The 72,089-nt window shown below is 39.3% G+C and overlaps 1 protein-coding gene across 1 annotated transcript; it reads left to right on the plus strand.

Moving 5' to 3' along the window:
• The first annotated feature begins 20,815 nt into the window (after positions 1 to 20,815).
• WASF2 (WASP family member 2) lies at positions 20,816 to 53,802 on the plus strand. The gene is made up of 9 exons (XM_053707053.1): positions 20,816 to 20,913; positions 48,677 to 48,807; positions 49,316 to 49,450; positions 49,566 to 49,719; positions 49,861 to 49,978; positions 50,939 to 51,063; positions 51,293 to 51,433; positions 51,562 to 52,025; positions 52,230 to 53,802. The coding sequence occupies exons 2-9, from the start codon at positions 48,678 to 48,680 to the stop codon at positions 52,385 to 52,387; spliced, it is 1,425 nt and encodes a 474-aa protein (XP_053563028.1). The 5' UTR covers positions 20,816 to 20,913; position 48,677; the 3' UTR covers positions 52,388 to 53,802.
• The last annotated feature ends 18,287 nt before the right edge of the window (positions 53,803 to 72,089 follow it).

The raw sequence follows: 72,089 nt of genomic DNA on the forward strand, positions 1-72,089 counted from the left end.
AGTTTGGGGTTCCTTTAGCGGAGGAGAAGACCCAGGGGCTGTGCACTTGCCTGACGTTTCTGTGTATCAAGATTGATGCCCAGGAAAGGCAGTGTAGGTTGCCAGCGGATAAGGTGGCGCGGATGCATGCTGTGGCGGCAGCCTGGCTCCTGTTGCAAAAGTTGCAGTCGTTGCTGGGTCTGTTGAATTTTGCTTGCAAGGTTATTCCCATGGGCAGGGTGTTCAACAGGAGGTTGGAGGGCCCATTAAATGGGGGCAGCGGGGAGCGCAAGAAGTGTAGGATATTGCAGGACATGGACGATTTGATGGTCAGGAAGTTGTTCCTTGAGGACTTTAACGGGATATTGTTGTGAAGACAGAGTAGAATGTGCAGTCAGGCTCTGCACCTGTTTACAGACACGGCAGGGGTCTTCGATGGTTAGTGCTGAGTGTTTATGGCACAATATTGACTTTGCGGCACGGCACGTGCCCGGAGTTAATAATGTGGTGGCAGATTGCGCTGTCGCAAGGCCAGTGGAATATATGTTTAGGAGGCTGGTTCCAGGGGCGATCGCAGTTGGTGCTCCTTGTCCTTCATTTCTTTGGCAAGTGCCCGAAAGGGGGACGTGCTGACTTCAATGGTAAGGGCGTTGCTGGCGCTTGCTACTTGGAAGGCCTATGTTAAGCACTGGGCAGAGTGGGAAGTCTTCCTGAAGGGTAAGGGTATTCCTATAGAGGCTGGCTCTCCAGCATTGTTGCTCGAATGGATGGTGCATCTGAAGGAGGGTGGCTGTAAGAAAGGAACGATGCAGGGGAAGCTTGCAGCTTTGTCCTTTTTTAGTAAATGGTGGGGCCTCCCGGATGGTACGAGTACCTTCTTGGTTCGGCAGGTAATGAAGGGCTAGGGTAGGATTGAGGCCCGGCCCGCGGATAGGCACAAGCCGATTACTGTACAAAGGTTAGCAACTTTATTGGCAGTGCTCCCAGAGGTGTGCGCAGGCCAGGTCAGTTTGTTTAGGGCTGCGTTTGCAATTGCGTTTTTTGGAGCCCTTAGGTTTGGGGAACTAGTTGGCCAATCCTGGGTATTTACGGGTAGTGGAATCCAGGCGCGTCATATTAGGTTTGATATGCAGGCATTGCTGCTGTTCATTCATAGATCGAAAACCGATCAGGACAAAAAGGGGCTGTGGTTGACTATGCAACAGCAGGCTAGCTTATCTTGTTGCCCTGTCCGGCTCAATTCGGAGTTCTCCTTGAGGAGGCCGGAGAATTCAAAGCAATTTTTCATTCACAGGGATGGGTCCAACTTGTCTAGATTTCAGTTTAGGAGAGTGTTGCAGGAGGCGGCTAAAAGAGCCGGCCTTGATCCTGAAGTGATTGCTCCACACTTGTTCCGCATCGGGTCGGCTACCAGCGCGGCAGTTGCTGGGGCGCCAGAGCGGGAGATACACAGGTTGGGTAGGTGGAAATCAAAAAGTTACAAGTTGTACATTTGACCTCTCCAGGGCAACAGATAGTTGGAATAGGTTCAGCCAGCACGTTAAAGTTTGGTAGTAATGGATGCTCTTGTTTCTTTTAGGTTTAAGGACCCCTCCATGTAGAGCGTGGATAGTCGGCCATTCATATGTTCATTGGGCGGCAAATCACGCTTTGAAGCATCCGGGTGGCCAGCAGCTGGGACTTCGACCAGATGCGGTTTCAATTAGATGGCTGGGGCGGAGGGGAATGCTATGGAGAGACTTGCCGGGGCGTCTCGAAGATGTCTTTCTCCGATGGGGTCTGCCTTCTTTCATTGTGTTGCATCTGGGGGGGATGACGTCGGTATTGTGCCTGTGCTGGAGTTGACGGCTATTATCCAGTTTGATGTGCGGTGGATGAGAGCACGTTTTCCAGGAGTGCGTGTGGCATGGTCGAATGTCATTGCTCGCTTGCAGTGGTGGCACGTGAGAGTGCACTGTTCAGCTTACCGTATTCGGAAGAAGCTGAATAGAGATGTTGGGAGGCTGATCGTGGAGGAAGGTGGTTTTGTGATCAGGCACAATAACATTTTAGGGGACTGCAAGCGCCTGTATAGACCCGACAGGGTCCATTTAACTGAGGAGGGCCTTGAGCTATTTTATCGGGGGCGTTGAGGTGCCATGTTCCCTAATTGGTGTGGTGGTGGCAAGAGCTCCATTATGGGGGGAATAGTATGTACCTCTTGTGGTGGGTCCCGGCCGAATAATTTTTTATGGTTTCCGTGAGGGTGTGGTCGAGCTAATGGGAGGGGCATGATGTTGCAAGTCGCAGCTTGTAACGCCTCTCCCCGCAGGCCTGCTGACCTAGAAACCCCTTGAAGATGATGCCAACCCCTGAAAGGCAATGCTCGGCAGGAGCATTGCGACAACCATTCCGGGCCGGTGACCTCACTATGCTTGTTGTAGATATTAAGTTATTTATAGATATAAAGATATATACTAGGTCTCAGATCCCGCCACCTTAAGTTAAGCCTTAAGCTTCACAGAAAAAGTTTAGAGTTTTTTTCCTGGTTGTTTTAAATAAATGCAACCTTGCTCCATGGTCTTCTACCTCCAAACCTGTGTCTTTGTGTTTATTGGGGTAAGGTGGGAGTGAAGTCATGGCGATTTGACCCTTATGGTAGTGGAGAGTATAATTGTGCTTTTAACTAACGTCTTAAGGGTGATGGTGCCTGACTGAGACATGAAGCTGTACAGTGTGTGAGTGTGCAACATTGTTGCAAGTGTTGGGGTGGGGACTCTTACCTGATATTAGAATGCATGGATGCTGGAACACTCCCTCTTTCTTGTCTTCGACTGCTGGTGAAAGTTTTTTCCCTGCCCATCCATCCCTCTCTGTTTGAATGTTTAACCGTTTTTTGTTTCAGGAAAAGGGGGCGACACTGAGAGAGCAGCTACCTCCTAGGGTGGTTGTAGGACTTTGGCAGGAGCATGTCTAATCAGGATCGCTGATTGTAAGCCCTAAGTGGTAGAATTTGGCTTCCCTTCGTTGACGTTTGTTGTTCGTCTTACGTCATAATGGCCCTTATGGGGTGAAGCATAGGAGATGAGGGTAAGATTTCGCCAACTGGCGTTGCGGGGTCCTGGCCAAATAATTTTTTATGGTTTCCATGAGTGTGGTCGAGCTAATGGGAGGGACATGATGTTGCAAGTCGCAGCTTGTAATGCCTCTCCCTGCGGGCCTGCTGACCTAGAAACCCCTTGAGAATGATACATATTGAGCTAATCTTTAAGCTTCACAGAAAAAGTTTAGAGTTTTTTGCCTGGTTGTTTTAAATAAACGCGACCTTGCTCCACGGTCTTCTACCTCCAAACCTGTGTCTGTGTGTTTATTGGGGTAAGGTGGAGGTGTAGTCATTGCGATTTGACCTTTATGGAGCGATCACTTTCAGACATCTCCTATGGGAAATTTTCAGGGCAACACATTGTCATTTCTAGTCATCAAGACGACCAGGCACTCAGTATTTGTCGAAGCCTGTTGTAAGATATAGGATATTTGGCCATGCATACATTTTGTTAAAACATTAGGTCTAATATAACAGAATTAACATGAATTTTCCTTTTAATCTGATTTGTTAAATAAAACCATAATTGTTATATTCTGTGAGAAGGTAAAAAATGTATTAAAGGGACATTAAAACTTTGCGAAGGTAATATAAAATAAATATATATATACTCTGCAATATACTTTCATATTTAATTTGGTACTTATTTATAACTGTCCCTAATGGGCCACAGCAGTAAAAATAAACCTAAGCTACAACATGACAGTGCCCATACTAAAAGAATTCACTTATTTTGTCAATATTTAAACAACTAATGAAACTTTAATAAATACATCTACATGCTATTCTCAGACTAATCTTTTCCTTGAATGCATAATTCTATCTAGCGTGTGTTTAATGTCCCTTTAAGTGTGAGTAACGGGAAGGATCTAGGACCCAGTTCTTTCATTGGTGCAAATACGTTCTCAAAATAGATTAACTGACCAATGCAGTGAATCTTATTTTAAAAAATGACCTATCAAATCAAATATAGGTATGGTATAAATGGTTAATTAAAGGGATACTAAACCCAAATGTTTTCTTTCATGGTTCAGATAGAGCATGCAATTTTAAGCAACTGTCTAATTTACTCCTATTATTATTTTTTCTTCGTTCTCTTGCTATCTTTATTTGAAAAAACAAGAATCTTAACTTAAGAGCCAGACCATTTTTGTTTCAGCACCCTGGGTAGCGCTTGCTGTTTGGTGGCTACATTAAGGGGTTGATTTATCAAACCCTTTTGGCAGGCTTTGCCTGCCTATGACTGCAGGTTTTAACAAGAGAACATGCAGTCTGTATTTAACAAGCAGCAGTCATCAGACCGTTGCTTCCCTAACCTTTTGCCACCTCTTAGGTGGCGAATTTCAATCTCCCCGGTCTCATCCGAGATTGACAATTCCTGCCCACGCATGATTGGCTGTGCGGGGGCAGGGGACGGGATTGCACGCGAGCACAAAATAGCTCTCGTGTGCAATGCTGAATTTCTGGCAGCGGACAGGGGTGCGTATGTGCGCCCCTGTCTGGCGCACCTTGATAAATCAACCCCTTAGCCACCAATCAACACGCGTTACCCAGGTGCTGAACTAAAGATGGGCCGGCTAATAAGCTTACATTCCTGCTTTTTCAAATAAAGATACCAAGAGAACGAAGAAAAATTGATAGTAGGAGTAATTTAGTCTAGCATCCAATAATGATAGATATCAGAGAGGATTTACTGTCTCTTTTCTTCATCTATACAGAACAAAGCTTGAGAACAGCTCATGTATTCACAAAAATTTGAAACAGCGCTAAAGCCAGCAGGTAATGGAGACCCAAATGTAACTGGCAAATTCCTTTCAACTCCACTTGGAATAAGAGCCAAAATAATATAGTATCAGAACAATAATGGAGGAAATATTTTACTAACCACTAGTTTTATGGCAACAATTTAACAACTTGAACAATCTACATCCTAGTTTCTCAACCTGTGGTAAGTATACCCCTGGAGGTACTTGGGGCATTGGCAAGGGTACTCCAGGTATTGGCCTTCATTATATATATTTGTATCTATTGTAAACATGACATATCAAGGAAAGCTGTGTTTCTACCCTCAAGCTCTCCTAACAGGGCAGAGTAGGAATATTTCCCTCCCTAGGTTGGACCACTGCTCAAACACTGATTCACCTCATATTAGCAAAACCTTAGATTCTGGCTTGTTAGTGACATATGAGGGCTGGAGTTGAGCTTTACTGTTATTACTGTGTCACAGAGACCAGTGCCAGATAAATGTGCCCCTGTGAAATAGGTCAAGTGGATCATACTGAAGTATGCCACAGTAAAACGAGACAGATAAACTGTGTATGAGAAATCCAAGGTATAGTGCACTCCAACTCCCCAAAAAGGGATCAATCCACAAAGTGTATAAAAGTTCAAAAAAGTTTATTATGTAGTTACAAGTAAACACATGAGTCTAGGTAAAGTAAAAACAACACAAGTAAGTGTGGTTTAGTCAACAAACTGTGTATGAAATGGTTATTAAAAATAGAAAGATGGTACCAGAAATATTACTTTACTCATCTTGCAGAAAAGAGTTTATTTTAATCTTTTTCAATGTAATCAAATTATTTGCATATTATTATTAATATCAATGGGCTATATATCTGTGTTTTATGTGTTTATTAATCTTGGTTGTAATATTGCCAAATATTAAATTCCGTAAATCATAAAACAAATATCTGATTCCTATATATTATTATTTTATTATTATTATTATCAGTTATTTGTAGAGCGCCAACAGATTTTGCAGCGCTATAAACAAAGGCGGAGTACAACAAAACAATTATATGGATCAAATGGGTAGAGGGCCCTGCCAAGAGTTGCACTATCAGCTCTTAAGAAGGTGATCTGCAAACAGCTGGACTCTTAGGCTTACATGCTAAGGGGGTTCAGGGGATAGCGATGGAGGAGAGGAATTGGTATAAAGAAAGGTTAGCGTAGGTTGTATGCATCCCTGAACAGTAGAGTCTTTAGGGAGCGCTTGAAGCTTTCAAAACTAGGGGAGAGTTTTGTGGAGCGAGGCAGAGTTCTACAAGATGGGAGCCAGTCTGGAGAAGTCCTGTAAATGGGAGTGTGATGAGGTAACAAGAGAGGAGGAGAGTAAGAGGTCATGAGCAGAGTGAAGGGTACGGGAGGGAGAATATCTGGAGATAAGGTCTGAGATATAGGGGGGAGCAGTGCAGTTGAGGGCTTTGTATGTCAGTAAGAATTTTGTGTTTGATCCTAGAGGCAAGAGGAAGCCAGTGAAGGGATTGGCAGAAAGGTGCAGCAGATGAAGAGCGACGTGTAAGGAAGATGAACCTGGCAGAGGCATTCATTATGGATTGTAAAGGAGCTAGGCGGCAGGTGTGGAGACCAGTAAGGACAGAATTGCAGTAATAGATGAGGGAAAGGATGAGAGAGTGGATTAAAATCTTAGTTGTGTCTTGTGTAAGGAAGTGTCTAATTTTAGAGATGTTTCTTTCATGTAATTAGCAAGAGTCCATGAGCTAGTGACGTATGGGATATACATTCCTACCAGGAGGGGCAAAGTTTCCCAAACCTCAAAATGCCTATAAATACACCCCTCACCACACCCACGATTCAGTTTTACAAACTTTGCCTCCGATGGAGGTGGTGAAGTAAGTTTGTGCTAGATTCTACGTTGATATGCGCTCCGCAGCAAGTTGGAGCCCGGTTTTCCTCTCAGCGTGCAGTGAATGTCAGAGGGATGTGAGGAGAGTATTGCCTATTTGAATGCAGTGATCTCCTTCTACGGGGTCTATTTCATAGGTTCTCTGTTATCGGTCGTAGAGATTCATCTCTTACCTCCCTTTTCAGATCGACGATATACTCTTATATATACCATTACCTCTGCTGATTCTCGTTTCAGTACTGGTTTGGCTTTCTACAAACATGTAGATGAGTGTCCTGGGGTAAGTAAATCTTATTTTCTATGACACTCCAAGCTATGGTTGGGCACTTTATTTATAAAGTTCTAAATATATGTATTCAAACATTTATTTGCCTTGACTCAGAATGTTCAACTTTCCTTATTTTCAGACAGTCAGTTTCATATTTGGGATAATGCATTTGATTTAATCATTTTTTCTTACCTTCAAAAATTTGACTCTTCCCTGTGGGCTGTTAGGCTCGCGGGGGCTGAAAATGCTTCATTTTATTGCGTCATTCTTGGCGCGGACTTTTTTGGCGCAAAAAAATCATTTCCGTTTCCGGCGTCATACGTGTCGCCGGAAGTTGCGTCATTTTTTGACGTTATTTTGCGCCAAAAATGTCGGCGTTCCGGATGTGGCGTCATTTTGGCGCCAAAAAGCATTTAGGCGCCAAATAATGTGGGCGTCTTATTGGCGCGAAAAATATGGGCGTCGCTTTTGTCTCCACATTATTTAAGTCTTATTTTTCTTTGCTTCTGGTTGCTAGAAGCTTGTTCTTTGGCATTTTTTCCCATTCCTGAAACTGTCATTTAAGGAATTTGATCAATTTTGCTTTATATATATGTTGTTTTTTCTCTTACATATTGCAAGATGTCTCACGTTGCATCTGAGCCAGAAGATACTACAGGAAAATCGCTGTCTAGTGCTGGATCTACCAAAGCTAAGTGTATCTGCTGTAAACTTTTGGTAGCTATTCCTCCAGCTGTTGTTTGTATTGATTGTCATGACAAACTTGTTAAAGCAGATAATATTTCCTTTAGTAAAGTACCATTGCCTGTTGCAGTTCCTTCAACATCTAAGGTGCAGAATGTTCCTGATAATATAAGAGATTTTGTTTCAGAATCCATAAAGAAGGCTATGTCTGTTATTTCTCCTTCTAGTAAACGTAAAAAATCTTTTAAAACTTCTCTCCCTACAGATGAATTTTTAAATGAACATCATCATTCTGATTCTGATGACTCTTCTGGTTCAGAGGATTCTGTCTCAGAGGTTGATGCTGATAAATCTTCATATTTATTTAAAATGGAATTTATTCGTTCTTTACTTAAAGAAGTACTAATTGCTTTAGAAATAGAGGATTCTGGTCCTCTTGATACTAATTCTAAACGTTTGGATAAGGTATTTAAATCTCCTGTGGTTATTCCAGAAGTTTTTCCTGTTCCTAATGCTATTTCTGCAGTAATTTCCAAAGAATGGGATAAATTGGGTAATTCATTTACTCCTTCTAAACGTTTTAAGCGATTATATCCTGTGCCGTCTGACAGATTAGAATTTTGGGACAAAATCCCTAAAGTTGATGGGGCTATTTCTACCCTTGCTAAACGTACTACTATTCCTACGTCAGATGGTACTTCGTTTAAGGATCCTTTAGATAGGAAAATTGAATCCTTTCTAAGAAAAGCTTATCTGTGTTCAGGTAATCTTCTTAGACCTGCTATATCTTTGGCTGATGTTGCTGCAGCTTCAACTTTCTGGTTGGAAACTTTAGTGCAACAAGTAACACATCATGATTCTCATGATATTATTATTCTTCTACAGCATGCTAATAATTTTATCTGTGATGCCATTTTTGATATTATCAGAGTTGATGTCAGGTTTATGTCTCTAGCTATTTTAGCTAGAAGAGCTTTATGGCTTAAAACTTGGAATGCTGATATGGCTTCTAAATCTACTTTACTTTCCATTTCTTTCCAGGGTAACAAATTATTTGGTTCTCAGTTGGATTCCATTATTTCAACTGTTACTGGTGGGAAAGGAACTTTTTTACCACAGGATAAAAAATCTAAAGGTAAAAGCAGGGCTAATAATCGTTTTCGTTCCTTTCGTTTCAACAAAGAACATAAGCCTGATCCTTCATCCTCAGGAGCAGTTTCAGTTTGGAAACCATCTCCAGTCTGGAATAAATCAAAGCCAGCTAGAAAGGCAAAGCCTGCTTCTAAGTCCACATGAAGGTGCGGCCCTCATTCCAGCTCAGCTGGTAGGGGGCAGGTTACGTTTTTTCAAGGAAATTTGGATCAATTCTGTTCACAATCTTTGGATTCAGAGCATTGTTTCAGAAGGGTACAGAATTGGTTTCAAGATGAGACCTCCTGCAAAGAGATTTTTTCTTTCCCGTGTCCCAGTAAATCCAGTAAAAGCTCAAGCATTTCTGAAATGTGTTTCAGATCTAGAGTTGACTGGAGTAATTATGCCGGTTCCAGTTCCGGAACAGGGGATGGGGTTTTATTCAAATCTCTTCATTGTACCAAAGAAGGAGAATTCCTTCAGACCAGTTCTGGATCTAAAAATATTGAATCGTTATGTAAGAATACCAACGTTCAAGATGGTAACTGTAAGGACTATCTTGCCTTTTGTTCAGCAAGGGAATTATATGTCCACAATAGATTTACAGGATGCATATCTGCATATTCCGATTCATCCAGATCATTATCAGTTCCTGAGATTCTCTTTTCTGGACAAGCATTACCAGTTTGTGGCTCTGCCGTTTGGCCTAGCTACAGCTCCAAGAATTTTTACAAAGGTTCTCGGTGCCCTTCTGTCTGTAATCAGAGAACAGGGTATTGTGGTATTTCCTTATTTGGACGATATCTTGGTACTTGCTCAGTCTTTACATTTAGCAGAATCTCATACGAATCGACTTGTGTTGTTTCTTCAAGATCATGGTTGGAGGATCAATTTACCAAAAAGTTCTTTGATTCCTCAGACAAGGGTAACCTTTCTGGGTTTCCAGATGGATTCAGTGTCCATGACTCTGTCTTTAACAGACAAGAGACGTCTAAAATTGATTGCAGCTTGTCGAAACCTTCAGTCACAATCATTCCCTTCGGTAGCCTTATGCATGGAAATTCTAGGTCTTATGACTGCTGCATCGGACGCGACCCCCTTTGCTCGTTTTCACATGCGACCTCTTCAGCTCTGTATGCTGAAGCAATGGTGCAAGGATTACACGAAGATATCTCAATTAATATCTTTAAAACCGATTGTTCAACACTCTCTAACATGGTGGACAGATCACCATCGTTTAATTCAGGGGGCTTCTTTTGTGCTTCCGACCTGGACTGTAATTTCAACAGATGCAAGTCTCACAGGTTGGGGAGCTGTGTGGGGATCTCTGACGGCACAAGGAGTTTGGGAATCTCAGGAGGTGAGATTACCGATCAATATTTTGGAACTCTGTGCAATTTTCAGAGCTCTTCAGTTTTGGCCTCTTCTGAAGAGAGAATCGTTCATTTGTTTTCAAACAGACAATGTCACAACTGTGGCATACATCAATCATCAAGGAGGGACTCACAGTCCTCTGGCTATGAAAGAAGTATCTCGAATTTTGGTTTGGGCGGAATCCAGCTTCTGTCTAATCTCTGCGGTTCATATCCCAGGTATAGACAATTGGGAAGCGGATTATCTCAGTCGCCAAACGTTGCATCCGGGCGAATGGTCTCTTCACCCAGAGGTATTTTTTCAGATTGTTCAAATGTGGGAACTTCCAGAAATAGATCTGATGGCGTCCCATCTAAACAAGAAACTTCCCAGGTATCTGTCCAGATCCCGGGATCCTCAGGCGGAGGCAGTGGATGCATTATCACTTCCTTGGAAGTATCATCCTGCCTATATCTTTCCGCCTCTAGTTCTTCTTCCAAGAGTAATCTCCAAGATTCTGAAGGAATGCTCGTTTGTTCTGCTGGTAGCTCCGGCATGGCCTCACAGGTTTTGGTATGCGGATCTTGTCCGGATGGCCTCTTGCCAACCGTGGACTCTTCCGTTAAGACCAGACCTTCTGTCACAAGGTCCTTTTTTCTATCAGGATCTGAAATCCTTAAATTTAAAGGTATGGAGATTGAACGCTTGATTCTTGGTCAAAGAGGTTTCTCTGACGCTGTGATTAATACTATGTTACAGGCTTGTAAATCTGTATCTAGAGAGATATATTATAGAGTCTGGAAGACATATTTCTTGGTGTCTTTCTCATCATTTTTCTTGGCATTCTTTTAGAATACCGAGAATTTTACAGTTTCTTCAGGATGGTTTAGATAAGGGTTTGTCCGCAAGTTCTTTGAAAGGACAAATCTCTGCTCTTTCTGTTCTTTTTCACAGAAAGATTGCTATTCTTCCTGATATTCATTGTTTTGTACAAGCTTTGGTTCGTATAAAACCTGTTATTAAGTCAATTTCTCCTCCTTGGAGTTTGAATTTGGTTTTGGGAGCTCTTCAAGCTCCTCCGTTTGAACCTATGCATTCATTGGACATTAAATTACTTTCTTGGAAAGTTTTGTTCCTTTTGGCCATCTCTTCTGCCAGAAGAGTTTCTGAATTATCTGCTCTTTCTTGTGAGTCTCCTTTTCTGATTTTTCATCAGGATAAGGCGGTGTTGCGAACTTCTTTTGAATTTTTACCTAAAGTTGTGAATTCCAACAACATTAGTAGAGAAATTGTGGTTCCTTCATTATGTCCTAATCCTAAGAATTCTAAGGAGAAATCGTTGCATTCTTTGGATGTTGTTAGAGCTTTGAAATATTATGTTGAAGCTACGAAATCTTTCCGTAAGACTTCTAGTTTATTTGTTATCTTTTCCGGTTCTAGAAAAGGCCAGAAAGCTTCTGCCATTTCTTTGGCATCTTGGTTGAAATCTTTAATTCATCTTGCCTATGTTGAGTCGGGTAAAACTCCGCCTCAAAGAATTACAGCTCATTCTACTAGGTCAGTTTCTACTTCCTGGGCGTTTAGGAATGAAGCTTCGGTTGACCAGATTTGCAAAGCAGCAACTTGGTCCTCTTTGCATACTTTTACTAAATTCTACCATTTTGATGTATTTTCTTCTTCTGAAGCAGTTTTTGGTAGAAAAGTACTTCAGGCAGCGGTTTCAGTTTGAATCTTCTGCTTATGTTTTTCGTTAAACTTTATTTTTGGGTGTGGATTATTTTCAGCAGGAATTGGCTGTCTTTATTTTATCCCTCCCTCTCTAGTGACTCTTGTGTGGAAAGATCCACATCTTGGGTAGTCATTATCCCATACGTCACTAGCTCATGGACTCTTGCTAATTACATGAAAGAAAACATAATTTATGTAAGAACTTACCTGATAAATTCATTTCTTTCATATTAGCAAGAGTCCATGAGGCCCGCCCTTTTTTTGTGGTGGTTATGATTTTTGTATAAAGCACAATTATTCCAATTCCTTATTTTATATGCTTTCGCACTTTTTTTATCACCCCACTTCTTGGCTATTCGTTAAACTGAATTGTGGGTGTGGTGAGGGGTGTATTTATAGGCATTTTGAGGTTTGGGAAACTTTGCCCCTCCTGGTAGGAATGTATATCCCATACGTCACTAGCTCATGGACTCTTGCTAATATGAAAGAAATGAATTTATCAGGTAAGTTCTTACATAAATTATGTTTTTAAGGTGGAAGCGCAGGCTTTAGCCAAGGACTGAAGGTGAGGAGTGAAAGATCTGAGTAAAATGTGAGCCTAAGACATCAGGCATGCGGGGTAGGGGTAATGATGGAGTTGTCGACCATTATAGATTGGGGGTGGAGATTTTAGAAGAAGGGGGGAAAATAAGGAGCGCCGTTTTGGAGAGATTTAGCTTGAGGTAGTAAGAGGATATCCAGGAAGAGATGTGAGGAAGACAGTTAGTGACAAGGGTTAGCGAGATGGAGATAGGTCTGGTGCAGAGAAGTAGATTTGGGTGTCGTAGGCATACAAATGATATTGGAAACTGTGGGACTTTATTAGGGAACCTAGTGATGACGTGTAGATTGAGAAGAGAAGGGGACTGAGGATAGAGCCTTGCGGCACTCCAACAGAAAGTGGTGACGGGGCAGAGGAGGCCCCAAAGAAGGCTACACTAAAGCTACGGTTTGACAGGTAGGAAGAGTGCCACGAGAGGGCTGTGTCACAGATGCTGAGGGATTGGAGCAAAAGAAGGTGGTCAACCGTGTCAAAGGCTGCGGACAGATCAAGGAGGATAAGCAGAGAATGTGGCCTTTTGAGTTTGCTGTAAGTAGAATAGGTGTGACTAGTGGATGTTTCAAAGATGAGGGAAATATACCGGTGCTAAGGGAGAGGTTGAAAATGTGTGTGAGTATAGGGGTAATGGTAGCAGAGAGGGAGGGGAGTAGCTGTGAGGGGATAGGGTCAAGGAGACAGGTAGTGAGGTGAGAGCGCAGTATAAGTGCCGGAACTTCTTCCTCAGTAACAGGGGAGAATGAGCTAAGTTTAAGGTCATGTGGGTTGTGGTTGATTGAGAGCATTTGAGGGGGTGAGAGAATGGAATTATGTTGAGAGCTGATTTTGTTTCTGATGGAGTCGATTTTGTAAATGAAATGGCTGGCAAAGTCTTGAGCTGACAGAGAAGATGTATATATTTACTTCATTAACATATCTGATGATTGTGAAATCAAGAGATACACATGCTTTCTATTTTTGCTCATGTAAAAGATCAATAATATTTGTGCTACAGTTGGGGTAAATAGAAAACAAATCTATGCCTACAGGGGTACTTGCTACAAAAAGGTTGAGAAACCTTGATCTACATTACGCTTAAAAACAGACATATTTTAACTAAGAGGTGTGTTGAGTTGGAAGCGTCATGTTGTGCATTAAAATTAGTAGGCACCACTTTATCATCATCATCATCATCATCATCATCATCATCATCAGATTGACATCTTAAAGGAACATGGAAGTTATGCATTAGGTTTAAAGGATGCATTAGGTTTAAAGGGACATGAAACCCAAAAATATTTTGTGATTCAGATAGAGCATGTAGTTTTAAACATTTCTTATTTATTTCTATTACCACAAATTTCTTGGTTCTTTATGTATTTTGTAGAAAAGCAGGGACGTAAAGTTTTTTTTAATTTTGAACTCATCAGTTTTACAAGAATGTTATCCATTTGCAAGAGCAACTAGATGTCAGCACTATTTCCTACCAAGCTTCAGACACCTAACTCTAGGTAGCTCTTCAACAAAAAATAACATAGAAACGAAGCAAATTTGATAATAAAAGTAAACTGGAAACTTTTTTTTAAAAAAATGTACGATTAATAACTTATACTATGTAACTTATACTAATGAAAACTTTGGGGTTTCATATTTCTTTCATGTAATTAGCAAGAGTCCATGAGCTAGTGACGTATGGGATATACATTCCTACCAGGAGGGGCAAAGTTTCCCAAACCTTAAAATGCCTATAAATACACCCCTCACCACACCCACAATTCAGTTTTACAAACTTTGCCTCCGATGGAGGTGGTGAAGTAAGTTTGTGCTAGATTCTACGTTGATATGCGCTCCGCAGCAAGTTGGAGCCCGGTTTTCCTCTCAGCGTGCAGTGAATGTCAGAGGGATGTGAGGAGAGTATTGCCTATTTGAATGCAGTGATCTCCTTCTACGGGGTCTATTTCATAGGTTCTCTGTTATCGGTCGTAGAGATTCATCTCTTACCTCCCTTTTCAGATCGACGATATACTCTTATATATACCATTTCCTCTACTGATTCTCGTTTCAGTACTGGTTTGGCTTTCTACAAATATGTAGATGAGTGTCCTGGGGTAAGTAAATCTTATTTTCTGTGACACTCTAAGCTATGGTTGGGCACTTTATTTATAAAGTTCTAAATATATGTATTCAAACATTTATTTGCCTTGACTCAGAATGTTCAACTTTCCTTATTTTTCAGACAGTCAGTTTCATATTTGGGATAAATGCATTTGTTTCAATCATTTTTTCTTACCTTAAAAAATTTGACTTTTTCCCTGTGGGCTGTTAGGCTCGCGGGGGCAGAAAATGCTTCATTTTATTGCGTCATTCTTGGCGCGGACTTTTTTGGCGCAAAATTTTTTTTCTGTTTCCGGCGTCATACGTGTCGCCGGAAGTTGCGTCATTTTTTGACGTTTTTTTGCGTCAAAAATGTCGGCGTTCCGGATGTGGCGTCATTTTTGGCGCCAAAAGCATTTAGGCGCCAAATAATGTGGGCGTCTTTTTTGGCGCTAAAAAATATGGGCGTCATTTTTGTCTCCACATTATTTAAGTCTCATTATTTATTGCTTCTGGTTGCTAGAAGCTTGTTCACTGGCATTTTTTTCCCATTCCTGAAACTGTCATTTAAGGAATTTGATCAATTTTGCTTTATATGTTGTTTTTTTCTTTTACATATTGCAAGATGTTCCACGTTGCAACTGAGTCAGAAGATACTACAGGAAAATCACTGCACAGTGCTGGAGCTACCAAGCTAAGTGTATCTGCTATAAACTTTTGGTATCTGTTTCTCCAGCTGTTATTTGTATTGCATGTCATGTCAAAACTTATTAATGCAGATAAAATTTCCTTTAGTACTGTTACATTACCTGTTGCTGTTCCGTCAACATCTAATTTTCAGAGTGTTCCTGATAACATAAGAGATTTTATTTTTTAAATCCATTAAGAAGGCTATGTCTGTTATTTCTCCTTCTAGTATACATAAAAGTCTTTTAAAACTTCTCTTTTTTCAGATGAATTTTTAAATGAACATCATCATTCTGATACTGATAATGGTTCTTCTGGTGCAGAGGTTTCTGTCTCAGAGGTTGATGCTGATAAATCTTTGTATTTGTTCAAGATGGAATTTATTCGTTCTTTACTTAAAGAAGTGTTATTTGCATTAGAAATAGAGGATTCTGGTCCTCTTGATACTAAATGTAAACGTTTAAATACGGTTTTTAAATCTCCTGTAGTTATTCCAGAAGTGTTTTATCTCCCTGATGCTATTTCTGAAGTAATTTCCAGGGAATGGAATAATTTGGGTAATTTATTTACTCCTTCTAGACGTTTAAGCAAATTATATCCTGTGCCATCTGACAGATTAGAGTTTTTTGGGACAAAAATCCCTAAGGTTATGGGGCTGTCTCTACTCCTGCTAATGTACTACTATTCCTACGGCAGATAGTACTTAATTTAAGGATCCTTTAGATAGGAAAATTGAATCCTTTCTAAGAAAAGCTTCCTTATGTTCAGGTAATCTTCTTAGACCTGCTATATTTTTAGCGGATGTTGCTGCAGCTTCAACTTTTTGGTTAGAAGCTTTAGCACAACAAGTAACAGATCATAATTTTATAGCATTATTATTATTCTATAACATGCTAATAATTTTATTGGTGATACCATCTTTTGATATCATTAGAGTTGATGTCAGGTATATGTCTCTAGCTATTTTAGCTAGAAAAGCTTTATGGATTAAACTTGGAATGCTGACATGTCTTCTAAGTCAACTTTGCTTTCCCTTTCTTTCCAGGGTAAATAATCATTTTCGTTCCTTTCCTCACAACAAGGAACAAAAGCCTGATCCTTCATCCTCAGGAGCGGTATCAGTTTGGAAACTATTTCCAGTTTGGAATATATCCAAGCCTTATAGAAACCTATAGCCAGCTCCTAAGTACCTATGAAGGTGCGGCCCTTATTCCAGCTCAGCTGGTATGGGGCAGATTACGTTTTCTTCAAAGAAATTTGGATCAATTCCGTTCTTAATCTCTGGTTTCAGAAACATTGTTTCAGAAAGGTACAAAATTGGCTTCAAGTTAAGGCCTCCTGCTAAGAGATTCTTTTCTTTCCCGTGTCCCAGTTAACACAGCAAAGGCTCAGCATTTCTGAAATGTGTTTCAGATCTAGAGTTGGCTGGAGTATTTATGCCAGTTCCAGTTCTGGAACAGGGGCTGGGGTTTTATTTTATCTCTTCATTGTACCAAAGAAGGTCAATTCCTTCAGACCAGTTCCGGATCTATCATTATTGAATCGTTATGTTAGGATACCAACATTCAAGATGGTTACTGTAGGACTATCCTGCCTTTTGTTTAGCAAGGGCATTATATGTCTACAATAGATTTACAGGATGTGTATCTGCATATTCCGATTCATCCAGATCACTTTTAGTGTCTGAGATTCTCTTTTTAGACAAGCATTACCAGTTTTGTGGCTCTACCGTTTGGCCTAGCCTCAGTTCCAAGAATTTTTTTCAAAGGTTCTCGGTGCCCTTCTTTCTGTAATCAGAGAATAGGGTTTTTGGTATTTTCCTTATTTGGACGATATCTTGGTACTTGCTCAGTCTTCTAATTTTCGAAGAATCTCATACGAATCGACTTGTGTTGTTTCTTCAAGTTCATGGTTGGAGGATCAATTTACCAATCAGTTCATTGATTCCTCAGACAAGGGTAACCTTTTTAGGTTTCTAGATAAATTCAGTGTCTATGACTCTGTCCTTGTCAGACAGGAGAAGTTTAACATTGATATCAGCTTGTCAAAACCTTCAGTCACAATCATTCCCTTTTGGTAGCCTTATGCATGGAAATGTTGGGTCTTAGGATCTCCTTTGCTCATTTTCACATGCGACCTCTTCAGCTCTGTATGCTGAACCAATGGTGCAGGGATTACTCAAAGATATCTCAATTAATATCTTTAAAACGATTTTACGAAACTCTCTGACATGGTGGACAGATCACCGTCGTTTAGTTCAGGGGGCTTCTTTGTTCTTCCGACCTGGACTATAATCTCAACAGATGCAAGTCTTACAGGTTGGGGAGCTGTGTGGGGGTATCTGACGGCACAAGGGGTTTGGGAATCTCAGGAGGTGAGATTTCCGATCAATATTTTGGAACTCCGTGCAATTTTCAGAGCTCTTCAGTCTTGGCCTCTTCTGAAGAGAGAGTTGTTCATTTGTTTTCAGATAGACAATGTCACAACTGTGGCATACATCAATCATCAAGGAGGGACTCACAGTCCTCTGGCTATGAAAGAAGTATCTCGAATTTTGGTTTGGGCGGAATCCAGCTCCTGTCTAATCTCTGCGGTTCATATCCCAGGTATGGACAATTGGAAAGCGGATTATCTCAGTCGCCAAACGTTGCATCCGGGCGAATGGTCTCTTCACCCAGAGGTATTTCTTCAGATTGTTCAAATGTGGGAACTTCCAGAAATAGATCTGATGGCTTCTCATCTAAACAAGAAACTTCCCAGGTATCTGTCCAGATCCCGGGATCCTCAGGCGGAGGCAGTGGATGCATTATCACTTCCTTGGAAGTATCATCCTGCCTATATCTTTCCGCCTCTAGTTCTTCTTCCAAGAGTAATCTCCAAGATTCTGAAGGAATGCTTGTTTGTTCTGCTGGTAGCTCCGGCATGGCCTCACAGGTTTTGGTATGCGGATCTTGTCCGGATGGCCTCTTCCCAACCGTGGACTCTTCCGTTAAGACCAGACCTTTTGTCTCAAGGTCCTTTTTTCCATCAGGATCTGAAATCCTTTAATTTAAAGGTATGGAGATTGAACGCTTGATTCTTGGTCAAAGAGGTTTCTCTGACTCTGTGATTAATACTATGTTACAGGCTCGTAAATCTGTATCCAGAGAGATATATTATAGAGTCTGGAAGACTTATATTTCTTGGTGTCTTTCTCATCATTTTTCTTGGCATTCTTTTAGAATACCGAGAATATTACAGTTTCTTCAGGATGGTTTAGATAAGGGTTTGTCCGCAAGTTCCTTGAAAGGTCAAATCTCTGCTCTTTCTGTTCTTTTTCACAGAAAGATTGCTATTCTTCCTGATATTCATTGTTTTGTACAAGCTTTGGTTCGTATAAAGCCTGTCATTAAGTCAATTTCTCCTCCTTGGAGTTTGAATTTGGTTCTGGGGGCTCTTCAAGCTCCTCCATTTGAACCTATGCATTCATTGGATATTAAATTACTTTCTTGGAAAGTTTTGTTCCTTTTGGCCATCTCTTCTGCCAGAAGAGTTTCTGAATTATCTGCTCTTTCTTGTGAGTCTCCTTTTCTGATTTTTCATCAGGATAAGGCGGTGTTGCGAACTTCTTTTGAATTTTTACCTAAATTGTGAATTCCAACAACATTAGTAGAGACATTGTGGTTCCTTCATTATGTCCTAATCCTAAGACTTCTAAGGAGAAATCGTTGCATTCTTTGGATGTTATTAGAGCTTTGAAATATTATGTTGAAGCTACTAAGTCTTTCCGAAAGACTTCTAGTTTATTTGTTATCTTTTCCGGTTTTAGAAAGGCCAGAAAACTTCTGCCATTTCTTTGGCATCTTGGTTGAAATCTTTAATTCATCTTGCCTATGTTGAGTCGGGTAAGACTCCGCCTCATAGGATTACAGCTCATTCTACTAGGTCAGTTTCTACTTCCTGGGCGTTTAGGAATGAAGCTTCGGTTGATCAGATTTGCAAAGCGGCAACTTGGTCCTCTTTGCATACTTTTACCAAATTCTACCATTTTGTTGTATTTTCTTCTTCTGAAGCAGTTTTTGGTAGAAAAGTACTTCAGGCAGCGGTTTCAGTTTGAATCTTCTGCTTATGTTTTTCATTAAACTTTATTTTGGGTGTGGATTATTTTCAGCAGGAATTGGCTGTCTTTATTTTATCCCTCCCTCTCTAGTGACTCTTGTGTGGAAAGATCCACATCTTGGGTAGTCATTATCCCATACGTCACTAGCTCATGGACTCTTGCTAATTACATGAAAGAAAACATAATTTATGTAAGAACTTACCTGATAAATTCATTTCTTTCATATTAGCAAGAGTCCATGAGGCCCGCCCTTTTTTGTGGTGGTTATGATTTTTTTGTATAAAGCACAATTATTCCAATTCCTTATTTTATATGCTTTCGCACTTTTTTCTTATCACCCCACTTCTTGGCTATTCGTTAAACTGAATTGTGGGTGTGGTGAGGGGTGTATTTATAGGCATTTTAAGGTTTGGGAAACTTTGCCCCTCCTGGTAGGAATGTATATCCCATACGTCACTAGCTCATGGACTCTTGCTAATATGAAAGAAATGAATTTATCAGGTAAGTTCTTACATAAATTATGTTTTCTTTAATGCATACATTTTAGGATGTATTTTATACTATAAAAAATGTTTTGGAATATTTCTGGCTATAATAAATGCAGACATTTTTTTTTTCTTTTAGGGAAGGCTAACTCATGGCCCAGTCTGCATTTGTTTTTGCAGAAAAAAAGGCAGAACTAAGAATGTGTGCCGTCGTTTTTGTGGTCAGGAAAGAGAACTAAAAATGTGTGGTTTGCAAACTTTTTTTTTTGTTATGGCTTCTACAATACTGATGTCACTGTCCCCATGTGTTACAGTTGTCCACCACTACTTTATATAATTGTTCTGGGTAATAAAGCCAATTAGATAACCTTATCAATGAAATCATTATATCAGTCTCTCTATGACAATGGACAAACTCCCATGGAAGATTTTGACTACTCAGCTGATACAACCTCTGGTTGGCTAGTAGGAAGGGGAGGTTAGGTTAGAAGTTGGGGAAATAGGAAAGTTACACCTAAAATATGCAAAAGGAGAAAATCACATCCTATACTGTAGTTCTTATTGGAGGCTGTAAGTGATGAATATAATGATGATATAATGAATTAAATTCTAAGTACAATCAAAACATCAATAAGCCACGTTGCGGGTGGAAGTTTTGTTGTACATGCGCAATACTAATATCCTCCTCCAACATGGCCGCCAGATTAGTACACATTCCTCCACAGTAACTATCTGACATTTTTACCTAAAAACATCAGCGATAAGAATTACATGAATGAATGGGCTCCATTATAACATAACCTAATGTTTTGTAAAACAGCGTGCTCTAATGCAACTTTGATTCGTTTTTAGCAAGTTTCATGGTGTAGATTGACAGCTCTAGCAAACCAGTGAATTGAAGGGAGGAAGTGAAAGCCTACCAATCGTCACAAAGACGGAAGTAAACCGACCCAATCAGTGACCAGAATGGTGATGTGATAGCCAATCAGATACAGTACCTTCAAGAATTTAGCCAATCGGAAACGTAGGGCGATTCATGTCGGGCGGTGTCCTGGGTGTTGTTCCCGAGTGAGAGGAGCGGAGACCCCCGGGGACAGGTAAGGAGAGTACCGGGACGTGTGGGGATGATAGCGCATGACAGCTAATAATTTAAAAAGTTAAAGGTTAATTTATACAATTACATTAGATTAATAATTAAACTTCTGTAACCGGATAAACAAGGTTCATTACTAGCCCCTAACGACTACAGTCAGTATGAAAGATCTGGGCTTGGTACTGCATAGCAGTGCCACTAAGTGACTTGTCACAAAGTGCAGTGACAGTCTGGTCAGCTCGCAGGTCAAAACAAAGTAAACATAGGATAGGAAGTATCTATGAAGCCTCGTGTTTGTTATAGTTGTATTAGTCCAGTAGACAAGGTGTCAGAATAACCAGATATTGTTGTATTAGTCCAGTAGACAAGGTGTCAGAATAACCAGATATTGTTGTATTAGTCCAGTAGACACGGTGTCAGAATAACCAGATATTGTTGTATTAGTCCAGTAGACAAGGTGTCAGAATAACCAGATATTGTTGTATTAGTCCAGTAGACAAGGTGTCAGAATAACCAGATATTGTTGTATTAGTCCAGTAGACAAGGTGTCAGAATAACCAGATATTGTTGTATTAGTCCAGTAGACACGGTGTCAGAATAACCAGATATTGTTGTATTAGTCCAGTAGACAAGGTGTCAGAATAACCAGATATTGTTGTATTAGTCCAGTAGACAAGGTGTCAGAATAACCAGATATTGTTGTATTAGTCCAGTAGACAAGGTGTCAGAATAACCAGATATTGTTGTATTAGTCCAGTAGACAAGGTGTCAGAATAACCAGATATTGTTGTATTAGTCCAGTAGACAAGTTGTCAGAATAACCAGATATTGTTGTATTAGTCCAGTAGACAAGGTGTCAGAATAACCAGATATTGTTGTATTAGTCCAGTAGACAAGGTGTCAGAATAACCAGATATTGTTGTATTAGTCCAGTAGACAAGGTGTCAGAATAACCAGATATTGTTGTATTAGTCCAGTAGACAAGGTGTCAGAATAACCAGATATTGTTGTATTAGTCCAGTAGACAAGGTGTCAGAATAACCAGATATTGTTGTATTAGTCCAGTAGACAAGGTGTCAGAATAACCAGATATTGTTGTATTAGTCCAGTAGACAAGGTGTCAGAATAACCAGATATTGTTGTATTAGTCCAGTAGACAAGGTGTCAGAATAACCAGATATTGTTGTATTAGTCCAGTAGACAAGGTGTCAGAATAACCAGATATTGTTGTATTAGTCCAGTAGACAAGGTGTCAGAATAACCAGATATTGTTGTATTAGTCCAGTAGACAAGGTGTCAGAATAACCAGATATTGTTGTATTAGTCCAGTAGACAAGGTGTCAGAATAACCAGATATTGTTGTATTAGTCCAGTAGACAAGGTGTCAGAATAACCAGATATTGTTGTATTAGTCCAGTAGACAAGGTGTCAGAATAACCAGATATTGTTGTATTAGTCCAGTAGACAAGGTGTCAGAATAACCAGATATTGTTGTATTAGTCCAGTAGACAAGGTGTCACAATAACCAGATATTGTTGTATTAGTCCAGTAGACAAGGTGTCACAATAACCAGCTATTGTTGTATTAGTCCAGTAGACAAGGTGTCAAAATAACCAGATATTGTTGTATTAGTCCAGTAGACAAGGTGTCAAAATAACCAGAGTATTGTAGTATTCAAAGATACCCTTTTTTATATGACTTACCTTTTAGATATCACGCTTTCAGGAAATTTACTCCCTTTCTCAAGACTTGAGAAAGGGAATAAATCTTGTGTATTGCTTCAGACTTGAGAAAGGTAGTGAAGCTTGTCTTTTAAATATTATCTATAGTCCAATAAGTATAATTGCATACTACCATACTCTGGTTATTTTGAAATTATATCTATCTATCTATCTATCTATCTATATCTATCCATCTTTGCCCCATGTTATGACTAACATGCATGCCTCTGTCAAGGACACTAGGGACTACAGACATTTCAGAGGGCTAACCTAGGAATACAGCAAATTATTTGCCCATATACATTGTTTATTTTTAAATGATCTGTTCAGGCGCAAATATATAGAGTTCTAGAAATTTACATATTAATCCAAAGAGGGCAAATACGTTTGTAGACTAAAGAATCATTCAGTATGTTAAAAATCCAGCATAAAACCTTAAAAAACTTACTTAGAAGATCCCAGTTTAGCACTGTTGATGAGGTTTGGCTGAGACACCCAAAGAAAGGGGCTGGGAAAACAGGAACAGCAGACTCTCTACCCTTCCCTGGATATGAAAAGACAGATTACATAAGCAGGAGCCACAGCAATGTGTAAACATGAGTATACATCTAAAACTTTAGGGTTTGGTTCAGAGTCTGAAAATCAGCACAATGTTATTAAAAAAAAAAAATAAGCAAAATTATACATTTTTACAAAAACACTCCCAGATGGGCTATATAAATGGATTATCTACAAAACATTTATGCAAAGAAAAATCTAGTGTACAAAGTCCCTTTAATATATTGGAGTAGATTTATCATTGTTTTGACAGACAAGGTTTGCATGGAGTGGGCAGCATTTGCTGCCCATATTTATTGTGCAATTACACCAATTTTGAGAGAGTAGGGATTGGTAATTAAAGGGATATTAAACCTTAAAATTTTCTTTTATGATTCAGATAGAATTACATTGGAAAGATGTTTAAAATTGTATGTTCTATTATCAAATTTTCTTCATTCTCTTGTTATCGATTACGGATAGGACAGCGTTGCACTACTGACAGGAAGCAGAAAATATATCTATTTAGCCAATCACAAGAGACAAATGTGTGCAAGCACCAATTAGCAGCAGCTCTCACTAGTGTATATGTGCATATTCATTTTTCTTTCATGTAAGTGGCAAGAGTCTATGAGCTAGTGACGTATGGGATATACATTCCTACCAGGAGGGGGCAAATTTTCCCAAACTTTAAAATGCCTATAAATACACCTCCCACCTCACTCATACCTCAGTTTTACAAACTTTGCCTCCTTGGAGGTGGTGAAGCAAGATGTGCTTGATTTCTTCTGTGAAAGGCACTTCTAAGCATTTTAAAGCCCAGTTCCTCTCAAAGTACAGTGTTTGAGGGATGTGAATGGAGTATTGCCTGATGACGCAATGTTTTCACCTATAGGAAACCTTTTTCTTAGGCTCTCTGTAATCGGTTGCAGAGATTCATCTGCTGCCTCCCTTTACAGATCGATATTATACTCCTCTACCATTACCCCTGCTGATATGTTTCAGTACTGGTTTAGCTGTCTGCTATATGTGGATGGGTGTCTTCTGGTAAGTATATATCATTTTTTAAGACACTCTCATCTGTGTGGCTTTTTATTTTATAAAGTTTTAAATGTATAGTGTATATATTTGCCATGAGTCAGGTCTGTGTATTTCCCTTCTGCAGTCTAACATTTTCTGCATGGAAATTATGTTTATGGGAGTTTTTTAGACTTACCTGGAGTTCCCAGTTAGTTATAACTTGGAAAGTCACTTATTGTGTATGAGCACCAGTCTGCAATCCAGTAGCGGGGTAACCTGTTAAACTCCTGCCCAATATTGATATAAGTGAAACACGGCAGGGAATTACCCCGCTCACTCACCCCAGCTGTTCAGTATTGTCCGGGTTCTCCAGTATTCACTGTCTCCTCAGCTCCGGTAAGGGCCCGTCCACAGGGAGTACCTCCAGTCGGTGGCTATTGCATCGAGCACTGCGTGACTCCTCAGTGTGCTCGGCTTGCCTCCGTTAGGTGACCGCTCCCCTCCTTGGTCCTCTCCACACGCGGCTGTACGGCGTCTGACGTCACCCGGGACTCCACCTCCAGCTGTCACTCAGTTGCATGCCGATATTCACCGCGGCTAGTAAATTGGTATGGGTGAGGAAGAAGTGACTCAGGCAAAACAAGCAAAAGACTTGACTGTGCACGCTCGGTCTCCAAATGAGCAAATGTGAAAGTGAATTAAGCAGCATCAGGTAAACTTCAATGGCAAGCAGGAAAAATTAGTGACAAGTTGTGCCTAGGCAAACACACAAAGTGCTGACGCGTTTCAGCCCTTCTGGCCATAATCGTAGCTTCGATTATGACCAGAAGGGCTGAAACGCGTCAGCAGTTTGTTCTACGTGTGTTTGCCTAGGCACAACTTGTCACTAATGTTTCCTGCTTGCCATTGAAATTTACCTGAACTGTCAATAAAGCAGTTTTATTTGCAAAAGAAAGCTGGTGCTGCTTAATTCACTTTCACAGTTGTAACTTGGAGTCTGTTTCTTTCTAAAAAAATTGTGGGCTTAGGCTCGCAATGACGCAGAATGTTACTTTTTATTGCAACTTTTTTGGCACAAAATTTTTTGGTGCGAAGTCGTAATGCAAGTCGCATTATTTCACATGTTAAGCTTTGGTGCCAAAAGTTTCTTTCTGCATTGGCGCCATTTTTAGAGCTAAGATTTGTTATATTAAAGGGACAGTCTACACCAGCATTTTTATTGTTTTAAAAGATAGATAATCCCTTTATTACCCATTCCCCAGTTTTGCATAACCAACACAGTTATAATATACTTTTAAGCTCTGTGATTATCTTGTATCTAAGCCTCTGCAAACTGCCCCTTTATTTCAGTTCTTTTGACAGACTTGCAGTTTAGCCAATCAGTGTCTGCTCCCAGATAACTTCACGTGCACAAGCACAGTGTTAGCTATATGAAATACGTGAACTAACACCCTCTAGTGGTGAAAAACTGTTGAAATGCATTCTGAAAAGAGGTGGCCTTCAAGGTCTAAGAAATTAGCATATGAACCTCCTAGGTTAAGCTTTCAACTAAGAATACCAAGTGAACAAAGCAAAATTGGAAAATTGTTTAAAATTACATGCTCTATCTGAATCATGAAAGTTTATTTTGGCCTAGACTGTCCCTTTAAGCCTCTCCGTCTTTTGCTCTCTGCTCTCATTTGTTTCTTAGACGGCTAAGTTTCTTGCTTTTGATTTTTTACCTTATTTATCATAAGCATTTTTTCCCATTCCTAAAGCTGCTACTTTGAGGAAATTGGATATTTTGTTTTAAATGTTTTTTTTTTTCTTTTTTTTATTACATTTTGCAAGATCTCTGACTGATCCTGCCTCTGCTGTTACTGTAGGAACTAAGCTGCCTGAACACAATTCTACCAAAGCTAAGTGTGTATGTTGTAAATTAGCTGAACTTTACTTGTTATGAAAAATTATTACATGCTGATAATGTTTCTGTAAGTACAAATAAATCTACTGTTAAACCTTCACAGTCTAATGTACATGATATTCCTGTAGATATAAAAGATTATATTGCTGCAGCCATAGAGAAGTCGGACTGCTATTCCACCTTCAAATAAACGTAAAATGTCGCTCCTAAACTCTCATAAATCTGATGAAGTTTGTATTGACTGACAGCATACTGAAGTAACTTCTGCTGATGATGAGTTCTCTGGCTCAGAGGATCCTACTTCAGAGACAAATCAACCTTTCTTTTTAAGATTGAATATATTCATTCTTTATTAAAGGAAGTATTGTTTACTTTGGGTGTTAAGGAATCTAGTCCCCCTGATAACAAGACTATCAAACATTTGAATTCTGTTTTTAAAGCTTCTGATGTTACTCCTGAAGGTTTTTCCTATTCCAGATGCTCTCATATGTTTACTAAGGAATGGTCTAAACTTGGTACTTCTTTTAACCCTTTTTCTAGGTTTAACAAGCTTTATCCTTTACCTGTGGCTAATTTTAGAGTTTTAGGGAAAAGTCCCAAAGGTTGATGGGGCTATGTCTACTCCGGCCAAACGTACTACTATTCCTATGGAAGATAGTACTTCCTTTAAGGATCCTTTTTAGATAGGAAGATTGAATCCTATCTCAGAAAGCATATTTTCATACTGGCTATATTCTTAGACCTGCCATTTCTATGGCTGATGTTGCTGCTGCTTCAACTTTTTGATTTGACAGTTTAGCTCAACAGTTAATAGATCCTGAATTATGGCTTTTAAAGATTTATCACCAGAGGTTTCTCAGACTGACAAAAGGGAGGTTAAACCACCTAGCTCTCCCAATATGTCAGAACCTATAACTCCCGCGCAAGTGACGCCAAGTACATCTGGCGCGTCCAATGCGTTTACCTTACAAGACATGGCGGCAGTTATGAATCATACCCTCACAGAAGTATTGTCCAAACTGCCAGGGTTACAAGGAAAGTGAGACAGCTCTGGGGCTAGAACAAATACAGAGCTTTCTGACGCTTTAGTAGCTATGTCTGATATACCCTCACAATGTACAGAAGCCGAAGCAGGAGAGCTTCTATCTGTGGGTGACATTTCTGATTCAGGGAAGGCGTTACTTCAGTTTGTGGTTCTTCCCTTCGGGTTAGCCACGGCACCAAGAATCTTTACAAAGGTTCTAGGGTCCCTACTGGCGGTTCTAAGGCCACGAGGCATAGCGGTGGCTCCTTACCTAGATGATATTCTGATACAGGCGTCGAATTTTCAAATCGCCAAGTCCCATACGGACATTGTTCTGGCATTCCTGAGGTCTCACGGGTGGAAGGTGAACGAAGACAAGAGTTCTCTCTCCCCTTTCACAAGAGTTTCCTTCCTAGGAACTCTGATAGATTCAGTAGAAATGAAGATTTTTCAGACAGAGGTCAGGTTGTCAAAGTTTCTAACTTCCTGCTGTGCTCTTTATTCCACTTCTCAGCCGTCAGTGGCTCAGTGTATGGAAGTAATCGGCCTAATGGTAGCGGCAATGGACATAGTTCCGTTTGCCCGCCTACATCTCAGACCACTGCAATTTTGCATGCTCAATCAGTGGAATGGGGATTACACAGATTTGTCCCCTCTACTAAATCTGGATCAAGAGACCAGGGATTCTCTTCTCTGGTGGCTATCTCGGGTCCATCTGTCCAGGGGAATGAGTTTCTGCAGGCCAGAATGGACTATAGTGACGACAGATGCCAGCCTTCTGGGCTGGGGCGCAGTCTGGAACTCCCTGAAGGCTCAGGGTTCATGGACTCAGGAGGAAGCCCTCCTTCCGATAAACATTCTGGAACTAAGAGCGATATTCAATGCTCTTCAGGCTTGGCCTCAGCTAGCTGCGGTCAGGTTCATCAGATTTCAGTCGGACAACATCACGACTGTAGCCTATATCAACCATCAGGGGGGTACAAGGAGCCCCCTGGCAATGTTGGAGGTTTCAAAGATAATTCTATGGGCAGAGGTTCACTCTTGCCATCTCTCAGCTATCCATATCCCAGGAGTAGAGAACTGGGAGGCGGATTTCCTAAGTCGGCAGACTTTTCATCCGGGGGAGTGGGAGCTCCATCCGGAGGTATTTGCCCAGTTGATTCAACTATGGGGCAAACCAGAACTGGATCTCATGGGTCTCGTCAAAATGCCAAGCTTCCTCGTTACGGGTCCAGGTCCAGGGATCCCAAGGCAGCGCTGATGGATGCTCTAGCAGCGCCCTGGTCCTTCAGCCTGGCTTATGTGTTTTCACCGTTTCCTCTGCTCCCTCGTCTGATTGCCAAGATCAAGCAGGAGAGAGCTTCAGTGATTTTGATAGCTCCTGCGTGGCCATGCAGGACTTGGTATGCAGATCTGGTGGACATGTCATCCTTTCCACCATGGTCTCTGCCACTAAGGCAGGACCTTCTACTTCAAGGTCCTTTCAAACATCCAAATCTAATTTATCTGCATCTGACTGCTTGGAAATTGAACGCTTGATTCTATCAAAGCGTGGTTTTTCCGAGTCGGTCATTGATACCTTAATTCAGTCTCGAAAGCCTGTCACCAGGAAAATCTATCATAAGATATGGTGTAAATATCTTCATTGGTGTGAGTCAAAGGGTTACTCATGGAGTAAAGTCAGGATTCCTAGAATCTTATCCTTTCTCCAAGAGGGATTGAAGAAAGGATTGTCTGCTAGTTCCTTAAAGGGACAGATTTCTGCTCTGTCTATTCTTTTGCACAAACGTCTGGCTGAGGTTCCAGACGTTCAGGCGTTTTGTCAGGCTTTAGTTAGAATCAAGCCTGTGTTTAAACCTGTTGCTCCGCCATGGAGTTTAAATTTAGTTCTTCAAGGGGTTCCGTTTGAACCTTTGCATTCCATAGATATTAAACTTTTATCTTTGAAAGTTCTGTTTTTAGTAGCTATCTCCTCGGCTCAAAGAGTTTCGGAGTTATCTGCTTTACAGTGTGATTCCCCTTATCTGATTTTCCATGCAGATATGGTAGTTTTGCGTACCAAACCTGGGTTTTTTCGTAAGGTAGTATCTAATAAGAATATCAATCAGTAGATTGTTGTTCCTCAAAGAAGGAACGTCTTTTACACAATCTTGATGTGGTTCATGCTTTAAAGTTTTAATTACAAGCTACAAAGGATTTTCGTCAAACATCTGCTTTGTTTGTTGTCTACTCTGGACAGAGGAGAGGCCAAAAGGCTTTGGCAACTTTTTTTTCTTTTTGGCTGAGAAGCATAATCCGCTTAGCGGTGGATTCCACATGGGCTTTTAAAAATGAGGCCTCTGTTGAACAGATTTGTAAGGCGGCGACTTGGTCTTCACTTCAAACTTTTTCTAAATTCTACAAATTGGATACTTTTGCTTCTTCGGAGGCTATTTTTGGGAGAAAGGTCTTACAGGCAGTGGTGCCCTCCGTTTAAGTTCCTTCCTTGTCCCTCCCTTCATCCGTGTCCTAAAGCTTTGGTATTGGTATCCCACAAGTAATGGATGAACCCGTGGACTGGATACACCTTTACAAGAGAAAACAAAATTTATGCTTACCTGATAAATGTATTTCTCTTGTGGTGTATCCAGTCCACCGCCCGCCCTGTCATTTTAAGGCAGGTATTTTTTATTTTTAAACTACAGTCACCACTGCACCGTATAGTTTCTCCTTTTTTCTGGCTTGTCTTCGGTCGAATGACTGGGGGTGGCAGTTAGGGGAGGAGCTATATAGACAGCTCTGCTGTGGGTGTCCTCTTGCAACTTTCTGTTGGGAAGGAGAATATCCCACAAGTAATGGATGAACCCGTGGACTGGATACACCACAAGAGAAATAAATTTATCAGGTAAGCATAAATTTTGTTTTTGTGGTTATGTTTTTTGTATAAAGCACTTTATTTTTTCCAGTTCCTCTTTTTGTATGCTTTTTACTCCTTTTACACCTCACTTCTTGGCTACACGTCAAACTAAGGTATGAGTGAGGTAGGAGGTGTATTTATAGGCATTTTGAGGTTTGGGGAAGCTTTGCCCCCTCCTGGTAGGAATGTATATCCCATACGCCACTGGCTCATGGACTCTGGCCACTATGAAAGAAATTAATTTATCGGGTAAGTTCTTACATAAATTATGTTTTTAACTAGGGATACAAAGAGAACGAAGCACATTTGAAAATAGAAGTGAATTTAAAAGTGTCTTAAAATGACATACTCTATCTAATTCATGCAAGTTTAATTTTGACTTTTCTATCCCTTTAACTAAAGCGATTCAGTTGGTGACAATTTTATCCACCACTGTTGAGGCGGAGGAGAGATTACTAATTTTTCTTAAATTTTGTTTCAGGCTTGCATGAGTGAGTCAGCAACTGATGGGGACATTCTCAGTTTTATACATTTGCCTTATTTTATTATTACATTACTAAATTTTATATGGGGAGGGAAGTTTAATTTGGGATTTTCTTTTTTTTTTTTTTTTTTTATTGGGAACTTAAATTCTCATATTGACATGTTTTAGTTTCTTTATTTTCTATATACTTTGTTTGTTTGGGTACCATACAGACCAATATCTGGGGCTACAACAAAATCTGGGGCTACAACAATATCTGGGGCTGTTTTTTTGGGAGGGGTTAAGCTGTTTGTTTTTATTGAGTGCGCCCAGATATATATAATCTAACACAATTTTTTTTGGTTCAGCACCTGGGTAGCGCTTGCTGATTGGTGTCTAAATGTAGCCACCAATCGGCAACCGCTACCCAGGGTGCTGAACCAAAAATGGGCCAGCTCTTACGCTTACATTCTAGCCTTAAAGAAACTGAGAATGAAGAAAAAATGATAATAGGAGTAAATTAGAGCATGCAATTTTAAACAACTTTCTATCTGAATCATTAAAGAAAAAATTTGGGTTTTGTATCTCAGGAGCTTTAAACTTTTTTTTAAATTTTTTTTTTTACCAAAAAACTTGTAAGACACTGAAGGCTAACTACATGAAAAATTTTATAAAGAGTACTATTATTTATTTTTTTTTTATATATATTTTTTAGGTGAATTAATTTCCTATCAAGCTTAAAAGTTAATCTCTAGGACAACTGGCAACACGCCAGATTAAAAACGGATAAACTTAAAGGGACATTCTAGTCAAAATTAAACTTTCATGATTCAGATAGGTCATGCAGTTTTAAACCACTTTCCATTCTACTTTTATCCTCAAATTTGCTTTGTTCTTTTTGTATTCTTTGTTAAAAGCTAAACCTAGAAAGGCTCATGCTATTTTCTAAGCCCTTGAAGGCCGCCTCTTATCTCAGTGCATTTTGAGTTTTTTTCTCGTTAGACAGTGCTAGATCATATGTGCCATATAGATAACATTGTGCTCACTCCAGTGGAGTTATTTGAGTCAGCACTGATTGGCTATAATGTGTTTGTCAAAAGAAGATAAGGGCTCAGTCTGTAGAGGCTTAGATGCAAATTAATCAGAGAGGTAAAAAGTGTATTAAAGTGAATGTCAATTTTGATGCTAAAGTGTCCGGTTTTTAAAAATTCGATTAAAAACAGAGGCATTTTAATTAATTAAAATTGACATTTCACTCCTGTTGAGAAAAAAAAACTTACCTTTTAATCTTCACAACAGCTCCAGCTTCCTCCACCCGTCGCAAAGCCTCTTCCTGGGTCTAAAATGAGGAATCCGGCTTCCTCCAATCACAGTGTGGAATCAGATACTGCTTCCCCCTGGGGGGAAGCCGTGATTGGAGGATGACCTCTCCATCATTTCTGACATCAGAAATGGCTTGCAACGACCAGGGGAAGCTTTTGCTGCTGTGAAGATTAAAAGGTAAGTTGTTTTTTTTTTGTTTTGTTTTTTCTCAACAGGAGTGAAATGTAATTTTTGATGAATTAAAGTGCCCCTGTTTTTAATCGAATTTTTAAAAAACGGGCACTTTAGCATCAAAATTGACATTCACTTTAATATTACAGTGTTTGTTATGCAAAACTGGGGGATGGGTAATAAAGGGATTATCCATCTTTTTAAAAAATTAAAATTCTGGAGTAGACTGTCCCTTTTTAATTAATCAAAACTTGATAAAAAGTATTAAGTACACCAGTGCACCCTCTAAAAAACATTTAATGTTAAAAAATCTAGTGTGGAAAGGTCAGAAAGCGTACATATGCATTTTGGGCTACCCTTAGCTGTTGTTTCCTATCTCTTTATATTGAAAAGTACATTATTTCAATACTTGTTAACACCCAAAATACTCCATCAATTTACTTCAGATTTGTAGTATTTCCAGTTACTGTGAAATCTGGAACATTGCTGATGCAATCCTTTACAAGTACCCGAAAAACCTCTTTGCTACTGGGAGTTTCAGAGAAGAACTTGCCCAAACGACCAGAGAATTTTTAGCATTTTTGCTATCACTCAATTTAAACAGAAGTAGCACCTTTTTGTTTTTTATTTACCTACCAAAACACACACAATATATATATATATATATATATATATATATATAACAACCCAAAGTATTGATCTAGGCCAATTTTGTTATATTTCATGCCACCATTTCCCAGCCAAATGCGATAATATAACAAAATTATTTACATACCACTTGTGCAATCATGACATACATGATTGGAAAAGCATCTCTGGGAAAAGCATCTCTGGGATCTCCTTTTTTTGGAAATGGCAGACATTTTCTTTCATGATTCCGATAATGCATGCAATTTTAAGCAACTTTCTAATTTACTCCTATTTTTCTTCATTTTCATGGTATCTTTATTTGAAAAAGCAAGAATATAAGGTTAGGAGCCACCCCATTAAGGTTCAGCACCTGGGTAGCGCTTGCTGATTGGTGGCTAAATATAGCCACCAATCAGCAAGCGCTATCCAGGGGGCTTAACCAAAAATGGTCTGGCACCTAAGTTTTCATTCCTGATTTTTTTAAATAAAGATACCAAGACAACGAAGACAAATTGATGATATGAGTAAATTAGAAATTTGCTTAAAATTGCATGATTTATCCGAATCATAAAGGGGAAAAACATGTGTTTAGTATCCCTTTAATTGGTAAGGGAAATACTATATTAATGTAGGTTTTACCCTCCTACTTCTGACACCTCCCACCTCCATGATCCCCTCTCAAACAGCTCTTACTCTCTCACCCACACTCATCCCTACCATCTTAGATACTGGCAGACAGCGTGCTAGTATGCAGTTTATGGCTTATTTTTTTTAATTTAATTTTTTTTTAATTTTCCTGCAGTATAGTGATCTCCCCCCCCCCCCCCCCCCAAACAGCTTTCTAACCTTCCTGCTAGTGGCAGACAACTTTGGTAGTATCAGCTGTCTGCCAGTACCTTGTTAACATGTTTTGTGTTTATATGTATGTATGTGTGTGTATGAAACACTCCCAAAAGGATTGTTGTCACTGTGAACATTGCTCTGACTGGTTTGGGTTCAGTATAGAGTTGTTGCTGATGTGGTCTCATAAGTTCCCTTGGTCAAGGAGAAACTCAGCAACTTATTCATTTAGTTTTATCACATTTTATGATAATAGCAGGATGTTTATAATCATTTTATATTCTTGTCTTTTTTTGAAAGAAGACACAGTATTCACAAGTTGCCAGTCTTTGTACCCGTGGTTCACTTTATATTACCATTTTCCTGTCAAAATTCTGTATCATGGTCTATTTAATTCTGTATCATGGTCTATTTAACTAGCAACTAATAAAAGCAACTGCAATAATGGCTTCTTTTTTTTTAAGTCATTTTATTGAATAAGATTTATAAGTTATCTACCCTGTTTGCCAAAATGGTCCCTACTGTGAAACAATGTAAAGGCAATCCACACGGGCCTTCCCTATCTATTTCTTAGAACCTAGAGTTTCTCCAGAACAGTGCAGATAAAGGTGTAGCCAAATAACCATCATCTCTGAAAGCTCAAATTGTTGTTCTTGCAGTTTTGCTTCATCGTAATTCTATGATGTTTGACATTCATCCAGACTCTGGAAATAATTTGTCCTTTTTAAAGTATGCTATGCCTTTTATGAGGTTTTGTTTTTTTATTCCTTTTAAACAAATTTGTTAGCTCTTTGAAATTGTAGACTTCCAAGGAAGTTTTGCTTATGGCTCTGTCTGCAGCTGGAAGAGTGTCTTATCCAGATGCTCTGCTGTGATTCTTGTTTTCTGATGTTCCATGACGATAACGTGGTTTCAGAGACTTTACTTCTTTTTTTTTTTCTGCCATTAGCATTCAGAAGTTTTTCTAATCTGTTTCAGTCGTCTTGCTCTAAAGTGAAAAAAATGGACAAGTAGCTTTCTAACATAGGTTTAATTTAATTCTAATGTTTTCAAGAGCTCCTGGGACAGGTATGTTCATACTCAAGTGAAAAGTAGGTCCCATCTCCTTTGTCAGAATTACTGTAATATTTTTGTGCTGAATCAAGACTAACAAAATACCTAATCGTCCAATCGTGTTTGGAAATGTGTGCAGTGCATTAACAGCTTGTTTGCGGCAAATGTTTCTCAATGGCCAAACTTCACTCACCGCTTGTCTTATTTGGAAGAGCCTATCATAACTTGAAGCCAGTTAGGGACAGATATGTGGTAGGGTTATGTTTGTAAAGCCTATCGTGTCCTTCCAGTTGTTGGAATTGGGGAAAACTCTTAATTTTCTGACTTAAAGGAAGAGTAAAGTCAAAACTAAACCTTTGTGATTCAGATAGAGCATGTCATTTTAAACAGCTTTCCAATTTACTTCTATAATCAAATTTGCTTTGTTCTTTTGGCATCCTTTTTTTTTTTTTTTTAAGAGTAGACTCAGGAGCAACAATACACTACTGGGAGCTAGCGGGACACATCTGGTGAGCCAATGACAAGAGACATATGTGCAGGTACCAATCACCAGCTCACTCCCAGCATTGAATTAATGCTTATGAGCTTATCTAAATATGCCTTTCAGCAAAGCATACCAGGAGAGCAAATCAAATTTTATAATAAAAGTAAATTGGTAATGTTTTTGAAATTGCCATGTTCTTTCTGAATTATGAAATGTTAATCTTTTTACTTTATTGTTCCTTTTAATTGCATGAAAAGGAGATAAATATTGCTTAGATGTTTGACTATGCATACGTAGACATTTTTGTCTTAAAAGTGTTTACTCTCCTTTTTTTCTAGTTTTACTGTTCAGCACCTACTTTTTGGGCACCTCATTTCTAGGATATTAGCTTGATTACTTTTTACTTTACCGTTATAAAGTTCTCAGATGTACAGTACACATAGATGTAAACCTCATAAATATTGGATTTTGGTATCTTGATGGATAGCTCATTTTGTTCGAAATGTGGCTTTACGTTCAAGTCTGGGCATGCAAGACTCCCGGTCTTCACTGTACGTTTTCATTCACTTTTGTTCCTTTTCTATTTCCAGCAGCATTTCATAGCATTCCTCAGACCTTGCAGAGGATTTTGTTCCCTTCACCTATGCCTTTATATGAGTCACTTTAGTACGTGCCCACCAGAGATGGCAATCAGTAGTGGACAGAGTGCCGCCCCTTTGTTGTCCTCAAGTGCAGGAATAAGCGCCCTATTTTAAACTCCCAGTAAATACAAATCCTTTTGTTTTAGCCCCTTAGTCAACATGGAAATGCAACCCTTTGAATCATACTGGTCGCCCATTGTTAGTCTAGATCAGGAATACATTCAACAGGAAAGCTCAAATACATTTTCTATTTTGTATTAGGGCTGTTTTAATTTTGCAGTCCGTCCATCTGGCCTGCAAGATTACAAGTCTAGTTTGTATATATGACCCACAAAAATACATTTGTTTACACTAGAGAGAGCGTAAGGTATTTATGATTTTAATAACATTTTAATATTTATTTTACATACTTATACTTTTTGAACTGATGCACAAATTTGTTTGCAATTTTCTTATTTTAGAGGTTTTTTTTTAGATTTTAAAAAATGTAGTAGCAAAAAAAATACAAAAATAAGATTTATTTATTTTTATGTGTCTGTCTTTCCTCTCTCTATCTATAGATGTGTGTGTATACCCCTTTTAATGTGTTTGCAGCGATCCGGTTTAGCTGCTGTAGTGCATTAAATTGTTTGAGGCAGCAGCAGAAATCTGAAGAAAAGCAAAGTGCAATAAGGGCGCTATCAGCTAAAGATACCTATATGTGTATTATTTATTAAAGTAGCTAGAAAGAACAAACCTTTGTGTATTGCACTTATAAGAGATAAATAAAATCTATGCAAGCTACTGAATGTGCAAAAATATTTAATGAGATGGTTCCATAAAAATGATTACAAACTAAAAACTAATATAAACATTAATATAAAATAATGGGTAAATAGCAGATTCTCTTGTCATAAAACACTGTTATTGAGTAAGGTCAGATGGTAAATATGAACCGAACAAATATAGAGCTGATATTAGTTTACAGAGCAATATTAACCACTTATTGGTTACATTTGTAATAAACCATTCTCTATGCTATCTTTTTCGAAATGCAATATTTGACAAACTTATGCAAATAAAAACTTATGCCAATAAAAAACTTTGCTACCAACTGGTTGAAATCAATCTCTAAAATTCATAAAAACAATAAAAAGTTAATTGATATGAGAGAGAGTCCATTACGGCTGACTGAGATTTAAAGTAGTGAAGTGGTTCAATAGTGGTTTTCAAAGATCGTACCTTTTTAGGCTGTTAAGTAATGATTTTCAAGGATCGTACCTTTTTTTAGGCTGTTTAGACTGCAGGGTATCCAAATTCGTCCTGCGTCTTATCAGATGTATATCACAGTTAACAGCTGCTGTATAATATCGTACCTTTCAGCTTGCTCATCCAGGGCCGTAAGGTATCAGAAGCTTCCTGCAATGTATCGCGGTTGGTGTGTGTCTTGTGCTTTCGGCGTCTTACGTCACACCCGGCAATTTTGGGGGCTCGATCCACATCTACCAATCCGTGCTTATAGGCTCGTCTGTGCTGTTAGCAACTGATTTGTAGTTATAACGTTTATACAATTATCGCCAATGTATTTAGATATATTTGTGATAGTGCAAATTTCTTGAAATGTTATTGATACCTGCCCTTAGTGCTGATGCACGCAGGTTTCCATTCACAGAGAAATAAAGTTAAAGTATATGATATGAGGTCAACCCGGGTTGTTCAAATTCTTGGTCAAAGGTATTGTTATGCAATCGAGGTGCACAGTCCCACAATTCAATTTGACGCGTTTCGCTCTCTCCAAGAGCTTTATCAAGAATAATTTGAGATCTTTTTGAAGATCCAGCTCTCTGCTTATTGGTTAGTTAATAAGCCTTTGATTTAAGGTGGAATTTTCTATTGCTTGCCAACTTCACTACTTCTATGTCCATAGTTGTTTTTGGGCTTAATACTTTTATGTATATACCTTACAGTTGGAATATTGTTGCAAACCAACTTCACTACTGTCATATCCGTATTTACTTATTAGTGCTCTTTAGTGAAGATTAATTTCGTTGCTGTCCATCTACTATCACTATAAAAATACAATAAATAGAAGTACTCAAGATGTGTGAAATATTTCTAGTGATATTAAAAAATTATTATAAAAAATGATGTGAAAGTACTTAATTTTAATATTTTATAAGGTGCAGTTATGAATAATGTGCTATGTGCTTATAGATTGTGTGATTTTTAAATCCTTTTTTTTTTTTTAAAAAACACCTCATATACAAGTGCAGTCAATTAAAAGAGCTGTTCTAAACTTATTTGTTGTGTGCTGGTGTGTATAATCTTTTAGTCCAAGAGGAATGGGGATATGTCCAGCTCTGAATTTAAGCCTTTAGGGAATAAAGTGTCATGCTTAAAAATGTATTCAGCTTCTTTGAGTAGTAGTTTTTCTGTATGTCACCCCCTCTCCAATGTTTTTTTACTTTATAGATCCCCCCCAATAGGACATGTCCTTTGTATTGCCCTTGTGAACTGTTTTGAAGTGTTTATAAAGGTGTGTATCTTCGATTCCATTTTCTATATTTCGAAGATGCTCCCTAATTCTATCTCCTACAGCCCTCTTAGTTTCCCCAAAATAGAACATATTACAGGTACACTTTAAGATGTAGATAATACCTTTATGGGTACATCTTATAAGTTCTTTGATCTGTATCATTTCTTCTACACTACCTATCTGTATTTTGTTCAATTTTTTACTATGTCCACAGGCTTTACAGGAGTAGCAAGGGTAAAACCCAGCCAGTCTTTGTCCATAAAGGTCTTTTTGTACCAATGTCTTTGTCTTGTTTTTTCATTTCACTCGGGGCAAGTATTGACTTCAGGTTAGTTGCTCTCTTGAATACAAAACTTGGGTTATTTTGGATTTTTTTCTCCTAGAATGTCATCCTCTTTAATGAGGTGCCAATGTTTCTCTTGTAAGGTGTATCCAGTCCACGGATCATCCATTACGTGTGGGATATTCTCATTCCCAACAGGAAGTTGCAAGAGGACACCCACAGCAGAGCTGTTATATAGCTCCTCCCCTAACTGCCATATCCAGTCATTCTCTTGCAACTCTCAACACGCATGGAGGTAGTAAGAGAGAGTGGTGAAATATAGTTAGTTTTTTTATCTTCTAAATTCCTGCCGTGTTCTTCATTCCATTCCGCGCCCTTCGGTGGCTCAGTGCATGGAAGTAATCGGCTTAATGGTAGCGGCAATGGACAGAGTGCCGTTTTGCACGCCTACATCTCAGACCGCTGCAACTATGCATGCTCAGTCATTGGAACGGGGATTACACAGATTTGTCCCCTCTACTAAATCTGGATCAAGAGACCAGGGATTCTCTTCTCTGGTGGCTATCTCGGGTCCATCTGTCCAAAGGTATGACCTTTCGCAGGCCAGATTGGACAATTGTAACAGATGCCAGCCTTCTAGGTTGGGGTGCAGTCTGGAACTCCCTGAAGGCTCAGGGATCGTGGACTCTGGAGAAGACACTCCTTCCAATACATATTCTGGAACTAAGAGCGATATTCAATGCTCTTCAGGCTTGGCCTCAGTTAGCAACTCTGAGGTACATCAGATTTCAGTCGGACAACATCACGACTGTGGCTTACATCAACCATCAAGGGGGAACAAGAAGTTCCCTAGCGATGTTAGAAGTCTCAAAGATAATTCGCTGGGCAGAGACTCACTCTTGCCACCTATCTGCTATCCATATCCCAGGTGTAGAGAACTGGGAGGCGGATTTTCTAAGTCGTCAGACTTTTCATCCGGGAGAGTGGGAACTCCATCCGGAGGTGTTTGCACAATTGATTCATCGTTGGGGCAAACCAGAACTGGATCTCATGGCGTCTAGCCAGAACGCCAGGCTTCCTTGTTACGGATCCAGGTCCAGGGATCCCAAGGCGACGCTAATAGATGCTCTAGCAGCGCCCTGGTCTTTCAACCTGGCTTATGTGTTTCCACCGTTTCCTCTGCTCCCTCGACTGATTGCCAAGGTCAAGCAGGAGAGAGCATCAGTGATTTTGATAGCGCCTGCGTGGCCACGCAGGAATTGGTATGCAGATCTGTTGGACATGTCATCCTTTCCACCATGGACTCTGCCTCTGAGACGGGACCTTCTACTTCAGGGTCCTTTCAACCATCCAAATCTAATTTCTCTGAGACTGACTGCATGGAGATTGAACGCTTGATTTTATCAAAGCGTGGCTTCTCCGAGTCAGTCATTGATACATTAATACAGGCACGAAAGCCTGTCACCAGGAAAATTTACCATAAAATATGGCGTACATATCTTTATTGGTGTGAATCCAAGGGTTACTCATGGAGTAAGGTCAGGATTCCCAGAATATTATCTTTTCTCCAAGATGGTTTGGTAAAAGGATTGTCAGCTAGTTCCTTTAAAAGGACAGATTTCTGCTCTGTCTATTCTTTTGCACAAGCGTCTGGCAGATGTTCCAGACGTTCAGGCATTTTGTCAGGCTTTGGTTAGAATCAAGCCTGTGTTTAAACTTGTTGCTCCCCCATGGAGCTTAAATTTGGTTCTTAAGGTTCTTCAAGGAGTTCCATTTGAACCTCTTCATTCCATAGATATCAAACTTTTATCTTGTAAAGTTCTGTTTTTGGTAGCTATTTCCTCGGCTCGTAGAGTCTCCGAGTTATCTGCTTTACAATGTGATTCTCCTTATCTGATCTTCCATACGGATAAGGTAGTCCTGCGTACCAAACCTGGGTTTTTACCTAAGGTGGTATCTAACAAGAATATCAATCAAGAGATTGTTGTTCCATCCTTGTGTCCTAATCCTTCTTCAAAGAAGGAACGTCTATTACACAATCTGGACGTGGTTCGTGCTTTAAAGTTTTACTTACAAGCTACTAAAGATTTTCGTCAAACATCTGCTTTGTTTGTTGCCTACTCTGGACAGAGGAGAGGTCAAAAGGCTTTGGCAACCTCTCTTTCTTTTTGGCTAAGAAGCATAATCCGCTTAGCCTATGAGACTGCTGGCCAGCAGCCTCCTGAAAGGATTACAGCTCATTCTACTAGAGCTGTGGCTTCCACTTGGGCCTTTAAAAATTAGGCTTCTGTTGAACAGATTTGCAAGGCGGCGACTTGGTCTTCGCTTCATACTTTTTCAAAATTCTACAAATTTGATACTTTTGCTTCTTCGGAGGCTATTTTTGGGAGAAAGGTTTTACAGGCAGTGGTACCTGCCTTGTCCCTCCCTTCATCCGTGTACTTTAGCTTTGGTATTGGTATCCCACAAGTAATGGATAATTCGTGGACTGGATACACCTTACAAGAGAAAACACAATTTATGCTTACCTGATAAATTTATTTCTTTTGTGGTGTATCCAGTCCACGGCCCGCCCTGTCATTTTAAGGCAGGTAATTTTTTCATTTAAACTAAAGTTACCACTGCACCCTATGGTTTCTCCTTTCTCTGCGTGTTTTCGGTCAAATGACTGGATATGGCAGTTAGGGGAGGAGCTATATAACAGCTCTGCTGTGGGTGTCCTCTTGCAACTTCCTTTTGGGAATGAGAATATCCCACAAGTAATGGATAATCTGTGGACTGGATACACCACAAGAGAAATAAATTTATCAGGTAAGCATAAATTGTGTTTTTTTGACAATTTTATTTTTTTATCAAATTGTGATCAATATTGTAGTCGGTTACAAATGGGATTTTGATTGAGTCACTTTCAACCCTTATCTTTTCCTTATATACTAATAGTGATTCTCTATTGGTGTTTCTGGCTCTTTCTAATGCCTTTTCTGTGTGTGCTATATTATACCCTCTAGAATTAAATCTTTCGATTAAAGTTCCTGCCTGTTCCTCAAAATCTGTCATCCTTGAACAGTTTTTTCGTATCCTAAGACACTGTCCTATGGGGATGTTATTCTTCCATGTATCTAGGTGGCAACTGTTGGCGTGAAGATAATTGTTGCAGTCTACCTTTTTGAAGTGTGTTTTGGTTTCTATTTTGTTATTCAAAGACATAATTTCCAGGTCTAGAAAGACAATTGACTCTTTACTTAAGTTATATGTAAATTTTAGGCCATAATTGTTTTTGTAAAAAGAGGGAGATAAACAACATACATCAAGGAATTTATAACTTAAGCAACACTCCCCTATGTAATGAAGAAGAAAAAGTTCTTAGTTTAGGCCTTACCAATGCCACAACTGCTAAACTCAATAAATTCAACACTTTAATCCACATAAATTTTTTTGTCAGAAATCTAACAATTAAAGGGACAGTCAACACCAGAATTTTTGTTGTTTTAAAAGATAGATAATCCCTTTATTACCCATTCCCCAGTTTTGCATAACCAACATGGTTATATTAATATACTTTTTACCTCTGTGATTACCTTGTATCTAAGCATCTTCTGACAGCCCCCTGATCACATGACATTTTATTTATTATCTATTGACTTTCATTTTAGCCAATTACTGCAGTGTCTGCCACAATCCACGGGCGTGCTCACAATGTTATCTATAGGGTTTACCTGAACTAGCTCTCCCCTGCTGTGAAAAGCAAATACAAAATCATGTGATTAGAGGCGGCCTTCAAGGGCTTAGAAATTATCATATGAGCCTTCCTAGGTCTAGCTTTCAACTAAGAATACCAAAAGAACAAAGCAAAATTGGTGATAAAAGTAAATTGGAAAGTTGTTTAAAATTACATGCCCTATTTAAAACTTTAAAGTTTTTTTTGGACTTGACTGTCCCTTTAAGAGACATTACCTTAAAAATCCTATTGAAAAACAGTTAAACACACAACCACAAACTAAGGTAAAACACTCTGATTTGAAACCCAAATTCAACCCTGTACAATCAAAAGGTAACTTTTTAGATACCTTTGAAAAATTCGTCATTAAAGATATCAAAAGATGTTATCCTCCTCGTCCAAAGAAATTTAACATGAGTATCAAAGAAAAAACTATAATTAACAATTTACAGAATAATAAAGAGTTAAGAATCAAATCAAAAAGGGCGGAGGTATAGTTGTGATGGACACGAAAAATTACCTCACTGAAGTCCATAGACTATTAGATAACACAAAAACATATAAAAGAATTGGATTTTAATCCCACCATGAAATACTCTCAAACATTGAACAAATTGTTGGCAGAGGGTAGAAGGTCTGGTATTCTGAATGAAAAGGAATTCCAATACCTTATAACAAAGGACCCCAGAATACCGATCTTCTACTTTCTTCCAAAAATACATAAATGCCCCCCCCCCCCCCGGTAGACCCATCATATCGGGGATTGACTCAATCTCATCTAACCTCTCCAGATATGTAGATGGATATTTACAAAAACATGTCACCAACCTTAATTCCTACCTAAGGGATTCAACCCAAGTATTAAATATATTTAACACCCTTCAATGGGGAGAAGATATGTATTTGGCCACCTGTGATGTTACGTCACTGTATACAGTGATAGATCACACATAAGGCCTAGAAGCAGTTAAACACTATCTGAAACAAGACAAAGACATGTCTGAGTTGCATAGAAATTTTATCTTAAAAAGCATCAAATGTATCTTAGAGAATAACTACTTCTCATTTAATGAGAAGTTCTACCTCCAGATAGAAGGAACGGCGATGGGTACAAGGTTTGCACCTAGCTACGCGAACCTCTTCATGGGTTTCTGGGAAGAGGAATTCTTTAATAAGGGTAGCTATGGTGCAAACCTTGTACTCTTTAAGACGTATATAGACGACCTTATATTAGTCTGGAAAGGTCAAGAAAGTGACCTTATCAAAATGTTTGAAGATATGAACAAAAACAATTATGGCCTAAAATTTACATATAACTTAAGTAAAGAGTCAATTGTCTTTCTAGACCTGGAAATTATGTCTTTGAATAACAAAATAGAAACCAAAACACACTTCAAAAAGGTAGACTGCAACAATTATCTTCACGCCAACAGTTGCCACCTAGATACATGGAAGAATAACATCCCCATAGGACAGTGTCTTAGGATACGAAAAAACTGTTCAAGGATGACAGATTTTGAGGAACAGGCAGGAACTTTAATCGAAAGATTTAATTCTAGAGGGTATAATATAGCACACACAGAAAAGGCATTAGAAAGAGCCAGAAACACCAATAGAGAATCACTATTAGTATATAAGGAAAAGATAAGGGTTGAAAGTGACTCAATCAAAATCCCATTTGTAACCGACTACAATATTGATCACAATTTGATCAAAAAAATTGTCAAAAAAGATTGGCACCTCATTAAAGAGGATGACATTCTAGGAGAAAAAATTCCAAATAACCCAAGTTTTGTATTCAAGAGAGCAACTAACCTGAAGTCAATACTTGCCCCGAGTGAAATGAAAAAACAAGACAAAGACATTGGTACAAAAAGACCTTTATGGACAAAGACTGGCTGGGTTTTACCCGTGCTACTCCTGTAAAGCCTGTGGACATAGTAAAAAATTGAACAAAATACAGATAGGTAGTGTAGAAGAAATGATACAGATCAAAGAACTTATAAGATGTACCCATAAAGGTATTATCTACATCTTAAAGTGTACCTGTAATATGTTCTATTTTGGGGAAACTAAGAGGGCTGTAAGAGATAGAATTTGGGAGCATCTTCGAAATATAGAAAATGGAATCGAAGATACACACCTTTTTATAAACACTTCAAAACAGTTCACAAGGGCAATACAAAGGACATGTCCTATTGGGGGATCTATAAAGTAAAAAAACATTGGAGAGGGGGTGACATACAGAAAAAACTACTACTCAAAGAAGCTGAATACATTTTTAAGCATGACACTTTATTCCCTAAAGGCTTAAATTCAGAGCTGGACATATCCCCATTCCTCTTGGACTAAAAGATTATACACACCAGCACACAACAAATAAGTTTAGAACAGCTCTTTTAATAGACTGCACTTGTATATGAGTTTTTTTTTGTTTTTGTTTTTAAAGATTTAAAAATCACACGATCGATAAGAACATAGCACATTATTCATAACTGCACCTTATAAAATATTAAAATTAAGTACTTTCACTTATATAATTTTTTTACAATAATTTTTTAATATCACTAGAAATATTTCACACATCTTGAGTACTTCTATTTATTGTATTTTTATAGTGATTGTAGATGGACAGCAACGAAATTAATCTTCACTAAAGAGCACTAATAAGTAAATACGGATATGACAGTAGTGAATTTGGTTTGCAATAATATTCCAACTGTAAGGTATATACATAAAAGTATTAAGCCCAAAAACAACTATGGATATAGAAGTAGTGAAGTTGGCAAGCAATAGAAAATTCCACCTAAATCAAAGGCTTATTAACTAACCAATAAGGAGAGAGCTGGATCTTCAAAAAGAGAGGTGCTTCATGGTCTCAAATTATTCTTGATAAAGCTCATGGAGAGAGCGAAACGCGTCGACTGTGCACCCTGATTGCATAACAATACCTTTGACCAAGAATTTGAACAACCCGGGTTGACCTCATATCATATACTTTAACTTTATTTCTCTGTGAATGGAAACCTGCGTGCATCAGCACTAAGGGCAGGTATCAATAACATTTCAAGAAATTTGCACTATCACAAATATATCTAAATACATTGGCGATAATTGTATAAATGTTATAACTACAAATCAGTTGCTAACAGTACAGACGAGCCTCTAAGCACGGATTGGTAGATGTGGATCGAGCCCCCAAAATTGCCGGGTGTGACGTAAGACGCCGAAAGCACGAGACACACACCAATGCGATACATTGCAGGAAGCTTCTGATACCTTACGGCCCTGGATGAGCAAGCTGAAAGGTACGATATTATACAGCAGCTGTTAACTGTGATAAACATCTGATAAAGACGCAGGACGAATTTGGATACCCTGCAGTCTTAACAGCCTAAAAAGGTACGATCTTTGAAAACCACTATTGCACCACTTCACTACTTTAAATCTCAGTCAGCCGTAATGGACTCTCTCTCATATCAATGAACTTTTTATTGTTTTTATGAATTTTAGAGATTGATTTCAACCAGTTGGTAGCAAAGTTTTTTATTGGCATAAGTTTTTATTTGCATAAGTTTGTCAAATATTGCAATTCGAAAAAGATAGCATAGAGAATGGTTTATTACAAATGTAACCAATAAGTGGTTAATATTGCTCTGTAAACTGATATCAGCTCTATATTCGGTTCATATTTACCATCTGACCTTACTCAATATATTAATGTTTACATTAGTTTTTATTTTGTAATCATTTTTATGGAACCATCTCATTAAATATTTTTGCACATTCAGTAGCTTGCATAAATTTTATTTATCTCTTATAAGTGCAATACACAAAGGTTTGTTCTTTCTAGCTACTTTAATAAATAATACACATATAGGTATCTTTAGCTGATAGCGCCCTTATTGCACTTTGCTTTTCTTCTGGTTCACATTTTTTAGATTGAAGGATCTAAATCTATAAGTAAGGAGTTTGATACCTCACACTTGACACTAGCGCACTATTATCCACACTTTGAGCAGCAGAAATCCACCATACACACATCTAGAAGTTTGGATATTGTACTATTAGTGGAAAATATATACACACACACTGTACACGGCTGCCCTGAGCTATTTATACTGTATGTGTATATATAATATATACACACGTAGTATAATAGAGTGACAGAATATACATAAGTTGTGGGGGGCTTATCCCTAACCATGAGAGCCCCTCTATTATGGGATAAGGAAGTTACAAGATGTGTAGCTCAGTGGGGCAAGAGGAAGTATGAGGGTGAAGATGAATTTTACAAGTGGGCTGTAAAAGGCATATGGTGGTCACCCCCTTTTTTTCTTTATTGTATTCTGTTTTGTGTTTTTACAATTGTACATAGACATGTATAGGTACAATACAGGAGGTGAATCTTGCCTTTGCAAGGTCACACTGTAGTGAATAGCATACTGATCCAGCATACAGGGAGTCTTGTCAGGGATACAGGCACAATACAGAGAGGGAACACGTACCTTTCAGAGTGTACCCTGTGCTAAATGGATGCTGACAGATGCCCTATGAATGTTATATTGTATTATACAAATATGCTATACACTTTTATTGTGATAGAGAAACACTAATTAAAGGGACATACTAGTTCAGTAATGTTCGGTCTTAGAGCTATTTGATTGCACAAATGTGCGCAAAAAAAACCTCTAAACATTTTATTACGTCCCTTTTTATATTTACAGGGACAGAATTCTTTCCTGCAGATCCTACTCTTATATGTAAACTGGGTAATATAATGACGTGCTGAATCGGTTAATCTGCTCTGTTCTTTCCTTTTATTTATGACATATTCATTCTGTAAAGCAGAGAATTGGACATTTTTAAAAAGCTTTGTCCTTCTTGGTCCTAAGTGTCATTTTTTTGCTCCTAACTACATCTTGACCTCTAAGTCTTGCTCTTTCCTTTTATGTAGTTTTATTGAAAAACACTCACAAAATATGCATCTTACATAACTACAGATTATCGACAACATGTTGGCTGACAAATGTTTTAAGATATTTTGTAGGTTGTTGTGCATGCAGCAGAATAGCTGTGTTTTGTGTAGGAAATCTGATTACATACTATGTCTATAACGTATATGTGACTGCAGAGCTTTATATCCCCAGAGCTTGGGCTGCAAACATTGTTTTTTACTTTTGGCTTCTACAGTGTTGAGATTTTTTGTAAGGTATAATAAGCATAGTCACTCCCTAGTTCCTAGTAAAATTCTAGTTGTTTTTTCGGTGTAGACTTGCCTTGCATGTGAGTGTGATGAGGTGAAGTGTGACTGTGTGGTGCAGTGTGTTTGAAGGTAGGGTGTGTTATCATAGTCATTCCTAGTTCATGACAGTGAAGGGGTTACAGCTGCAGTATTTGGCTGCAGGCTCTCAGTTATAACCAATCAGATGTGGCGAGGGGGAGGGGGGAAATGCCAGCCTCTCACACCTGGCTCTCTTGGCAGCTCTCTGTCCCTCTAATCCCTCCAGGGCCTGTAGCCTTCTGCCTGCATGATCAGGCCAATGCTGGCCTCTGAAGTAGTAGGATTCAGATCCTGCACTCTGACTCCTCCCACTGATAGATGAGTGGGCACACACAACTCTGTGTAAATATAGATTGTAATCTCACACAACCAGGTCTCTTGTGTTTGCTTTTGTCACTGTAATTATTACCCTGCACTCTGATATCTTTAACATAAGCAATTTTACAATATCTGCTTTTAGATGTGTATAAAAATACCTATAACACGCACACTTTATATGTAATACACACACACAGGTAGCTGTGTATGCAGCTGATGTGTGAATCCCGTGGCTCCTAGTGCATGCTGGGAATTGCTAATTAAGGATGTCCGGCAGAGTCTCTTCTCCCTCCTCCTTCTCTCTGCCAGAGCATTACATTCTCCTGTCGATCTGCAGAGCTATCCAGAACATTCTGCCTCCCTGCTCCTTCAGTCTATTATATTCTTACAGCCTGGAAAGTGTTCAGAGATACTCAGCATTATTGTATTTGGCTGTTTTTTCATGTTACCAGTTTATACACCTTCAGCTTACAAAACGATTATTAGTAGATCAATGCTTTCTATACTGCTGTGTGTTCGTTATCAGTGTAAACATATTCATCATAATTAAAGATTGTTAAAGATAAAACACAAACTTACATAGTTCAGGTTTTTATTTAGTGTTCATTATCCCTTTGTAGATTCTCAGTTTCACTATAAACAGAATGTTCATTGTCTGTGTATTGATGCTCTGCATTATACAGAGCAGTGTGTCAATTTTCAGACTATAAACACTGTCATAAAGTGCTGTATGGTTTTCTATCGGTGTATACCGTGTCATTATACAGAGCAATGTGATCATTTTATCTGTCTATTGTACAAAATCTGCTTGTTCAGAGAACATACTGTCTTGTTAAACAGACTGTTTTATTTTCAGTATATAGATACTTAGCATCAATACAGCAGCATATTGAATTCATTATAATGACACCCCCCCCCCTTCACTTCTCTTTAAACCCCCCAGGATGCCTCTGGTTGCTCGCTGTATCGAGCCGCGCTTCCTGTGCCGGCAGAAGCTTCCTGCTGTCCGCAGTGAGCTGGAATGTATGACCAACCTGACTCTGTCCAATGTTATCCGCCAGCTGGGGAGTCTGAGTGAGTGACACCAGAGTGAAAGGGTGGGGGTGGATAGGGGATTGATACTGTGTGAAAGAAAAATGGAAACAAGGGGGAAACTCATATGGGGGGGAGAGTAAGATTGGAATAGTGGTGAAAGGGCTAGTAAAAAAAAAAAAATTAGGTGATTAGATATGAAAAGAGACATCATGTAGTTACCCTGTGGCCAAAGAAGGGGAAAAGGGATTTAATGCTTATCAGTGAGAGTACAGGTAAAGAGATTAGATCCAGCTGAGATGGGAAGAAAAAGATGGAGTGAAGGGAATTCAGAAATTTTTACTTTTTTTTTTTTTAAACTCCTATGTGCTCTGCTGTATTTTTATATTCCTTTTTTGTTTTGTTTTTTCTTTTTAATTCTCCTATATTATATATATATATATATATATATATATATATATATATATATATATATATATATATATATATATATATATATATATATATATATATATATATATATATATAAATTAATTTTCCCCTTTTGTAGGTCGCTATGCAGAAGATATATTTGGTGAGCTGTTCGTGGAGGCGAGTCTCTTTGCTGACCGTTTGGGGACCTTGGGGGAGAGAGTTGAGAGACTTCAGGTCAAGGTGACACAATTAGATCCAAAAGAAGAGGAAGGTAAGTTACCAGGTTCATTGGTTCTTCTTCCTATTGACACAAAACTGCACCCCACACACTCAGCATTTCTATTACACACAGTCAACCAATGGTGATTCCCGTTTTTTGTTCCCAGTGTCTCTCCAGGGTATAAATTCACGAAAGGCATTCCACAGTAATACTTCACAGGACCAACAGATGTTTGTTCGTGACTCTCTCTCCCTCCCTGTATGTGAGACATACATTTTATGCAACATGCCTCCACCTCTAAACATTTTGTCACCCTACAGGTAAGGGGCATGAACTTCAGCTATAAGGTGCCTTCATGGAAACCCCTTTTATATCTAGGGCTTACAGATAAAATATATCTATTGCAAGATCATATATGATCAGTCTTCACATTGTTTCTTTAATTCACTTCAATTTCACAGAGATGATGGGAAAGAGGCCTTAAAGTTTTATACAGATCCCTCATATTTCTTTGACCTGTGGAAAGAGCAAATGCTGCAGGACACCAAAGACATCATGAAAGAGAAGCGCAAGCACAGGGTGAGATACAACTCATGTTACAGATTCCTTCTAGGTGCTATGTACAAAATACAACCTATTCAACTATAAAAAAAAAAATAATGGAACCAAAGTTAAAAGAAGCTTTAGAAGTGTCTCATTTCAGCTTCATTGCTTAGCATTGGCGTCTCTAATTGAAGATGGCACCCTTGTAGGCCAGGTTATGCAGAAGAAGACTGAGACTACATGCTTGCCTGCTACTGAGTGCAGAGTGTATGGTGGCATAAAATGTAAAACTGCAAGGCAAAATGACACAACTATTATTTTCATCATTATTAATGTTATTCATGTCATAGCACTGTGTAATATGTAGGCCCTTTCTAAATTAATGAGAATAATGATATCAATATTTGATACCCATAAGAGTAAAAATAATATTAAAGGACCATTAAATGCAAAAGAACTGCATAATAAAACGGCCATGTAATAGCCCTTACTCTGTATTCTAAATAAGCAGTAGATTTTATTTATTTTTCTGACTAATTTCAAAATTTACTATAATTTACCAGCCCTCATATCATGTGATAGCTATCAGCCAATCACAGACTAATATGCATATCCACAGTGAACTCTTGCACATGCTCTGTAGTAACTGTTGCCTCTAAAAGTGTGCATATAAAATGACTGCACAGTTTTGAAAATGGAAGTAAATTGGAATGTCTCTTTAAACTGCATGCTCTATCTGAATCATGAAAGTTAAAATTTGACTTGAGTGTCCCTTTTAAGCTATGATGTCACTTAAAGAAGAGAGAGCATTGTTAATGAAATCAGCTTTTCCGTGTCAGTGATTTTTGTATTTTTTAATGAGTTTGGCAGGCTTCATGGTGAATAGCAGCCATTTATTTTTAGTTCTCAATATGTCAAGAATGTAGTGATCTTTTGAGGATAATGCCTCAATAATAATTTTCCTTTCTCATGCCCACAACTTTTCTTTACTCACAGAAAGAAAAGAAGGATAACCCTAACCGTGGGAATGTGAATCCACGCAAGATCCGCACCCGTAAAGATGAGTGGGAGATGAAGAAGAAGGGGGTTGAGTTTGTTGAACCCAAGAACCAGGAAGTGGGGTAATACTGTGTGGGGTAACTGTATCTCTTATTGTGACCTTTTAATATAAAGGTACTCTACATTTATATAGAGCAGTGTGTCAAAGTATAGATACTAATCACTATAATACAGGTTATTCCCATATCAAAGGATAGATGGTCAACATCATTCACAACAATGTGCACATAATCCTTATTAAGCTTCTCATTATGTGTTTACATAGTTTGTTTCAATTTTGTTTTCTCCAAGACCACAGATGTATCCTAATGGGTCTGTCAGTCCAGTGGATGGCTTAGACATGGGTCAGTACCCACCACCCCCTCAATATGAGGATACTCCGCCATCTCCAGTAATTGATGACTCTCTTCCTCCACCCCCTATGGAATTCAGGTAACAAGCGAGTGAATTTGCAATTTTAAGAACTGAAAATGGGACATAGTTTCCTTAAATTGGTCATTTTTATGGTATTTAGTGTCATCTTAGACCTTTGACCTCTCTGTGTTTCTTTCTCCCTTTAGCCCTTCGGGTCATCGTGCAAGTTTGGTTAGCCCTGCTCACCCTCCTCCAGCTCCTCCAATTATCTCCCCACCAGGCCGACCCAATTTTTCCCCTCCTGCTCCTCCGCCTCCTCCACCCAGTGGAGCACCTCTTGAATTTTCCTACTTGCCTCCACCCTCTCCACCAGCCTCTGCCCCCAACCCAAGTTTCCCAGCACCGCCACCACCTCCTGTCCCCATATCAATGGAGTATATCCCAGCCTTTCCACCCTCCCCCTTGTCTCCAGTACTTCCACCTGCTGGAGGTCCTCCTCCCCCACCACCTCCCCCACCACCACCTCCTCCAGGCCCTCCACCTCCTGGTCCTCCTCCCCCTATTTTCAGCCATACAGATGGGGATTCGTCCACTCACAGTGCCAAACCGAAATCTTCGCTCCCCCCTGTTAGTGATGCTAGGAGCGACCTTCTTTCTGCCATTCGTCAAGGTAATACTAATACTGTCTCTACTTCTCTGTTTAATCTAGCTACAGGCTGCCTCATCTCTTTGCCTACTGTATACTCATCTCAGTTGTCACTTGAAATGTTTTTCCAATTTTTTTTTGCTTTCTGTTATATCATTCTACAACTTGTTTTACTTTCTCTTCTTCCACTACTGATAACTTCTTTTTTTTCTTTGTTGCTCACTACAGGGTTCAATCTTCGAAAAGTGGAGGAGCAGCTGGAACATGAAAAACGTGATATTGGTGGAAATGACGTGGCCACTATTCTGTCCCGTCGTATTGCAGTAGAATATAGTGATTCTGAAGACGACTCTTCAGAATTTGACGAGGATGACTGGTCTGAATGATCTCTGCACCCATGTTTACATAGGTGGTCCAGAAAATACAGTTAAAAGAAACTAGAACAGCTGCTAGAATTGGAGATACAACTAGGGAGATTCACTGTTCTAGAGAGGGAAGGCTCACTTCCTGTGGAAGTTGAAGTCATTCTGGTGTAATAAAAATATCCATCGCTGTGCCTTTAAGAAAAGGGGGTTCACTTATAGGGTGGGAATTGTGCAAACCAATTTGATATTCATTTATTTTCAGAATGCATTCCTATGTGTCACAATATACAAAACCTTATATAAGGGGCACCTTGGTTAGGTTAAATGTTATCTCTTAAAGGGTGACACCTCTCTTGCCATAAAGAGAAATCTTGCTTATATTATTTCCATGCTTTTTATAGATTCCAAGTTTTTACAAATTTCAACCAAAGCTAACCTATGTGCCTTAAATTGAGCATGACTTCAGATTTATGTCAAGTCTGGAGCCAAATATGTATTTGTTATTGTAATTTTAATGCAGCGGTTACTTTAAAATGTCACTTAAAAATTAAAGGGACAGTAAAGTCAAAATTGAACTTTCATGTTGCTGATAGAGAATGCAATTTTCTTCTATAAGGTAGGATCAAGAGCAACAATGAACTACTGGGTGCTAGCTGCTGATTGTTGGTTGCTCATATATTCCACTTGTGATTGGCTCACCTAATCTCCCAGGAGTGCACTGTAAATTGGAAAGTTGTTAAAAGAAATTGTATGCTCTATATGAATCATGAAAGTAAAAATTTAGATTTCATGTCCCTTTTGAATATAATGGTTATTCTTTTAGGTCAAAAGATCATTATTCTTAGTTCCGAATGAGAGCACCAAAGGGAAATTGTATTATGGTTTAGGCAGAGGGTTAAAGTAGGGCACTTATACTTGCACCTACAGATATAGGGACAGATGGGAGGTAGGTGCTAGGTGTATATTTATAAAGCGTCATGGTTTATTCCTTGTGCATATATTTTTATATACCCACTTTAACATGTATTTCAGTGTTGCCTTCAGGGGCAAATAAAATAGTTCAATTCGTCTGAAGATCTTTGAAGCAACATAACCCAAATGGAGACTTCTCCCAAAATATTACCTGTCTATGCAACACTCTTCTGTTTAATAACTTACTGAGTTTAGCTTTATTTAATGAATTTGCCATTCTTGCAAAACATTCACTTAAATGCATTTTCAAAATTGAGATTAGAAGTGCCTTAACTGATGTGCTAAGGGATCAAGTGCCATATAGTGGTGTAATATGACACTGCTTTCTTGTTGCTATCCCAGCCTGCCATATGTAACATGCTTTTGTATAATTTATGCTAATAATATATACTTGATTTATATTTTTATTCTATTTCTTTTTATTGTTTACTACTGACTATATACAATAAATGAATCCAACAGTGTCTAATATTTGTCATAGAATTGGAATGTATGCAGCTCACCTCAGTTACACATAATGAAGGACAGCAGCAAAATCACTCAAATTCCCTTAGTTTGACATTTTGTTTGCGTTTGCCCTGTCCCTTTTTGATCTGTTATGAAGTGTGACAGGAGGCTGATATGAAAGTGCAGCAAATCCGCAAATAAAAACAGGAAGATTGATTGTGGGTTTTTTATTTGTGCGGGATTGTGTAAGTGCCTAAAATAGGTAATATTCAAATTCAGTAAATTAATAAAGGGGCACTCAAATGCAAACGTCGTGTTCCTGGTCATTTAGAGTAGTATTGTCCCATACTTATTTGTTTAACCCTTGCAAATAGGTTAAATACATTGCTAATATCGCACTTGGGAAGTGCAACACATTTGCAATTCCTGAACAAGGCATCTGTTTATCTGCGTATGGCACCCCTAATTGGCTCACCAGCCATTTCCTGATATTGGGTTGTAAATGTTTTGTACTTCCTGAGCAGGACTTAAGGCATGTGCTTAACCCCTTTGAAAGGGGTATACAGTTGCCATTAATGTCAACATGACATGCACTAATGAACTGGAATATGTACTTTGCATTAGAATGTCCCTTTAAATTGTCTTAGGGCGGGTATCAAACATAAATAAACCTCTTAGAAACAGACCACTACATTTTGCAATCAAAAACAGGGCTTCAATTTTAAGTGTAACATAGCACAATTTTAAAATTACTACCAACTTCAGTAATTGATAGTCATTTGCAAATTTTTGGCATTTGTTAATGAAACAATGATTTGCACAAATATTTGAGTGTTGGCCCTTAACTCTTAATAAATTCAGCGCTGAAATGAGTGTATTTTTTCAGCATTCATTTCACTAATGAATGCTGAATATTTGCACATTCCTAGTAATTAATATAATTTATCCCCAAATCTTGTGTATTCTTCAATATCAGCACTAGATGGCAACAGGAGAACAACATACACTTTTTTTTTTATTCATAGAAACAAGGCATAATTAAAATAATGCATATTGTCAGTGTTATAGCTGATTAAAGTTCTGCAGGGGGTAATGTTTTGACGTCGTAACTGGGAATCAACTTTCAAAAATGTCCATGCCTGCTGCATTTTAAAAGGAACTCAATTCTGTAGAATATGTGTATATCTAATAAGGTTGGAATGCATACTTTTAACACTAACCATAGGCAGCCTGCTTCATCATTGGAACTCATCAGTATGGGGCAAGTTGTTTTCAACTGGTCATGAACATTTTAAAACTTAAGCAAAGGTGCATGAAAGTTCTTTGTATCAATTTTTTTGTAAAATGCAAGTATTTGCAGTACAGGTAGCCCTCAGTTTACGCCGGGGTTAGGTTCCAGAAGGAATGGTTGTAAATCGAAACCGTTGTAAATTGAAACCCAGTTTATAATGTAAGTCAATGGGAAGTGAGGGAACTAGGTTCCAGGCCCTTCTCAAAATTGTCATAAGTAACACCTAATACATTATTTTTAAAGCTTTGAAATGAAGACTTTAAATGCTAAACAGCATTATAAACCTAATAAAATAATCACACAACACGGAATATATAATTAAACTAAGTTTAATGAACAAAAACATTTACTAAACAGCATTATAAACCTAATAAAATAATCAGATCACAACACAGACTTCACTTGCATTTTTCTGCAAACAGTTCTTTCTATGCATTCCATTCTGGACTGATTTATAGACAGGAAGATCTTGTTCCTTTAAAATCTGCTCGATAGCTCAGGTCTGGTTAAACTGATTAATTTCAGCTTGCTTGGCTTTGCTGCAACACAACGGACAGCTCCACCTACTGGCTATTTTAATAAATGCACTGCTTCTCAATGCTTTTCAATGGCAGTCACATGACTGTAAAAAAAGGTTGTTGTTCTGAAACGGTGTAAATTGAACCGTTGTAAAACGAGGGCCACCTGTATTGCTTAATTTAATATTTATAGTGTAAACTTTAGCTGTATCAGCAGGTCACAATAATTTTAGTCATCATATTTCCCCCCCCCCCTCTCTTTTTAAAGAGCCTAAAGTATTTTTGTATGTACTTCTAGTACGTTTTAAAAAACTGTTAGCTCAATGTGCTTTTTTAGTTAAAACCTGGAATAATACACTAGAAAACCCCATTGAGTATGCTTATATTCTCACTCAGTTGTGGCCAGTTAGGGCTAGCTTTAAATTAGTTTTTGCATTTCTTTAAAGTAACAGTCGAGTCCAAAAAAAACTTTAATGACTCAAATAGGGCATGTAATTTTAAACAACTTTCCAATTTACTTTTATCACCAATTTTGCTTTTGTTCTCTTAGTATTTTTAGTTAAAAGCTAAACCTAGGAGGTTTATATGCTAATTTCTTAGACCTTGAAGGCCGCCTCTAATCTGAAAGCATTTTGACCGTTTTTCACCACTAGAGGGAGTTAGTTCATGTGTTTCATATAGATAAGAATGAGCTCACGCGCATGAAGTTACCTAGGAGTGAGCACTGATTGGCTAAAATGCAAGTCTGTCAAAAGAACTGAAATAAGGGGGCTGTTTGCAGAGGCTTAGATACAAGGTAATCACAGAGGTAAAAAGTATATTAATATAAAAGTGTTGGTTATGCAAAACTGGTGATGTTGTTGACTGTCCCTTTTGAGCTATAAATGTGTAGTATATAGCGAACTCTCAATCTTAAGCATACACAAGTACATAATTTTGGTCTAAAGAGTATGGATAAGTGAACAATTTACAAAATGTATTTTAAAGTAAAAGCAGACACAATAAGCCAAGCAATGGACTGTTCAGTGCTACTTTGAATAAGATACAATCTAGAACTGACCATTTGGTCAGTGAGGTAGATCATGAGGAGAGATGACTGAACCCTGCTTCTCGGAGTGGATACAAAGGGTTATAATGACAACCAACTTAGAGGTCAATCAGTTGAATCCAGCTCTTTTTCTTGCAAGAAAAGGCAACTTTTTGTTGCAACATGATCACAATGGCAAGGTTTCCGCCATATTCTTAACTTGGAGCTGAAAAGTTATCAGCAATCACAATCCATTTTCAGGAGACTCTTCAACACTTTTCAAATTCATTCTATTATGTTTCACATGTGCAAAACACTTTGAAATGGTCACAGGAGACACTTTAGAGGTGTATTAACATACATGGTAAAGATTCATTAAAGCTCTATTCATTGCTATTGTATAGACCGTCTGCACACATTTATATGTATACGTTTATTTACATACTACAAGTTTCTTCATAGCCTGCCTATAAAACACACAATTGCATAATCATGACTTTAAAAGGGAACCAATCCCATCCTCACTACTCCTAAACCATCTGAATGCCAATTACATGTAGGCATGATGGGCATACTGGGTTACTTTAATGTTTTAAGTGGGGTGGTTTTCTTCAATATTTATATCTTGATTTTAAAGCAGTTTTCTAGTTTGGAGTGATCTAGGTCTGAAAACAAGAAGGCTGATTTCTATTAGAAAGAGTAATTACCTCTTCCTATACTGGATTTTAATAGTACTGAAACTGTAAAATGTGAAAGTGCTCCACTGCGGTATTGTAGCTGTAAAGAAGACGTGCAAAAGATATTGCACCTTTGTGAATGTTTTTAAAAGGAAAAGCAGCTAGGTGAATGGGGTTTCAAACAAGATCGGGTCTTCATGAACAAAAAGCCCAATCACATTCACAACCGTGCATTTTACAGTTCAATAATGTTAGAAATTGTTAATAATAAAAAAAGATATTTCTAAGATATTTAAAGCAACAAAGTAATAATTGAGCAATCATGCCTAGATAGAAATTCAGAAGGTTTAGCAATGGTGAGGATTGATTTGGATTACAATAATCTTACATATAAGTGAGTAGTTCCCGCTGAGCTAAAGGGTTAATTCACAAGAACTGTACTGTATTTAAGTGAAAGTCAAGTCCGGGTGACCCGCTCACGCCATTCTATTCCTTTTTTTTAAAAATAGCTAAAGCTTCATTCATCATTTTTTAGCAATCTAATATAAATTTTCTTTATTTTTACCTTCTAATTATCCTCCGTTAACGTTCTATCCTCTGACCGCCATTTTCTATAAATGATTGACAGGCTAGTCCTATTCAGTCTTCCAATGGCCGTTCCCCCCCCCCCCCCCCCGGGGGAATGAAGCTCCAACTCTAAACGTTAGTTGGTAGTTTTGCGCATGCGTTTACCTTCCGTTATCGTAGTTAGTTTTTCATGCTCGTTTATGAGGCACTTATGCGTAGTATGAATTCTATTAATACAATCAGATACAAAAAAGACAACCAGACCACTTGCGTTTAACGTAAGTATGAAATATGCTACAAAAACATATTAAATATGTATGTTTATTAGTTTATTATTAGTTTGACGCACGCGCGGTAGAAGTTAGTATACGCATGTGCAGATGGTTGTGACTATCGTGAACGTGCTTGGGGCTGACATAGGGAGCGGGTGGGCCCGCTCGCTATTTCACAACGAGAATACAAGGAAGTGGTGCGGGGGAGGAGTCGCTGTAAGATCAGTTAGTAATTTTCATTAAAATTTTATTCAAAACCAAAAACGATATTGAGAAAAATAAGGTAACGACTACATAGCAGGAATGTGGCTTAATGCCTTACGGTAGTCGATTAGTAGAAAATTGGCCTTCACTTTAAGAGAGGTATGAGAGGGATATTGTGTGTGTCAGTTTCAGGTGGATTACCAGTTTCTATCCTGATAAGTATTTCAAACACAAAAAGGACTAACCAATTCGGAAGGAAATAGCTGGTAGATTGTGATTGACACCTAGGTTTCTGAGTAGAAGGACAGTTGCTAATAACAGAACAATTTTCAAATCCTCAGCAGCCACTTATCGTCATTTTGCTCATATAATCTCAGTATTCTACAGTTGGAAAGAGGCCAATAAAATTTTGACTGAAACCAATGGAATCTCAGCCACCATGATATATGATAATTCAATTTCTTTAACATTTATATAAATATAAGCTTAAACAGACAGTCAACACCAGAATTTTTGTTGTTTCAAAAGAAAGATAATCCCTTTATTACCCATTCCCCAGTTTTGAATAACCAACACAGTTATATTTATATTCTTTTTACCTCTGTGATTTTCTTGTACCCAAGCTTCTATCTGACTGCCCCCTTATTTCAGTTCTTTTGACAGACTTGCATTTTAGCCAATCAGTGCTCACTCCTAGGTTACTTCACGTGCATGAGCTCAATGTTATCTATATGAAACACATGAACTAATGCCCTTTAGTGGTCAAAATTCATTCAGATTAGAGGCAGTCTTCAAGGTCTTAGAAATTAGCATATGAACCTTCTAGGTTTATCTTTTAACTAAGAATACCAAGAGAACAAAGAAAAAATGGTGATAAAAGTAAATTGGGAAGTTGTTTAAAATTACATGCCCTATTTAAATCATGAGAGTTTTTTTTTGGATTTGACTGTCCCTTTAACACAACAAAAGAACCACTTTTAGGATGCAAAGTTTTATTCTCCATGTTGTAACCTATGTTTCCCTTTTTAAAGCTTCTTATCACCTCAGATTAAGGCAGTTGGGGATAACAATAGATTAGTTACCTAAGTGTCAAAACAATGGCTGTGCGGAATAAAGCAGTATTAGGTTTGTGCAGTCTGAAGTAAAATTTATATACATAGTAACACATGACTAAAGAGACAGCAAAGTCAAAATTAAACTTTCTCTTGTTAAGTGTGTTCAGTCCACGGGTCATCCATTACTTATGGGATATATTCTCCTTCCCAACAGGAAGTTGCAAGAGGATCACCCAAGCAGAGCTGCTATATAGCTCCTCCCCTCACATGTCATATCCAGTCATTCTCTTGCAACCCTCAACAAAGAAGGAGGTCGCGAGAGGAGCTGGAGTTTTTACTTATCTATTCTTCAATCAAAAGTTTGTTATTTTAAATGGCACCGGAGTGTGCTGTTTTTCTATCTCGGGCAGTATTTGGAAGAAGAAACTGCCTGCGTTTTTTTCTATGATCTTAGCAGGCGTAACTAAGATCCACTGGCTGTTCTCGACATTCTGAGGAGTGGGGTAACTTCAGAAACTGGGGATAGCATGCGGGGTCCTCCGCAAATGAGGTATGTGCAGTACTTTATTTTCTGGGAATGGAATTGACTAAGAAAATACTGCTGTTACCGTATGATGTAAGTACAGCCTTAAATGCAGTAGTGGCAACTGGTATCAGGCTGATAAATGTATGCGCAGTCGAGTTATTTTCTAGGGACTAGAATTTGACTGAGAAAATACTGTTAAAACTGAAATAATACTTAAGCCTTATCTGCAGTGGTAGCGACTGGTAGCAGGCTTAGTGATAACTTTGCATGACATTGGAAAATGTTGTTTTTTAATAAAACGTTTACTGGCATGTTATTCGTTTTTGTGAGGTACTTTGGTGATAAATCTCTTTGGGTATGATTTTTTTTCCACATGGCTAACATATTTTTCTGCATGGAAACCGTTATATCAGGGCTCCCACTGTTGTGATAGGAGTGGGAGGGACCTTGTTTTAGCGCCTTGTTGCGCAGTTAAAATTCTAGCACAGTCTTCCTGCTTCTTCCTCCTTGATCCAGGACGTCTCTAGAGAGCTCAGGGGTCTGCAAAATTCATTTGTGAGGGAGGTAATCAGTCACGGCAGATCTGTGACAGTGTGCTTGACTGTGATTAAAAGCGTTAAATCTTAATTGATATCTGTTTTATCCGTTTGGGGTATTGAGGGGTTAATCATCCTTTTGCTAATGGGTGCAATCCTCTGCTAATAATGCACTTCTTGTTAAGAATTGTTTAATTATATCTGTATTTTTGAAGCGCTGCAGCGTTTTTTATATTGCTTGTAAACTTATTGAAAGTGATTTCCAAGCTTGCTAGTTTCATTGTTTGTTCATCATGTTCAAAAGCCAATGTGGAGCCCAATAGAACGATGTGTACCAATTGTATTGATATTGCTTTGAATAAAAGTCAATCTGTACCGATAAAGAAACTATCACCAGACAACGAGGGGGAAGTTATGCCGCCTAACTCTCCTCACGTGTCAGTACCTGCGTCTCCCGCTCGGGAGATGCGTAGGATTGAGACGCCAAGTACATCTAGGCCCTTACAAATCACTTTACATGATATGGCTAATGTTATGAAAGAAGTATTATATAATATGCCCGAATTAAGGGGCAAACGCGATAGCTCTGGGTTAAGGACAGAGCGCGCTGATGACACGAGAGCCATGTCTGATACTGCGTCACAATTTGCAGAACATGAGGACGGTGAGCTTCATTCTGTCGGTGACGGTTCTGATCCGGGGAGACCGGATTCAGAAATTTCAAATTTTAAATTTAAGCTTGAGAACCTCCGTGTGTTACTAGGGGAGGTATTAGCGGCTCTGAATGATTGCGACACGGTGGCAATTCCAGAGAAATTGTGTAGGTTGGATAGATACTATGCGGTACCGGTGTGTACTGACGTTTTTCCTATACCAAAAAGACTTACAGAAATTATTAGTAAGGAGTGGGATAGACACGGTGTGCCTTTTTCCCCTCCCCCGATATTTAGAAAAATGTTTCCTATAGACGCCACCACACGAGACTTATGGCAGACGGTCCCTAAGGTGGAGGGAGCAGTTTCTACGTTAGCCAAGCGTACCACTATCCCGGTGGAGGTTAGCTGTGCTTTCTCAGATCCAATGGATAAAAAATTAGAGGGTTTTCTTAAGAAAATTCCTAAGGGTACCATCGTTCAAGATGGAAACCATTCGAACCATCCTACCCATGATCCAAGAGGGTCAATATATGACCACAGTGGACTTAAAGGATGCTTACCTTCATATACCGATTCACAAAGATCATTATCGGTACCTAAGGTTTGCCTTTCTAGACAGGCATTACCAGTTTGTGGCTCTTCCCTTCGGGTTAGCCACAGCCCCGAGAATTTTTACGAAGGTCCTGGGCACACTTCTGGCGGTACTAAGACCACGAGGCATAGCGGTGGCTCCGTACCTAGACGACATTCTGATACAAGCGTCAAGTTTTCAGAATGCAAAGTCTCATACAGAGATAGTTTTAGCATTTCTGAGGTCGCATGGGTGGAAAGTGAACGTGGAAAAGAGTTCTCTATTACCACTCACAAGGGTTCCTTTTCTAGGGACTCTTATAGATTCTGTAGAGATGAAGATTTACCTGACGGAGTCCAGGTTATCAAAGATTCTCAATGCTTGCCGTGTCCTTCATTCCGCTCCAAGCCCATCGGTAGCTCAGTGCATGGAGGTAATCGGCTTAATGGTCGCGGCAATGGACATAGTGCCATTTGCGCGCCTGCATCTCAGACCGCTGCAACTATGCATGCTCAGTCAATGGAACGGGGATTACTCAGATCTGTCCCCTTTGCTAAATCTGGACCAGGAGACCAGAGATTCTCTTCTCTGGTGGTTGTCACCGGTTCATCTGTCCAAAGGAATGCCCTTTCGCAGACCAGATTGGACGATTGTAACAACGGATGCCAGCCTTCTAGGCTGGGGAGCAGTCTGGAATTCCCTGAAGGCTCAGGAATCGTGGACTCAGGAGGAGAAACTCCTTCCAATAAACATTCTAGAATTAAGAGCAATATTCAATGCTCTTATAGCTTGGCCTCAGTTAGCAAAACTGAGGTTCATCAGATTTCAGTCGGACAATATCACGACTGTGGCTTACATCAATCATCAAGGGGGAACCAGGAGTTCCCTAGCGATGTTGGAAGTCTCGAAGATAATTCGCTGGGCAGAGTCTCACTCTTGCCACCTGTCAGCGATGTACATCCCGGGCGTAGAGAACTGGGAGGCGGATTTCCTAAGTCGCCAGACTTTTCATCCAGGAGAGTGGGAACTTCACCCGGAGGTATTTGCTCAACTGATTCGTCGTTGGGGCAAACCGGATCTGGATCTCATGGCATCTCGCCAGAACGAGAAGCTTCCTTGTTACGGATCCAGGTCCAGGGACCCGGGAGCGGTGCTGGTAGATGCATTAGCAGCCCCTTGGGTTTTCAACATAGCTTATGTGTTTCCACCATTTCCGTTGCTACCTCGACTGATTGCCAGGATCAAACCGGAGAGGGCATCAGTAATTCTGATAGCGCCTGCGTGGCCACGCAGGACCTGGTATGCAGACCTAGTGGACATGTCGTCCTGTCCACCATGGTCTCTTCCTCTGAGGCAGGACCTTCTAATTCAGGGTCCTTTCAACCATCCAAACCTAATTTCTCTGAGGCTGACTGCCTGGAAATTGAACGCTTGATTCTATCAAAGCGTGGGTTTTCGGATTCGGTTATTGATACATTAATACAGGCTCGAAAACCTGTGACCAGAAAAATTTACCATAAGATATGGCGTAAATATTTATATTGGTGTAAATCCAAGAGTTACTCATGGAGTAAGGTTAGGATTCCTAGGATATTGGCTTTTCTACAAGAGGGTTTAGAAAAGGGTTTATCCGCTAGTTCGCTAAAGGGACAGATTTCAGCTCTGTCTATTCTTTTACACAAACGTTCTGGCAGAGTATCCAGACGTCCAGGCCTTTTGTCAGGCTTTGGCTAGAATTAAGCCTGTGTTTAAAGCTGTTGCTCCTCCGTGGAGCTTAAACTTGGTTCTTAAAGTTCTTCAGGGTGTTCCGTTTGAACCCCTTCATTCCATTGATATTAAGCTTTTATCTTGGAAAGTTTTGTTTTTGATGGCTATTTCCTCGGCTCGAAGAGTCTCTGAGTTATCTGCCTTACATTGTGATTCTCCTTATCTGATCTTTCATTCAGACAAGGTAGTACTGCGTACTAAACCTGGGTTTTTGCCTAAGGTTGTTTCTAACAGGAATATCAATCAAGAGATTGTTGTTCCATCATTATGTCCTAATCCTTCTTCTAAGAAGGAATGTCTTTTGCATAATCTGGACGTGGTCCGTGCTCTGAAGTTCTACTTACAGGCAACTAAGGATTTTAGACAAACTTCTTCTCTGTTTGTCGTTTACTCTGGACAGAGGAGAGGTCAAAAGGCTTTGGCTACCTCTCTCTCTTTTTGGCTTCGTAGCATAATACGTTTAGCCTATGAGACTGCTGGACAGCAGCCTCATGAAAGAATTACAGCTCATTCCACTAGAGCTGTGGCTTCCACCTGGGCCTTTAAGAATGAGGCCTCTGTTGAACAGATTTGCAAGGCTGCAACTTGGTCTTCACTTCATACTTTTTCCAAATTTTACAAATTTGACACTTTCGCTTCTTCGGAGGCTGGTTTTGGGAGAAAGGTTCTACAGGCAGTGGTTCCTTCTGTTTAATGTTCCTGCCTTGTCCCTCCCATCATCCGTGTACTTAGCTTTGGTATTGGTATCCCATAAGTAATGGATGACCCGTGGACTGAACACACTTAACAAGAGAAAACATAATTTATGCTTACCTGATAAATTTATTTCTCTTGTAGTGTGTTCAGTCCATGGCCCGCCCTGTCTTTTTAAGGCAGGTTCTAAATTTTAAAATTATAACTCCAGTCACCACTGCACCTTATAGTTTCTCCTTTCTCGTCTTGTTTCGGTCAAATGACTGGATATGACATGTGAGGGGAGGAGCTATATAGCAGCTCTGCTTGGGTGATCCTCTTGCAACTTCCTGTTGGGAAGGAGAATATATCCCATAAGTAATGGATGACCCGTGGACTGAACATACTACAAGAGAAATAAATTTATCAGGTAAGCATAAATTATGTTTTTACATAAAGAATGCAACTTTAAACTTTCAAGTTTATTTCTATTGTCAAATTTGCTTCATTCTCTTGGTATCCTTTGTTGTAGAGTAAAGCCTGATAGGCCGATAGGATCTTATAAGTGTGCATGTGTCTATGGCAGCAGTGTTTGCAACTATGTATAACAATATTAACAATGAATGCTACTGCCAAAAGCTCACCTCAGATTTCTCTTTAACCCCTTAACGACCAGCGCCGTACCCAGTACGTCGCTGGTCGTTATGACCTTAAGGACCAGTGATGTACCCATAAATCAATGTGCAGAGTTCATTGGACAGCGGTGGTGCCGATCGTTGGTGGTTGAGAGAGGAAGGAAGAAGGCGGGTGGGCAGCCTATCGCTGGAGGGGGCGGGACCGTTACGTCACGTTACAGGCATTGGGGAAAAAAGCTGGGCAGTGAGAGGGAGGAAGGGCAATGAGGGGGATCCGTTGAGGCAATGGGATTGGTAAGGGGGTAGGGTATTTAGGGGGGCCGCTACACTACAGAAAAAAAACTTTTACATTTTTTTTGTTAAAAAAATTGCCTAATTTGCAGCAAACTGGGTACTGGCAGACAGTCTGCCAGTACCTAAGATTGCGGCAAAGAGGTAGATGGGGGAGGGTTAGAGAACTATTTGGGGGAGGTAAGGGTTGATACTACCCTGCAGAAAATATATAATAATAATAATAAAAAAACCATTTTTTATACTAGCAGACTTTCTGCCAGTACTTAAGATGGGGTGACCTTTGGGGGTTGGGGGAGGGAAGAGAGCTGTTTGAGAGGGATCAGGGGGTGGGATGTGTCAGGTGGGAGGCTGATCTCTACACTGAAGCTAAAAATAACCCTACAAGCTACCTAATTAACCCCTTCACTGCTGGGCATAATATATTTCTGTTTAACTGTAGTGATGGCAAAAATGCTCTGGTCTTTTGGGGAAGTTTTTGTCTGAAAGGCCCAGTCCTTAAGGGGTTAAAAAAAAAGTATACCAAGAGAACTAAGCAACATTGATCATAGAAGTAAATTGTAAGGTTGTTTAAAATAAATGAATTGGATAGAACATGTTATGTTTAGTTTTGACTTTACTGTCCCTTTAACAAATTGAGTGTATCATTCTCTAATAGTTTTTTTTTTATTATTTAAATAAACTCTTGCACATACTTGAAACCTCTAATTTTATTTAAAAAAAATGTGTGTGGAGGGCGGGGCTTGGCCGGGCAGGCAAATGGCTGCGTAGTCACACAGCTCCGGTACAATAGAAGGACAAACTTCGGTTCAAACCGGTGCTATTCACCCTTCACTACGAAAAACAGGCGGCTCAACACTCAGAGACCACAAAGATACTAATGAGGCAATTGGGAGCGTTCGGGCTCCCCTGAACAACCGCAGTGAAAAATCCGCTCCGCACAGTGCCGCCGCCATCTTGGTACTCCCGCGGCAACGAACAACAGCATGTGAGTTAACTAACAAAAACATTGTGAATATGTAGGAGATCAGTAAGAAAGCACGCTAGAAGTAAAAAGTACCTAATCATCAAAAGACATAGTCGCACTGAAGCGGGCCAAAATGCACATAGTGGATATACACTCATACCTACGCCACTTTTGAGAAAATGGGGACAGCAAGGAACTATTAAATACATGACACGAAACTACTCAGGAATGCATGTGAACTAACAAAGCACTCCGCATTTAATCTTCACTACCACAGCTTCACATTTGTCACGCCTGAAGAACTGAGAGCCACTACACAGGAAGTTTTGAGCCCCCGGGGCCCACATTACGTTTTTCTTCTTAACTACGCATTGCACTATCATAAGAATACAAACAAAAATGACGACCAAGCATAAAAATAAAGGGGACAAAAACCTTAAAAGCCAGACCCAAGCTAATGCTCTGGTCAGCTCCTTTTTTCACGCTAACTCACCAGAAGTGCAAGACACAGACTCCTCAGATAACAATGCTCCCATTGACCCCACTCCTGCAGCAGATTATTTGATACAACTAAAACAGGACATTGCCAAACTCCCATCAAAAGAAGATTTTGACTCACTTAAAACTCTTATAACAAAAGAGCTAACATCTTTGCGAAAAAACATGACAGAGATGAGCGAAAGAATAGTAGACATAGAAGAAACACAGGACACAACATCTGAAGTAATTAGTTTATTACACAGTCAAGTAAATGCACAAGAGGATCAAATTGAGACCATGCAAGAGAAAATAGAGGATTTAGAAAATAGGGGGCGGAGAAGCAACCTCCGTATTAGGGGGATCCCAGAAGCTATAAAAACTGCTGATCTGATGGAATATCTACAAAGCCTCTTTCGTCAGATTGTAGGCGATCAACAAGCCCCACCATGGGAAATTGAAAGAGCCCACAGATCCCTCCGACCCCCACCCCCCCCAATGCACCTCCCAGAGACGTCATTCTCAAATTTCTTAAATTCAACGACAGAGAAACTATCTGGCAAAAAGCAAGGTCCTCTCACACGATTTCTTACTTGGATCATGATTTACAAATATACCCAGACCTATGCCCAAGTACTATTCAAAAATGAAAAGAAGCTCGCTTCATCACCTCTGTTCTACAGGATAGAAATATCAAATATCGTTGGGGGTTCCCATTCAGCCTAATAGTCCCCCATGAAGGGACGATACTCATCTACAAAGGTATTCAGGACCTGGATAAACTTTCTAAAGGATTGGGAATCCCTCTGAAACCCCCGGGACCTCCATCTTCCTCCGACGAATTTCAACCCCCCACTCTGCGCTCACATCTTTCCACTCTGCAGAAGACATCCTGGAGTAAAGTCCAATCTCTTAAAAAGAAACGGAAAGAACATTCCTACACCTCTCCAGCTACTACTGGAGACTGATTGAACTGTCACCTTATCTTGATTTCTACAGTGGGTGAGATTACATCTACGCTCTAGACGAACTATTGTTGTCATGTTTAATCTGTCTTGCTTTGCTAAAGTTAATTATGCATTCCTGGTTACTTTTATACATATTTACATTTACAATGTTCTTACATAGCTTAATCTACAATTCTTAGTTTTGACTGTGGTGAAGAATTAACCACCCGTATTCTGACCTGTAAAGGTTAATTTACCATTTAATTTTTCTCTTTGAAGGTTTAAGTATGCAACTCTTAATTTATATGCTTGCACTGTTATTTTGTTTTATTAAAACAACTAAGTCCTCTCTGTTGTAAAACCTCAGCTGAAATGAAAGCAATTTCAGTCACCACTATGGTTCTTTACCATCCCTCCCCCTTGACCATCCACCTTATCCCCAAAGGTTACTACAAGTACTTAACTGCTTATTTCGGTATACTCACACAAGGAATTTATACAGATCCAGACAATACTCAACCTCACTTTTTTCCCCACCAGAACACACACATGAACCAGATAGACCCAAAACAAGGCCCAAGTTATGTTTTCATATATGCTACATAGTAACACAAAATGACTCACAATGCAAAAGTCAGTAGACCGTTAACTTTCCTGTCCATTAATGCAAAGGGCCTAAACAACCCTCACAAAAGGAATATAGTTATTCGAGACCTCAAAAGTAAAGGAGGCGATATAATATTTATACAAGAGTCCCATTTCTTAAAGGGCCACGAACCCAAAACCTTTCTATATAAGTTTGGCCCCTCATATTATTCTTCTAATACCTCTAAAACTAACGGTGTGGGAATTTTAATTAAGAAGGGGATACCTTTCCAGCTGCTGGACTCCCATAAAGATGCAGAAGGCAGATACTTAATTCTAGTGGGCAAACTTTATAACACAACAACAACCTTAGTAAGCGCATACACCCCCAATACCGCCCAAGACAAATTTATATCTTCCCTGACAAATAAAATTTTAGAAGTCACCAAAGGTATGCTAATCTTAGGGGGCGATCTTAACATCACTCTAGATCCCTTTAAGGATAACTCCAATCACACCTCATCTACATCACATAGAACCATAGCCTCTATAAGACAAAAACTGAGAGATCTAGCCGTCCACGATGTGTGGAGGATTCACCACCCAGAAGTAGAAGACTTTACCTTTTTCTCACACCCACACTCACGTTACACCCGCATAGATTACATCCTAACCGACGTCACCTCCCTATCATATGCCACACAATCCTCGATCCTATCGTCATCCTGGTCGGACCATTCCATAGTATCATGCATCATTCACTGGCCCTCAGCTTCTCCCTCCACCTATACTTGGAAACTCAACGAAGAACTTTTAGACCTCCCACAATACACTGATAAGTTACAGAAAGCTATACAAGAATTCTTTGATATTAATCTTGGTTCAGTGCCAAAATTTCATAACATATGGGAAGCACACAAAGGGACTATACGAGGGGAATTAATGAGTATGCAATCTCACTATAGAAAACAACAGAGACTCCTGTTACAGGACTCCCTGTACAAGATGAATGAGCTGGAGATACAGCTAAAAAAAAAGCCTACCGACACACAAATAGCTAAAGCCTTACAGGAAAGTAAACAAATCACAACAAATCTACTAGACAAGGAGTGCAAAAGACTAGCCTTTAAACTAAAACAATCATTCTATGAAGGGGATAATAAATGTAGCAGACTTTTTGCCCGCAAACTGAAACGCACATCCAATCGCGCATTTATTCTCAAGATCAAAACCACTGATAAAACACATCATGATACTTCCAACATAGCAGAATCATTCCGATCTTACTACGACCACCTATACAACCTAACTGCAACAACCCCAAACAAACACACTCACACCCCGACTGACATTGCATCACGTATTGAACTCTTTTTATCAGATATAAACTTCCCCGAGGTAGCGAAAGAGCAACTAACTCTTCTCCAACAGCCCTTTACCTTACTGGAGATCCGAAAGACTATAACAGACCTTCCCACTGATAAAGCCCCAGGCCCAGACGGTTACACAAACTATTATTACAAGAAATACACAGACATCCTATCACCACACCTACTGACCCTCTTTAACTCAATTACATCAGACAACCCCTTCCCCACACAGAACCTGGAGGCTATTATTTCCATAATACCGAAACCTGGGAAAGACCCCGAGCGTGTAGAAAATTACAGACCAATTTCCCTACTAAATACAGATTTAAAAATTTATGCCAAGATTTTAGCCACCCGACTAAACACCGTCCTTCCACAATTAATTGGTAAAGATCAAGTCGGATTTGTCCCAGCAAGAGAAGCTAAGGATAATACGATCAGGGCAACCCAATTGATAGAACACGCCAAACTTAGGAATATTCCGCTCTTGGTCCTGTCGACCGACGCGGAAAAAGCCTTTGACCGCGTTGGTTGGCAGTTTCTGAGAGCGGTACTATTAAAAATGGGCCTGGGGCAGGAATTTACAAGCAGGGTTTTTGCCATGTACACCACCCCTACAGCCAGGGTACGGGTAAACGGGTCCCTTTCAGCCCCCTTTCACATCACCAATGGAACCAGACAGGGCTGCCCCCTCTCCCCACTCCTGTTTGCCTGTGCGATTGAAGCACTAGCCCACAAAGTCCGTAATCAACCCCTAATCACAGGCATACAAACTCAAAATTCACACCATAAAATAATGCTTTATGCAGATGATGTCCTGTTCTGTATCACAAACCCACTTACCACTATACCTCATATTCTCCAATTACTAGACGAATTCGGAGTCGTATCTAACTTTTTGATTAATAAGAACAAGTCGGAAATCATGAACATAAATCTCCCCCAGGAAGATTTAGACCTAATCAAACCAATATGTCCATTCAGATGGCAGTCCACATCACTCCGATATTTGGGTATTCATCTAACTCCAACCCCGGACCAATTATTTGCCATAAATCACAAACCCCTCCTCTCCAAAATAATAACGGATCTTTCCTCCTGGAAAAAAACACATATCTCCTGGCTGGGGAGAATTAATGTTGTTAAGATGATCATCCTCCCTAGAATCCTCTACCTCTTTCAGACCTTGCCCATCCCACTTCCACCGAGTTTCGTGAACACATTACAGTCAAATGTATTGGACTTTATTTGGTTCAATAACAGAGCAAGAATCAGCAAAAAAATTATGCTCCTACCCATAACTATGGGAGGCCTCGGGGTTCCGGACTTCCACAGGTACAGACAAGCTACATTCTTGCAGCGCATTATAGATTGGCACAGTAACTTAGACAACAAACTATGGGTCCAATTAGAACACGACCTATCACAAACCCAACACTTAGGCCAATTATGCTGGACACCAAAAGACCGAGGGAGATTCTTAAAATCTCCCTCGCAAATTACTCTAGAAACGTATAAAGCGTGGGACAAAATGCTAATTGAATACCCCAATATTTCAACCAAGTTCTCCCCACTAACACCCTTGACTCACAATACTGAGTTCCGCCCGGGCCTCCCGCTATCAAACAGACTTACCAATACCCCCTCCGGTCCTTACAGATATACCATATGGGAAACGAACAGCACTCTCCCACACGACAGGAACTAATCTCCACAGGGTTTCTAGTCTTCAAAGATTGGCTCTTCTACAGACAATGTCACTCATACATTACAACTCACCCACAAGCTACTAACATGACCAGATCACTAACACCCCTAGAATCCCTCTGCCATAAAAATACTCCGACCAGGCACGCACTGTCCATCACACATACAATCTTGTCACAACAACCACATGGTTCGCTCCCATATTATATAGATAGATGGAATTCCGAATTAGGAACAGAGATCACATATACAGAAGCCCTGCAAATTTTTAACAATATTAAAAAGACTTCAATTTCCTGTAAATTCATCGAACTCATTATCAAAATTCTGCAGCGATGGTATCTGACCCCAGAGAGATGCAAAAAGATTTACAAACTCAAATCAGCACAGTGCTGGAGATGTGGTTCAGCTGAGTGCCACATGTCCCACATATGGTGGCAATGTGACAAATTATCCCCCGCGTGGGCACTGATTGCGAAGGAATCTAGCTCAATCTTAGGTGTACCCACCCCCCCCGATCCACGTATGTGGCTTTTTAATAAAATCCCAAACAAACTCCCCACCCCCTCCAAAAAACTATTCCATATTTTAAGCAATAGCTTTAAAATCATACTAGCTAGAAACTGGAAATCAGATAAAGTCCCTTCCCTAGCACAATGGCAATTAGAGTGTCATCGCACCCTTTCCTTAGAAGAATACCATTACATGAAAAACAAAACTATGGACACATATGCCCAAATGACCTTTATGTGGGAAACTTACATACAGACTAAAACTCCAACCACTCAGGAGGCCCAAAATTAATCGGTTCTTGTAAAATTATGTTGATGTAACATAGAACTGCTTTTTGATCCAGATAATATGCTTATCCTTGTAACCATTGTAACCTTAATTGTTTATTCTCCCATTTCTCCTCCCCCCTTCCCTTATACCCCTTTATTACTTCAGCTGTGAAGCGAGTCAACAATGTAACTCATTTTTATTTC

The sequence above is a fragment of the Bombina bombina genome, chromosome 3, assembly GCF_027579735.1.
Source record: "Bombina bombina isolate aBomBom1 chromosome 3, aBomBom1.pri, whole genome shotgun sequence".
NCBI lineage: Eukaryota > Metazoa > Chordata > Amphibia > Anura > Bombinatoridae > Bombina > Bombina bombina.

Bases quoted from the DNA above. Each gene is read 5' to 3' on its own strand.
- WASF2 (XM_053707053.1), top strand. From the start codon at position 48,678: ATGCCTCTGGTTGCTCGCTGTATCGAGCCGCGCTTCCTGTGCCGGCAG. The intron at 49,451-49,565 runs GTAAGTTACCAG...TTTTGTTCCCAG, and splicing joins AGATCCAAAAGAAGAGGAAG to TGTCTCTCCAGGGTATAAAT. The intron at 52,026-52,229 runs GTAATACTAATA...TGCTCACTACAG, and splicing joins TCTTTCTGCCATTCGTCAAG to GGTTCAATCTTCGAAAAGTG.